A 72089-nucleotide genomic window follows, 5' to 3' on the forward strand; every position below is an offset into this window, starting at 1 on the left:
CAAATTCGGAATCGAACAATGCAATCAGAATAAATATTATTGTAAAGAATTTAAAACTTATTTTCGGAAGAATAGTCTCAGTCTACGAGTTATTGATTTATGAAGTTATTTCTCTTATTCATTTCAAAAACTTTTCAGAGGATTTCAAAAACTAATTCTAAAAGCTTGTTAATTTACTTATGTTTTAGTAGAAACTTTTCTTTGTTACTCTACGTATTTTATAATGAGAAATTTTAACTGTAAATATTACATTAAACATCCTTATTTAATCATCAAAATCGTATCTCGCTTTTTTTTCTCGAAGAATAATTTATGAAAAATGGCAGTTTTTTTAAGCAGACGATTCTTTTTTCTGAATTTCCTAAAACATAGCAAGTAACTGAAAAGAAATATTGATATCAGAAATTCAAATTACCGTTTGCAAAATGCAGCTAAGTTTTCTAAATAATGCTCAATATATTATTATTTATTTTTCAGAAATATAGGTTTGTACTTCTATGATCTTTTTCTCAAGGATGATTTATCTACTAAGTTAATGTAAAAATCCATAATTAAAAAAATTGAAAACAATGCAGAAAGTAAATGATGTTTTGTTTATTTGAAGATTTTTTTATTCAAGCTAGAGTAATCAGATTATATTTTAGGGCAGTGTTTAATTTGGTTTTCTCAATGCTTGGGTATTCCCAGCTATAAATAATACGAAAAGAACACAACAATAAAATTAAACTTATTCAATGCAGGCATTTCTGGCATTAATCTAACTTTCTTTTAAGAAATGATGATTTATATTACTTATAAACAATTTCAAAATTTAACAATGCAGTCTATATAAATAACATCATAAAGAATTTTAAACCTGTTATTACAGGAACAAAAACCCCAGTCTACTAGCTATTGTTTTATAATTTGATTTCTGTTATTTAATAAATTCAAGGCAAAGAATTTGGTTCATATATCAAAAATAAAAGGTTATCACATTTAATCTGATCCATTTAATGTAACACCTTTCGTCTAAATAACTTGAAATGCAAATTCATTTCTTTATACACATATCAAATGAATAATGATCTTCAAACAGGCGTTCTGAAGTCGCAAACAAGCGCTAGAAAGCCTTGTACATCATGTTCTGACAAGGACGAAGATTACGAATGCAGGCTTTTAACCACCGTTCACAAAATTTGCTACAATTATTTACTGTAGAAGTCACTAAGTCATCTAATTCGTAAATAGGTTAACAAGTAGTAGTGATAATTGAAAATTTCCGCCTTACCTGATCATGTGACGAAGTTTGTGTAGGTCAAAGCCTCCGAGGTGTATACCTCTCACTTGGAAAATATTTCACGTAAAACAGAAAACAAAGGTTTCGTAAGTTTCAAAATTGTTCTTGGCGCGCTGACTCTGAAGTACAAAATTGATAATGGTGTCCAGTTTTTTACTGAAAATACCATGACGACAATTCAAGTAAGAAATTTTGATCTTATATGAAATCAACTTACCTTTTAATGTTTCAGGTTATTATATTATTGTCCATTTTGTTATTAAGTTCTGGGGAAAAAATGGCAGAGTTGTGTAACTTTTATCGAAGTTGTTGTAATCTTGGCGGCGTGCTTTGGCTGTTTCTTTAATACTAGTTTCTGCTCTGAAATTAAAGCAATGAATTATATTTTGGCCAGTTAATGTTTGAATATAAAAAAAATTTAAGCATACCACGCATTCTCTTCGTTACATCCGATGATAAAATTACGTTTTAATTTCGAGAATTATGAAATTGTTTTTAATATAGCAGTTTTACAAACAAATTTCATTATATTCATAGCATTTTCATTAAAAAAAATAAGGAATTAAGGTTTATTACAGATATTTTTTAAGAGGAATTTATTATTATTATTAATTACAAAACGTGTAAGGATTTTTTTTTCTTATTATTATTTATTGTTTCTAATTATTGTAAAAACTGGTAAGATTTTTTTTATTAATTCAAAAACGTCTTATTTTAGATTATTTTAAAAATTGCTAATTATATAAGCTTATTATTATAATAATTGTTAAGACAACTTTTTTTGAATAAAACAATCGGTTTATAAAATATATGAAGAAATAAAAAATGCTGAAGCCTAAAATTGACATTTGATTCTAGACCGATTGTAGAAACACAAGCTCACAAATAGTTTTTGGAATAGATAAGGTATTAGCTATGAATTTCATTTATGGTATTTTCACAATTTTAAATGATAAAAATATTTTATTTATTTCTAATTCCGTAGGCAGTAACTTATAAAAAAATTGATACTTTCAGCCTTGTTGATATTTAGAAAACACTGCTTATTTGATATTTGGTATTGATTATGTTAATGTCATTCACTATATATTTCAAATATTAGTCTTTTTTCTTTATCTTTGATTATCTTGGATATTTTTGTCTAAAAGAGTAATTTATTTCGATAAAATACATAAATCTAAAAAAAATTTATTTTCAACTTGAAGAATTTGGTTTTTCTTTACTTGTTATTATAAATAAGAATTATCGACTAATATTAATTAACAAGGAATCCTAAAATATTTCATATTGACAATATCTATCTTACGTTAATAAGGTGAATATAAAAAAAATGTTGCATAGAATTGCTGGAACTTATCTGATAAGCAATCACATAAAATAAACCTTACCTTAAAAATACAAATGTCATTGCAAATTTGCGAAAAAAAAATTATTTAATTTGGCATTATTAGTATTTCCAATATTTCCACTTCTTACAAAAAATATTATTTCCAACTGTTTTTACATGTATTTGGGATTTTACTATAACTAAAATACAATTATCTGAATAAATTAATTTCTCTATTCTACAAGAGGTGGTTTTTTTTATTTTAATAATCTTTTTGTGTCAGTGTTTATTATGTCATTTTAGAACCTAAGAAACTTAAACTGTATGATAGAGACAATTAATTAATAACTTAAAAACATAAATCGTTGTGCTTAAAATATATTTATAGTTGTCATTTCAGGTTTTTCGAAAATGCATCCTTGTTTAGCCGGATAATTGAACTGCATATCCAAAAATAAACCCTTCAGACTTTTAATTTTATCTGGATAATCTTATTCTGTCCTTATATTTTTATTAAAAATCCCAGTGTATAATGCCAAATAGATAATTAAATTGTTAAAATGATTAAAACATATTACACAAGCTTAGAGTAAATTTTTACACGAATCAATTATATATTGTTAAATGAATGTCGGAAATACGTCACTTCACTTTATTTTTTAAGCCCAAAATTATATTGTTTTTACCAAGGGCGTAAATTCAACGTATAATAAGTTTTTATGCCACTTCCGTATTTGTATAGGCTTGGTCAGAGGGGTATTTTTAGGTTTCTTAACCTGTTTTGTTTTACCTGAAGGTATATTGTAGCGTGAACCCAGCCTTAATTTTTACCTGACCTTCAGAAAAGAAGTAATTATATCATTAGAACATTCTGGATAACTTAATCGATTTGCCCTTTTTAAAAAAGCTCACAAAACTCTAAGAGAATTTTCTTCAATCTTATCATTGAATCTACTGTAATGTCGTCATCATTGTAAAATAAAAGAGATAATACTACTGTTATGTTTCTATCTCTATGAGAAACTACAAAATCCTTACAAATAACTCAACTTTTTAAATTTGGTTTTACTATAAAATTCTTAAATGATTTTTTTAAAAATAATATATATTTCCATTATTAACTTTGATATGTTTTGAATTGTATGCACTAAAAATTATTTTTAAAAGATTCTAACTGTTCTGAATATCATAACAATATCATAACTGAATATTCTGAAATATTATAACAAGATACTGTCTGAGGCTTGATGCAGCTACGTTTATTTTAATCTTAAAATTTTCTCTAATTTTATATACCATCTATGACATTAATGCAAAAAAAAAAAAAAAAAAAAAAATTCTTTATATCGTCCCAACTCCCGTATGTATAAGCGCAATTATTAAAACAATGAAAAGTATTGTTGTAAAACATATTTAAATATGCTTATAAAACAAATGGAAATTAGATAAAAATGTTTAAAATAAAAGTAGCATTACAAAAAAAGCTTTTTTTTTTCAAAAAAAAAAAATTAAACAGGGTAATGGTTCCCCCCCCCTTACCCCCCCCCCCTTTTTTTTTTCTGTAAAATATATTCCTAAGTTATGGAGGAGTAACGTTACCATTTCAATTTAATTTTCCTTACAAATTTTTTTTTAAATTTTTGTTGATCACTTACTAACCAAAAAGAAACAACGTGCCAAATTTGGTAGAACCAAGTCCCAGTAATTTTGGTCACAAAATAATGGAAAATTTTGATTTAGATATTTTTATATCAACATTGGTTTATTACATATGGCAAATAGAACCGGGGCACCGTATAAAAACTTGGGTTCCGGAATTTTTTCAAAATTATATTTATTGATCGAAACAATTTACAATATAATTATTTATAACATTTAAAGCATTTTTACATCTGGAGCTGTATGCCTATCTCTAACGATTTAGACTCTATAACGCTACACTCTATTATCACGCTACTTGATGACTAAATACTGTTAAATATTCATAAATAGAATAAAGCTACTAATTTAATTGAATAATTACATCATAAAATTTCCAATTTTAAATGCGTGCAATCATCTCTAAAATATCCTCAAAGAAATGTTTTTCGTCGATAGTGCTTTTTGAAATTAACATATCTATATATAAACATTTTAAAAAAATATTTTAAGTTATTGAATATATTACAATAATTTTTTACAGATTTCTTAAGCGTCATTGTATTCTATAATTTTTTTAATTTCTCGAATAGAAGATATACAAAAAGAAAGTATTGTAAATCTCTGAAGACTTGACCTCAAGACTTTGCAATTTGCCTGCAAATGTGAAGGCCTAACTTTCCAAGTAAGAACGGGGGGGGGGAATGAAATTCTGTCTATCACTCTATTTTTTTTATACGTGAGGCCGATAACACACATACTTAACGAGTTATTCAAATGAAATATTAAATCACAGCATATGAAACTTTGTTGGAGAAAATGAATTAATTCTTGCTGACTTGCCGTGGCCTTAGAGGGTTTGAAACTTCACCCCTACCACTGTGATATAGTTAGTGGAAGTAGATTTTTATAAAACAAACCTAAAAGAAGATGATGTATTATTATATACTAGTCGTCTCTGGCAATCAGCTGGTTCGCCAGGAATATTGGTTATTGTAGCAGTTGCATTACTCTTATCTTCTCTTTTGGATACTAGATGGCGATGCCTGATTAGGCCATCCCATATGTCATCCCATAGTGCATTGCGATTGTAATTAGAATGAGATGTGACGCTGAACTGTAAATACGCGCGCGTGAATGTCTTGTCTTTGTGTTTGTTTAGTGTGTGAATGTGATTATTAAAAAAAATGTTCCTAAAAACATTCGTCCTGTTGCTTCCTACATGGATCATAAAATCAACATACCACCACATTTGGCGCCCAACGTGGGGATGGAAGCAATGCAGGAAGCAACAGGACGAATGTTTTTAGGAACATTTTTTTTAATAATCACATTCACACACTAAACAAACACAAAGACAAGACATTCAGTGCGTGGATCTACAGTTCAGCTTCACATCTCATTCTAATTACAATCGCAATGCACTATGGGATGACATATGGGATGGCCTAATCAGGCATCGCCATCTAGTATCCAAAAGAGAAGATAAGAGTAATGCAACTGCTACATTATATTTAATTTCAGTTAAATCTTTTGAATATAATTTCATAGCTATGATACCGTGAAATTGCCAGACATTAAGATTGCATTAGTTTAATTATTTTATATCTACCCCGTTCCTTGTGTACATCTAATGGAGACGATTCCTAAGATATCATACAACTATTAAAAATATAAATGTGCGATTCATCTATTTTCTCTTCACGGTATTGTAACTTCAAGTTTTTATTACTTTCTCATATGCGAAATATAAAGAAAGTATTGCAGTCATCAAAAAATTCGAATTGAAGATTTTGACGAATCTCCAAGTTTCAAACTTTTCAGAATTAAAAAAAAAAAAAAAAAATAGGCATTATAACAGTCTGTCCGTCCATCTATATGTCTGTCTCAAAAACGGTTTAATCTAGACGGATTAAATTTGGCATATAGTCTTTACAACATATGTGTAGATTTTTTATCAAATTTTGAGAGAATTGAAGAAAGCGAATTCAGAGGTAATCTGTCTGCCCGCTTGTCTGAATATAAGTTACTACAATAACTACGAAGTGAAGAGAACAAAACGAATAAAATTTGGATTCTGTCCCAAATTTGGGATAAAATCCGTCAAGAGGTTGATGTTTGTTGATCTGTACTTTCACAAACATATAAACGCTGTAACTTTAAAACGTAATGAATTAAATATATGAAATTTGGTATGTGTTTTGTAACTACAATTGTAGTTTTGTGCCAGATTTTTGTATCACTTGATTGGAAATAATGTGGCTAAAACACAAATTTAATTTTCTGGTACCTTTTGCTAATTATCAGAGATAAGTCGCCCAAAAAATCGCCAAGTATCACACAATAAATGATAAATTCGTACCGAAAAAATACTTTTTTGTAACTATTTTTCGTCAATACCATGCAAATCATACTCAGTGTCTACAGTTTTATGCTGAGGTAAAACAGTATACTTTTAATACCTTCATTATAGAAAATGTAATAAAGTTTTGGGAGGAACCACTTCCTTCAGTTATGCATTGTATATATCAATTTTAATTGCATACGGACAGTCGGGTGGACAAATTCCTCTGAATATATTTTATTCAAAATTTGATAGAAATTTTGTAAAATTGAACTACGTATTAACTTAGTTATAAAAATTTTTGTATCCGCATTTTTATATTTATATATATTTTTATATGTTTAAAAACATTTATCGCTGTGTCGCGAATTCCTATATAAAATCCACCTCAAATAAGTAATTTATATGTTACGGTATATGTGATTAAACTGGCAATTATACATGACCATGAGTTTATTACGTTCACCGTAATATATATATACGAGGGGTGACCCAAAAAAAGTTTACAAGCAGCAGTATTTCGAAAGTAGAAATTATAAATAGGAATATTGTTACCCAGAGTGGAGACAGATGGCCCTAGTTGTCTTAGACCGATCGTTCGAGCAGATAGTGTTAGTACTGAGACCTGAAGCAGCTACAGTAATGGCAAGACGTCTAGAGAAGTGGTCTCGCACAGAAGTGCGAGCCGTGATACGATTTCTATGAGCCAAGAATGTGTCCCCATTGAACATTCACAAACAAATCATTGAAGTGTACGGGGGCGAAGAAATGAGTAGACAACAGGTGGCGAAATGGTATCATTCTTATGAAGCGGGCAGAGAGATTGCTGGAAACATATAGGTGGGAGGTCTGGAGTCATTCCCCCATACAGTCCCGATTTGGCTTCTAGTGACTATTTCCTTTTCCCAACACTGAAGAAACACTTATCCGAAACAAGGTTCATATCAGACAGTGATGCTCAAAAAGGTGCCGAGAACTGGCTCAGTAACCAAGAACCTGATTATTACCAAGACGGGTTAAACAAATTGGTCCAGCGGTATGATAAATGCCTCAATAGGTTTGGTGATTATGTAGAGAAGTGACTGCCACATATGTCTCTTAATTATCATTTGTATCCTGAGACATTTTCCTTTGCCAATTTTCCTAATCCAATTATTGATTGATTTTTATAGTAATTAAAGCTTACAGCGTACCAAAAATTCGATAAAAACATTAAAATTAGATGTTGTAAGGAAATTAATACAAATAGTTTAGTAATGGGTGAATAGTTTTTCACCAAAGATGTCTAATTTTTAATAACAGATAATATTGCTTCAAATATGTTTTATGTATTGTTATTTAGGATTAATTCCAGTATTAGTTCTCCGTGGATATCTCCATAAGATTTCATTGGGAAATATACAGATTACGGTTTATAAAAAGCAGAAGGGATTTGGGGAGCTCTTTTGCCATAAGTCCTGAGCGCCATTTTATAAAGGCACACTTCTGAATAAACAGCGATGTTTTTCCATCACAGTTTTTCTGTGGCATATGAATTAATTAGAGTAATCAGAGTTTATGTATTATAAAATGCAGTTAGAGAATTTACACTCTATTGATCATTTTATACGGAATACTACATTATTATTATCTATAACAGAAAATCCCAGCAACACCTGTAATGGAGTTTAAAATATTGTCGTCACTTTGATGCATCATTGTCGATGCATAAATTCCAACTTCCGTTTGGGCGCCAGCTTTTTTTTAAAAATTTCAAATTGACTGGTTTATTGGCATATCAATGAAACTAAGCACGAATAGAAATTACTCGTGGGATAGTAAACTTCATATATAATTTACATTTTTTATGATGGATTGTAGCAAGTGCTAAACTAAGATTCAATAAGCTAAGATCTACAATTTTTATTATTTTATATTTATGCTGATTTCATTACATTTTCACTTCAAGGACAAGTACAAATAATAATTTTAAGTACTTGGCTATTATACATGAAATTTTTTATTGTAACTTTCAATTAATCTGTGGCAATTAGATCTGAAATATTATTAACAATTACCAACCCATTTAGATTGGTACATCATCCAGTTTTTAAAAAGAGAAGACAGCTTTCAATTTACGAAGTAAATATACATGAATGAGAATGGCCGGAGGAAATTTGAAAAACAAAAGGTGAATTTAGAATTATAAAAAACGTTCAACGTTTTCAACAGCTTGTTTATTTCACTAAGAATACGTGATCTTGTTAACTTTTTAAACTCATCATAACTACTAATGAAGAAAAGGGTTTCGAGAAGCAGAAGGTTAAACAAATGTTGAAATTAAAATTCAAGTCTGATATCTTTAAAGAGTGTTTTTAAACAATTTTTGTAACATTTAATGACCCACTTACCTAGCTGTGCTTTTCTAATATATGAACTGACTAATGATGATTCGATTACATAATCAATGTCTATTAAAATATTTTAATATATTATACAAAATTAGCATTAATCATAATTAATTTATGTCAATAAAAATAGAAAAAAACTACCGATAGTAAAAGCTAATGCTATCTGTTGGCGCTCTCTATAAGGAAAAAAGCATTTGACTTAGAATAGCCAGATTTGCCACAAATATATTTCAGAAAATCTTGGTGTGATTTTTCCCAAAATTTGATTAATTAAAAATTAAGGAAAATTTTGATGTTCTTAGAGATAACATTCGAAAATATTACGGGAAAAATTGCCTTTTTTAACACCTTTATAGTAAAAAAATGTATCTTTTTCGATTAGACCAATTTAGCTATCGTACAATTTTTTTTTTCTTTAATCTTAAAATTTGTTTAAATATTTTAATGCATAATTTTCAACAATACTTTTCATTGTAGTATTGAAATTCAAACTGTCTTCATTGTTGATTCAAATCATTCTCTTCCTTTATTTAAGGCTAAGTTTCTACCTCTAATACTGATATGTGCGTGTGCGCGCACATATCATTAGTTGGTCACTAAAAGTAGCCAGTCTTTCAATTAAACCATAATGTATTTTGCTTCCTTTTTTTATTTTAACCTTTTTTCTATTCTCAAATATATAAATAAAGGCTCCCAAAGTATTAAATACATTAGGAAGTATATGTTTGGTAAGCTGAATGATTGCATCTGCTTTGTTTTAAATTTATATCAGCATGTTTTGTATGACAACAACATGAAAGCTGTTGAATATAAAGCACATCGATCTATTTTAGTAATGGAATAAACCACGTATTTTACTTGAGAAATAAGAAAATGTTGGCGTTGACAACGTGCAATTACATCTTAGATGATGAGGGATATTTTTAGTTATTTTATAAATTCTTTCTCAAGGTCATCCAAAGACAGAATCTCTTTTTTTCAATTGAATAATATTTGCAAATGGTCTTACTTCTATTTCAATTCTACCGACAAAATTTGAAAATCACCCGTCTGCACTTCTGAAGAAATCCATTATCTGCAATTTGCATGATAAAAGAAATCATCTAAAATTCTCAACAAAGCAAATTATTGATCCAAAAGGAATATTAAATTTGATATGTAATTACTTTTTGAGTGGTAAGAATTCACTATGAAGGGATTTTTTTCCAAAGCATTTATTAGATTTTAATTAATTTTAAATTAATTGAAATTTTAAGGTGGTTTTTTTTCTAAATAACTTCTGAGTACATTATCGCATAAAACTACTTTAACTCACCATTTAAATATTAAAATCATTAATTTTCCAATATTTCAAATATCAGTTTCCTTTGCATGCTATTTTCACTTTGATACAACGAGTGATGTAATTCGTTCTTATTCACATGTCAATGATTTTTTAATTGTTGAATTAACTTTCGCATTATAACTTTTATTTAAAAAAATTGTAAATGTGCATTTCAGAAATATTTAATTTTCAAGACTTGCTTGCATGCTCTTTTTTCAAATTTAATGGTACTACCTAACAATTTTGCATTATTTGGATAAAATTTTATGAATTTGTGAATTTTCTTTAAAAATAACGGTAAAAATTGTACTATCAAAATGTAGATGATAAAATAAATTTTCTTGAGCCTGTAAATGTTATGATGATAGAGGTCGAATTTCATTTTTTAATCGGATTTTTTTCAACGCAAAGTTACAAAACACTAAAGAAAAATACTATTACGGAAATATTAATTCCGTTAAAACTCAAACAGGTTCGCTTGTAGTGGCTGTATGGTGACCCAATCAGCAGGCCTCAATAACAAATAAACGACGTTTATTAACACGAAGACAAAGACGACAAAACACAGCCGAGACGTACATAAGCAATATACAGTAGCACACAAGTAGAAACCAATAGTAGATAACAACTACAACACAAAATGCGGCCAGACAGAACTCAGCAGGAGGAGGGAATCTACGTAGCTATTCATCAAGGTCTCTCCGAATGTCTGCTATTCTCCACTGTCCCCTCGCTTTATCTATGTCCAACTGCCGACATACTACTATGCGACTTGCTACTCCACACACAACTCGATGCTGCTTCAGTACTTATCTCCAAAACCGGGCGCACGGTTCTAATTCTCAATCAACTAATTGCTTGAGCTCCACTCAGTGCTTACGCTTCGCTGCACTGAGCCAACTAAATCGTTGTTGACTCACTATATGACTGACATCGTCTTGGACAAAAGGCCTTTTATCTCTTCCGGAACAGGACAGAGAAGCTTCTCGAAGAATCAAGCATAACTCGCTTCCTATTAGTGCTATCACCAAAATTCTTGAAGATTCTAGCATCATCCATTTTATCACCAAAGTCGCCAAAGGGTCACCAAGCTTATTGCCAAACCCGGAGATTACTGAACCGGCATCCGATCAGCATCCAATAGAGTTAATCATAAAGTGGTCTTTCCTATGATAGAATTAACTGTGCTGGGAAGCAACAGTACAAATTCGTAAGAATATTGTAATAATGCATTTTCTGTAAATTAGATTTATATAAAAGAGAACTTTAATTGTGCAATCTTTATTCTAATATCTATTTACCTCCATTTAAAACTAATAAGATTTAATTTAATAGAAAAAAATTTATAACAATATTGTTCCAGTGAACGAAGATAAAGGACTGTGAATAGAAGAGAAGTAATGAAAATTTTTAAATATTCAATGTGAATCAAGATAAAAATGGAAAATTTCTGGAAATGTTTCAAATTATAAATGCTTTGGATTTATAAATAACTTGTAAGAATGAAGGCAGCAAAAATATATCATAAATATAATAGAAAATAACATTTGCTTCCTCAAATAAATGAAAAAGGCAGAAACTTATTTTCCCTGAATTTCTAAATTTATAATATTATATATATATATATATATTGTAATTAATAAATACTTTATTGGAATCAGTCAATGAAACTAAGCTCTGAATAATGATAAATTTCTATAATTTTTATTTATTTATTTGTTGCTGAATCGAATTCTGAATACTATGCTTTCAAATAGATTAATATTTTATACTTTTAAACTGCACTATTAATATGAATTTATGAATTAAGCTAGATATACTTTATTAGCATAATTTGCATTTATATTTGTACTATGAAGAGTAATAACAAATGAAATAAAAGCATACCTTATTTTTATTTGAAGATCAACTAAATTCAGCAATTTTAAACATCGAATTCTGATTAATAGTGGTTAAAAGAGATTTAAACTTTTTAAGCAGTGAAAGATCAGAATAAATAAGTAAAAAAGTGCTTCATTATCATATTGATATCCGGACGATACCCTGACCAGGACACATTTAAAATATTGCTGTCCCTATATAAGCAGATAAATGATTGATTAATCACCTGTTTAGACACCAAGGACAAGAACCAGATTCTGAACCTGTGGTCGAAGAAGTATAATCCCACTAATGCATTTTACCCGCAGTTGTAAATGCTAAGAATTTTGACCTTGGAATGAGACCAGATGGTCAATTTATCGTTGCAATACAGGCAGCTTTATTACCCTATTTTAAAAACCTACGTAAGACTTCATTCAGCAGTTTTTAAATAAGATAGTGGTAAGAAAGAGCCTATGATGGATATTATCAGAGAATCTGGTATAAAAAGAGAACTTGAGATAAAGAATACGATATTGCTAGATGGAATTGTATCTCTAGAAATAACTTAGAAGCAGCTGTTTGGGCGATGTTAGTAAAACTCATCTAAAAAAATTAAGTTTTTATGAGTTTGAATAGATGAGCTATAGAAGTTGCCCATAAAGGGATATCAATATCCCCTGTTATTATGCGATTGAATATTCATTAATATCCTTAACGAATCAAATATCTGTTCCAGCTCACATGAAATTGAAATAACATCATACCATGCTATTTAAAATAGAATATCAGCTAGAACAGATATTGGGTAAATGGAATTAAAACACTTGCTTAGTAAAATTTGATTTTATACGATTTTCGAATATTTCTGCTGATAGTGTCGCTTATAAAATATTTGACTTTCATTGAAATTTAATCTCAAGCAAACCTTTTCTAAATTAAGCTTTATTATATCATTTTTTTTCTCACTTAAACACCAATTTGTTTCACATATTTCTGTACTAAAAATGTCTTTTTTTAAAAAAAAATTTTCTTAGTTAAAAATAGATATGTTTTATATTTTTTCCGCATTTAAAATTAAGAGAAATGTTTAAAATTCTAAATAAAATCAAAATTAATAGTATTATTCTTTCTGAATATGGAGAGCAAGGCATCCCAATTCTTAATATTTTATGACACAAGAAAAACAATTTTTTTACAAAAGTCACTAATTTTGCCTAAAAATAACAAGTAAAGATTTTTCCGCATTTAAAATTATGAGAAATATTTAAATATTTTCAGTTTAAATATTTTAAACAACTTTCTGTTTTAACATTTTAAATATTTTAAAACTTTAAGCAAATGACAAAATTAATAGTATTTTTCTTTCTGAATATGGAGAGCAAGGCATCCCAATTCTTAATATTTTATGACACAAGAAAAACAATTTTTTTACAAAAGTCACTAATTTTGCCTAAAAATAACAAGTAAAGATTTTTCCGCATTTAAAATTATGAGAAATATTTAAATATTTTCAGTTTAAATATTTTAAACAACTTTCTGTTTTAACATTTTAAATATTTTAAAACTTTAAGCAAATGACAAAATTAATAGTATTTTTCTTTCTGAATATGAAGAGCAAGGCATCCCAATTCTTAATATTTTATGACATAAGAAAAAAAATTTCGCAAAAATCACTAGCTTTGCCTAAAAATGGTAAGCAAAGATTTCTTCCGGTTTAAAATTAAGAGAAATATTTAAATATTTGTGAATATATAATATTAAAATTAAGAGAAATATATTATATTTAAGATATAATATATTTAAATATCTTAAAATTCTAAGTAAATATCAAAATTGGCAGTATTATTCTTTCTAAATACAGAAAGGAAGGCCTTCCATTTCTCAATATTTTATGACACAAGAATTTTTTTTCCACAAAAGTCCCTAGTTTTGCCTAAAAATAGCAAGTAAAGATATGTTTGATAAATGATCTTCTGGACAATTATGATGAAAGCGTCCATGGAGAACTTAAGTGTACCCAGATTTCCCCCCTCCTTGATAGAACAAAAAGCTGGAGTATTAAAGTTCATTGCTCTTAAACACCTTCTCTTCATCTTATAAAATGGGTAACTGCTGTTCTTTAAAAGCAAAGTTTTGTTTTTATTCGGAATTTTTTCATCTTCTTTCAATCGCCCATTCATAAACGAACATCTTTATTACGTCATTATTTTCTTTAAGTTAAAATATTTGAGCGATGATGTATACGTACGTACAATTGCGGATAAGTACATTTGAATCAAACAGATAAGAACCTAATATAGTTAAATCACTGAGATCAGCATCAAGTAGACTGAACGGAAGACTGGTTAATAATAATAAAAATAAAAATAAAAAATAAGCTTTTTTTTCAGCCGAAGTATTTATATCTCACTTTATATTTATATAATGAGCATTTTGTGTTCAACTTCGTAGTATATCGAATAGAACACAAATTATGCATTCCTGTGAGACACTAGGATCAAAATTTGATACAAATCTAAATTTTGGTGTCAAAATTACTTAATTAATCTACCTAGCTTCAAATTATTTCGCAAACGCTCGGATAAATACGATGGCGAAGTAAGCGATTTTGCGACACTAGGCAGTTAAATTGAAGAGGCATTTTTTAATAAAAGAAACAATTTAGTTCAAATTTCAACTTATTTTTTTTAAATATGTTAATGACTTACTTAGGTTAATAATTTTGATTTTATTAATTTTGTGAATATATATTTGTTTTTATATATCTATCAGTATTCCAAACTGTCTATATATATTTGTTTTTATATATCTATCATTAATCCAAACTGTCTGGTAACTACGTTAGTATACAATATTATTTAGTGAACATAATAAAACATATAGGAATCAGACCTAGTACATTTAATAAAGTGTTATTGTTATCTTAATATTATATAATGCATAGAATTTTAATATTTTAGCATTCAAGTGATTTGCAATTTTTACAAAATTATGCTTTTGGCAACTGGGAAAAGAAAACTTTTTAATCGCCCTCTTGCGGCCCGCTTCTCGACTAAGTCACGACTCTCGCAGCCCTAAGTAATTTCCTAGTTTAAATCCGCTCCTGGATAGACAAACCAAAAGGCAATCAACCTTTGACGGATTTCATCCAAAATTTGATATAGAATCGACAATTTTAGTATTAAGACTATATACCCAATTTCATTCATCTAGCTCATTTTACTTTTGAGTAATCGTTCTCACAAAGGCTGACGTCATTACAAAGACTCAGTAAAGTCTAAAAGAAAGAAATAATCAAACTTTTTGTCAAGTAATTTTTTTAATGCATTTCATTTACGAAAAAAAATGAAAAATATGTACAAATGCAAATATGAAGCATGTTTTATTTACGATGAAAGAAAAACAGGATTCCATGTTCTTGCAGACAATAAAAATTGTTTTGAAACACTACTTACAATTACTAAACTCTTTAACAGGACAAAACAAATTTCATTCGGTATGTTAGAGCTTCTCAAAGAGGCTGAAAAGATCATAAGAATTTTACGATGTTTTTTACGTCACCAAGAGTTATTTTTCCAAGACACAATAGCAGGAAACGGCGAGGTAGAGAACTCTGAAAGAACGCTCTGCTGTTTTTTCCCGCTCTACGTAATTAGGTCAAGTACCTAATGACCCACACTTGTTGAATATGCTCTGCAAGAATACTCTCCATCCTTATCTACTTACTAATCCATGCACGTGCGAGACAACTTTCAAACGTGATGAAAAAACATTAAAATTGGGAGAAGGATATGACGTAGCAATGGATAAACGAAGGGGAAAAAATTGTCTAGCCTAGTTACTTGTTTTCTTTTTCATCTGTCTGTTTGTTGTATATCATTCCTCTGACGCATATAAATGGCTCTTTGTAACGCAGCTGTCAAGCACCTAGATTTTCTTTAAACGTTTATTTAAAAATTAAATGAAAGTTTATGAGCCTATAATCTCTTATCTCTACTAATAATAAAGATGAATGTCTGTGTTGGCTCTTTACCTGCTAGATCGTTTTACAGCTGCCAAATTTGGCACATAAGCATATAGCTGCCATTACCTACAGTTGCCAAATTTGGCACATTAATACCTAGTAATATAGAAATGCACAACTGGGAACGATTTTTTTTAGGAATTTTAATTAATAAAAAAATAACTGAATTACGGTATTTTCTGCGATAACGATCGAAAATATTGCACAAAAATAAATTTTACACCATTTCAAAATTTTAAAAATCATATTTTTAATGATACCGAATTAAAAAGCATGAAAATTTTTCCTAATTTAAAAACATTTTTCTGCCTACTTAACAACAATAGATTACATTTTTGGCCTGAAATTCAAATCCTTTTCAGTGTGCGTCATCAGATATTCAATCGCGTGATTTTCTTCCAATATTGAATATTAGAGAAGAGGAATTTGGTTTAATATCTGTGTAGTTTACAAGACAAATGAAGAAAGAGAAGTCATAGTTCTGCGGATAGATGAACTGGACATCTACGTTTTTAATGGTGCTTTGGTTTCCATAAGATATAAATAAATAAAGGCAATAAACAGAACTTAAGTAAGATATTTAAAATTACGAGACTTTAATGTCAGACCGTTTGACAGAATCATGTACATGAAATTATATTTAAACAATTAAACCAAAAGTAAATTTAACCATTATCCTCGGCCGACCAAATAGTTGCCAAATGAGACTAGAAATGTTATAAAAGTGGCAGTTAGCATGTTTTGATTTTTAGTATTCCACAAAATATATCAATCCAATATGATATTCCGTTTGAATAATGTATTTTCTCTTTTTCTGCATATTGAATACTCTCTAAATAGTTTTATTGTGATTCGTCAATAGAATTACAGTAGGTTTTTAATAATCCGGCACGACCAGTGAACTATCGATTAATGAACTCCTCGGATTAGTAAAAGTTCATTTAAAAACAGCATTTTAAAAGCAAAACCTATGTATATTGCAAAAAATATTACAAAATATACGAAATTGTACAGAAAATTATATTATATACTAGCTAAACCCTTACGGAACATCTGCACTTAACTGTTTACAAACACGAATTAACACCTTTTGGTTAACAGATTTCATTCTTCGATTATTAATATAACCATTGCAACTTATTTACGTGAGTCCGGTCATTTATTTATATTCTTTGAGTAAAAAATTTATCATGATTTTCCGTCAGCATTCTTTCTACTAAAGTCCGATGAAATATTATATTACAATATCTACTCATTATATAGGGTATAGAGACAAAATCAGCTTGGCCAAATAATGCTTCACCTTTCTTCCAAATTTTTTTTTTTTTTGCTTCCTTTTTATCTCGTAAGGGTCCCAGAAAAATTTAATTCCACACGAAAGAATTTGATTTGACCGCTAGTATATCCTGTACAGTATCTGTACAATGTATTCTAATAAAACATATGATAGTATTCATTATTGTAAAAACATAGAAGTGGAGATTATATTTTTTTAAAACTTCTCATATACACAAAAGTTATTAGATACTTTCTGAAATTACCATTATTAATTATGAATATTTTTTAGTTATAAGTGTCTAAAACTTTCATCTCATTAATGCAGACACATAACTATGGTGCGCATACATTGTGTTGTTCTCTGGTTCGCCTAAACCTGTTTGCTTCATTTCTAATTAATCTGATTTGAACCATTTTATACGTTTATATAGTGACATATCCTTCATATTCTGTAAGAAACAATGTAAATCATATTTCATAAACATTTGTGAGAAAAGATTCTTTACATTAGAATGAAAAATAGAAGCAAGCTATGCCTATGACATTAGGCTTAACAGACAGTGATTAACAGTTTTGTTTTTAAAATAAATCGACTGTTGTCTTTGACAAAAAAGAAAAAAATCTTTTTTTTTTTTTCGTTGCCACGTACCTGAACGCTATTATATATAAACATATCGATGGTAAATATTGCAATATATAATTCAAAACCCCATTGTTTACGTCGTACCAAGTTCACTGAAATCAGCATGCAGGGACTTCTTTTCCCTTTAACGCTTTCCATTCCGAAAATGTTGGACTATAAGAGAGACTAAATTGATAGATTGCCAGATGAGATTCCACTATATTTTAATTTAGGATTTTAGAAAGAAACTCCATTGAACAAATAAAAGTATTCAAAATGTTAAAGAGAAATATTTGATTATTTATTGAGTAATTGAGTTAATTAACATGTCTTGAATTATATTTAAATATTCATTGCTGTCAATGCTGAAACATGAGGCATCATATATTGCAACCCATATAAAAAAAACTTGTTTCACTGCTTTTAAATCTTGGAACATCTTGCTTGCAAAAGAAGCCTTGAAATTATAAAAATCACAGAGAATGAGATCTGGGCTCTAAGGGCAATGAGGGAATATTTCCTATCTAAAATTTGTAATAAGTTTTGTGCCATCGTTTTGCAACCATCATTTAAATTACTACATTTTGATTATCATAAACTCAAAAGGTAAAATTCGTTTTACTGATATCATTTCACTTCTTCTCTATCTTGCAGATGATTCGAACTAGCCGGCGTTTCAGTCTTTATGCCACTCTTATGATTGTAATATAGATGCAATTTAATTTGCTAATGGAATTTTCTTTCAGGACAATCGTTGTATTTTACAGGAATTTCCTTACATGAAGCTATTTTGAAAAGAAATTCCTCATGTTTGTATATCATCGACCTCATTCGAAAGTAAATTGTATACTCATCCATAAAATATTTACTGAAGATATTTAGAAGTTTAATATGTTCAATAATTTAACATTAAATTTTAAAAGTTGAAGTTATTGAATAATGATAAGAATATTATTAATAATAATTCAAAAATATTTTTCTACAAATAAAGAAAAAAATGAGTTGCACTGACGTTTGGTGTATCTACTTTCCTGATACCATTAAAATATTACCTGCAGTTAATTCAAAATATATGATAATCATTCTCTGCCTCACTTGTATGAAGTTTCAGTCGCGAACTGGTTTAAAATTTACCATTAAAAAGAACTGTGTCAAGGAAATTGCGGAAACCCCATTAACAAAGGAAAAAAATTAATTCTTCTCCAAAAAATTAATTTTTCTTTTAAAAGTTTTGAACAACTCAAATGATAGCATGTTTATACTTTTCGTGACAGCTGCGCAACATTTTTTTAATCTTGCATTGTTTTTCCCCCTCCATTCTCTGTTTAATTTATAACATCAAAGTGAAAGTTAATAAATAACATAGCAGGTGCCCAAAAAAGTGAAAACTGCTATCAGCACTTCATATTTTAAAAATATTATAATGTTTAAAGAAACATGGAAATGTTTTAAGGGGGAAAAAAGATTAAAAAAAAGTGAAGGTACTGCGTGAAAGGCTTATTAAATAAACACAAAGTATATCGCATTAAAAAAAATAACACAGCAGGTGTTCATTAAGAGATAGCCTAGCCTACACAGAATGTAATTTATTGATAGGGGTCGTCTGATTAAAAAAGTTAAACAAAAAGTGAGTTGCGATTTTTAGCAATTCTGTCCAGTGATCACATGCATTGCTGTTAGTTTCTTCAAAGCAACTGAACTAAATGTTTTCTAATCATATTAATTATTTAATCCGGAAAACTCGTTATAAGAATTTAATATCCCTAAATGGTAAGTTGTCTAATGATATCATTTATTATAAATATATATTAAAATCATAAAACTGAAATAGCTTTTAAAAAGCAAATATACATTTACGCACTATTGAAAATCAGGAGGTCAAAGTAAAAGTTGTGAAAGCCTGAGCCATTAATATAAGTCAAAAGTTTTTCACCTATGGTACATGTACTGCTACTGGTATATTATATAATTTTTAATGGTGCAGTTTCTTAAAAAAAACTTTAAATGAATGGATAATTAACTTTTTTTAAATTTTAATATACAAATTAATCAGATATATATGTGTGTGTCCCGCTTTTTTTTTTAGTGTTCCCCTAAAGTTGGCACCAATAGCAGCGCTCATACAAACCGTATGCTAAGATACTTCACGAAATAATGTTTCAGTTGAAGATAGAAATTAATTTTTAGATATTTTGTGTGATAAAAATCTCATAAATGAGCTTTTTTAAAAAGATAACATAGTTGTTTTATTTAGAAAGGTGATATGAATGTGTATAAAGTGTATTTCTGGCAGAGTAAAATAATAATAATAATAACACCTTTCAACAAGTTCAGTCTATGCAAAATTATATTGATCTTTATCTTATTAATAATTCTCAGTACTATTTTCCATTAAGTATTAATGCCAAGTATTTACTACAATATATAGTTTATTTATATTTACAAATATAATTGAATAATATAAATTGTTGGGTTTTTATTCTTTAATTCTGAAGTTTTTATTTGTGATAATTGGTTCTTAATTAGGGTTTTATAATGGTACACAGATTTTTTGTGTTTCTATGGTACAGATTTAAAATTAACGCGAACCACTGCTCTAAGTAAATTGAAATTTTAATACCCTTAACCTTTAACGGACACTAGATTTTTATATATGTCATAGCTGACAACGTGAGAAATGAATTAAGAACATTAAATATTAATAGTTTTCTAAACGTTCAATAACTTGAATGAGTGCTTACATCCTTCTCATATTTCTCGTGACTTGATTTCATATCGTTAGGTTTACAGTTCTACGAGCATTTATAACTTTCTCTTTCACCTCTAAATGTTTGATAAATATAAATTACTTTCTATAATTTAGTACACAAATAAAAATATATTTATATGTTTCATTTTTCTTGTTCCCTGTCTTTTAGTTTTTAATGTACTTTATAATTCTTTATTATAATTAATAAGGCAGTTGTCTCAAATTTAATTCAAGATAACACCTCTGGTAATGAAATAAAACTAAATAAATTATGCAATTAACTGGCAATTAAGTTCTGAATATCTCTATTGTATCAGAAAGTGCGAAAATAGATTACGAAATTCCATCTTTACAAACAAGTAGAATTAAATAATTGATTGCAAAAACTAACAATAGTATTATTAAACTTAAAACAGTTACATATGTTGGATTATCTGTTTGACATTTTATCTTAATATGAGATAATTAATTATTCTAAGCCTTTCATTGTCGCAATTTGTTTAATAGTTAATGTTTTATATAAGTCACGAAGAGCAAAATGCCTTTAGTTGTAGAGTTTTTATAGCTACATGACTCCATTTTATTACAAATATAGTAAATCTATTAAAATAAAAAAAAATTAAATATAAAGAAACATATCAATGCCTTACCTGTATCATCTGTAGCTCAATTAGTTGAAGAGAGAGAGAGAGAGAAGTTATGGTTGAAAAAAGCTATTAGAGCAAATATTATATTTGAAAAATATTATCAAGAATGATTGTGTTCCAGATAAAGCCAGAATATCAATTTTTTAAGTGTTTTCCAAAACCATTAAATATGGATTTGTAAAATAAAGACTCAATTTTTATAGAATATATATTATCGTACATAAATCTAACACTTATAACTTTATATAATACTAGCCACCTTTGGCGACCAGCCGGTTCGCCAATCTTAATGTTCATTAAAATTTTAATAATTAAATATTTTAGGCAATTCCTACTTTAATAGCTTCTTCATCAAAATATTTTAAAACTTCAAATTTTGATTGTCATATAATTCATTCATAATATTATAAAGGCCTTCAGTTATAACGTAATATGTATCTCTCTAATTTTCTGTTAGCACCCGTAGAATTTATGCTTTAAATTAAAGTGGAAAGAATTAATCTTCAATTAATATAATAATATTTTTTACTAAAACAAAGCATTTTTTTATAATCTGATTACTGAAAATAGAGTCACTCAGCGTTTAAACTTTATGGGCACTAAAGAATATTTAATTTATGTAATATCTCAAGAATTTGTCAACAAAATTTTCTTAGATTCATCATGAACAGATCGATTAATTAACAATGTTTAATTTTAAATGCATCAAACACTAAGAAAATAAAACGAATCGTTTAAAATAAACGGTTGAAAACAGGTTTTAAAAAAACTACTTAAAAAACGATGTACTTAAAACTATAAGCATATACAAAAAATATATAACTAACATAAATACATTTTAATTACAAAAACATACAACGAACCTAAAAATAATTTAAATCCAGTCCGCATCCGTTGATAATAATTGTCAACACAATGCGTAATTCAGAACACAATGCGCATGCGTGAATTTTCAACGCCAGTTACGTAACGCAAATACGTGATTTTTTCTACGCCAGTTGGGGTAACGCTATGCGGATTAGACATTTTTAATTTCCTTTATTCTGTTTTATTTTAATTCAAAAGTACTTCAGAATGAATCTGAAAGATCGATTCATTAACAATGTTTAATTTTAAATGTATCAAACATTAAGAAAATAAACAGAATCGTTTGAAATAATCCGCCGAAAAATATTAACCCTAGCCTCATTACTGTTGGGAGAAAAAAAAACTGAAGCCTTACTCATTTGGTGGTGGGGAAAATGGAAGGTTGTTTTGGCGGGAAAATTAGTTTTTAATTAATAATTAAAATTTTAATTAAAAATTCGAAAAAAGGAACCTTAGGTGCACATTCCCAACCTCCAAGGTATACATGTACCAAATTTGGTAGCTGTAGGTCAAATGGTCTCTGGCCTGTAGAGCGCCAACACACACACACACACACATTGAGCTTTATTATAAGTATATAGATAAACGAAAGAACAAACGTACTGCTTGAGCGAATTAGAAAATCCTTTCTAAACCTTATATCAAGATTTCACAACCTTTTTGAATTTTATATCACACAAAAGAATAAACATATATGTACCTTATAAAAATGTATCTCAATACAAAACCAGTGCATCTTAAATGCTGTATTTTTTAATCAAAGAGTGAAACATTTTAAATTTATGTAATTAAATTATATTCGTAAATACAACTTTTACAATCCCAAATAATATAAACATTGTAGTTGGTAAAAATACATAATCGTGAATAGTAAGATTTATAATTGAAAAGACGTCTTTCGAGACCACCTGATTCACCAGGAATTGATTGTATATAATTTCAATTAAATCACTTGGACATAATTTCATGACCATGATTCCGTCAATTTGTCAAACATTAAAACAATGCTTTTTAAAGAATTTTACATAATTTATGTTCATTGAGTACATTAACTTTCTTAATAGAGATCCGTCCCATGACACGCAATAGTTAAAAACGCAATAAACCAGTTAATCTCTCTTTTTACGTTTAGTAGAATTGCAAATCCACTATATATATATATAAATTTCAAAAAGACCAGAAAGAATTTACACGATTATTAAATTGATATTATTAAAAAGATATTTCTTTAACTTTTGAAACGGTGTAAAAATAATTTTTGTGCATTAATATTTTAATGTTATCTCAAAATTCAGCTTAATATTTGATTAATTAAAATTCTAATAAAGGATTAAAAGAAATTGTTCCGACGTGTACATTTCCACCTTCCAAAGTATATAAATGCTAAGTTTAGTAGTTCTAGGTCAAACAGTGTAGAGCGTCAACACACACACATTCTTTTTTATTATTAGTAGAGATGATGATAACTCCGACGACAGTAAATTAACTCGTTTTATAGGAACTATTGCACTAGTTGAAGACATCAATTCATTCTGATCACAAGTTCAATCGTAATTCGAGATTTCTATAAGTTATTTTCTGTGCATAAAGTTCGTAAAGGAAAGCGATGCCCAGTTAAAAGATTAATAGTTTAAATATTTACACAAAATATACACATATTGGAGCAATCACCAATTATTTGCAGCTACAAAGATTCATTCGTGAATAAAAATTAATGTAATCTGTTAAGTAAACCAACAGGAACGGTTTCCCCAAACCTTTCTCCTAATAAAGGAAGTTATTATTAAATTATCCCTTCCCTCCCCCAAATTAAAATTGTGGACTTTGAGTAAGGCTATCAGCATTCAGATTTCTATGCTCAGAGTCCCGCATATGAGCGTTCCATGCTTCGTAATATAATAAAGAAAACCAAGTATGGTCGTTAGACGTCTTCTTGTCGATCGATTGAAACGAAAATTTGACACAGAACTACAGTTTTAAAACAAGAAACTTTTAATCCTGGCAGGTAATAAATCAATTTTTTTCTGCATTACAGTTCATTCAAAACATTCGAAATAGTCTAAACTTGGTATTTCGCTGACGAATAGAACAGCGAGAAAGACCGAGCATATTACTTTATTCACATCACTGGTCATCAATGGCATAACACACACACACACACACACACACACACACACACACACACACACACACACACACACACACACACACACACACACACACACAAAAGTCACCTGGGGCATGTTTTAGTATTTCGCCCTCTCATTAAATTTGTCTAAAAAAATAACACTTACCCCCTTCCTATTTCTATAACATTATCGCTATCTGTTTCGCATTCGCTATGCAGGAATATGTCTAAGTAAGATATTAAACCAACAAGTTTATGCCAATTAAATATATAATCATTACATTAAGAAACATTAGCCGCCTTTGTCTAAAGAAAAACCAACTTGTTGGTCCAAATTATTGACTTTATATGAAATATATGAAAATAACTGAATCAATCTGCTTCAAATTAGCGTACATGCAAAGCTAATGTCCAAATGAAGCAATTTTTTAATTTTAATTTTAATATTGGAAAAGCATGGAATTGGTATTTTGATAGATGAGTTTGAATTTTGTCTTTAACATTAAAAGCATTCAAAGAGATTGTGTATTAAATTAAATTAAAAGAAAATTAAATCAAAGAAAGAAAAACTGTGTGGAAATGAAATTGACATTATTAAAAAGATTTTTTTTTGTGTGCGTGTTTATGTTTGAAGATTATGCCAAAATTCCTCTTTGTCAAATAATAATTTTGGAAAATATGAACATTAATTTTGAGAGTCAAGTCAGTCAGCCCATCTGCCGACTATTAAATCTATTTCGTGCTTGATTAAACTTTTTATCCGACGCTCATTAACACTGATTTCCTTTCCTATGATGCAATAAAACTTTTGGTGACATGACGAATTCTTCTGCACAGCATTATTAACGATATTTTACAGCTCCATTAATTAGCAAAGTGTGGTTGGTATCAACTACTGTTGTAAAAAAAAAAAAAAAGCATTTAAAGAAGCAGTTTGAAACATTCATAGAGCGATTTATTTACATTTGACTACTGCCATTCGACCATGAGTAAAAACATATATTAGTATTATGCTGATAGTAATATTAGTCATATATTAGTATGTTATATATATAGATTGTTATATTACTAATTTATTTTTTTTTGAAAAATGAAGAATCTGTTTTCAACGCTTGTAAGTTTGTTCAGATAGAATATATGATCATTATGCAACAATTAATTATTAAATCTTTGTCATTAATACTTCCCATTATTTTTCAAATTATGTAAAATAAGGATTCTTGCACTTTCATATGAATAATATTTTTCCCATTCTTTTTCCATTACTTATCTTCTCCAATAATTGGTTGTGCTATCATTTCTTTACTCAATTGGTTATGATAAGACATGCAATAATTATGTTCGTTTTACATTTATATGTATATTCTTTCAGATACTTTTACTCCTCTTAGGATGTTTAGTAGGAGTTTATGGACAATGTTTCAAAGAAGTGGACCGTATTCCATCAACACAGAAACTGATTCATGGAATGGAACAATTTTTTGCCGCCTCCAATCGTTTCAGCATAAGGCTATTACGAGCTCTCAATACAACAACAGACACATTTTTCAGCCCCTTCAGTGTATGGTCTTCATTGGTTTTAGTATATTTAGGTTCAAAAGGTACAACAGAAAAAGAACTTGAAGGCGTACTAAGCATACAAGGAATGGACAAAAATGCGGTAGCCCACAGTTACCAATCCTTGAAATCTTGGTTCTCATCAAAGATCAAAGCTTCAACTTTTACCATGAGAAACAACATATTTCTCCAGAAAGATATCAGAATCTATTCTTGCTTGGTGCCTTTCTTGAAGAATGAATTAGCATACACTGACTTTCGCGAGAATCCAGAACTGGCTCGGGTTGCCATCAATTTTCTCATACAGAGGCAAACCAAAGATAAAATTAAAGAAATTTTACCACCGAACAGTGTCCATAGTTTCACTGAATTCATAGTGACCAGTACTATGTATTTCAGGGGACTATGGCTTCAGCCTTTTTTACCACAATCGACAAGGCCTGGATATTTCTTTACATCTCACTATGAATATTCTCTTGTAGAAATGATGGTTGCACATGACACTTATAATTATGCTACTAGCGATGAGCTACAGTGCACAGCTATTGAAATGCCATATGTAGGGAAATCTCTGACAATGGTTGTAATGCTCCCAAAGAATAAAGCTCATGGGGTGCAAATACTAATAAATTCGTTGACAGTCACAAGACTGAATGATTTGATAGATGATATGTTTCCAAGAGACATGGTATTAGCTCTTCCAAAGTTTCAACTTGAAGACAGTTTTCAACTCTCACCTACTCTTTTAAAATTAGGTTTAAGAGATCTTGCCACAGGAACTCTCAATTTGACTGGATTTACCAAGGACAAGATGCTAGAAATTGATGCCGTCTATCATAAAGCTAGAATTGCAGTGGATGAATACGGAACAGAAGCATCGGCTGCCACTGCAACTGCGTTTCCCAGACGTTCCCATTCAACCAAAATAATAGATTTTATTGTAGACAGGCCATTTGTTTTCTTCATCAGAGAGAATCATTCTAACAGTATAATGTTTATGGGAGTAGTTCGACATCCAAGGCATTTAAAATCAATAGTTAATTTTCACTATGTTATTGAACATTTTTATTAGTAATTTGAATATATTTTTTTAACTCATCTTTACCGCAGTTTTAGCAATTATATAAGGCATTTGTATTTTTCAGAGATATGTTTAACATAAAGAATTTTTAAAAATAATGTAAAATGTTATATTAAATTTGTAAGAAACTGATTATTATTACATAAAAACCATTGTGATGAATTTAAAAAATCTAGAAAAAAAAGCATATAAAGATTAATTAAACAATTCAATTATCTTAAATTTAAGAGAATCAAGCGATAAAATGTATTAGCAATTCTTAAATTTTGATATCAAAACTGTTTTAAAAAAATAATCATCAACTTTAAATAAGCAAGAAAATGGAAAAATTAATTCAAACACTGGAAACCCAAATTCACTTTTTATGCCAGTATAACTATATGTAGCTAAATTAATCAATTTCAGACGCTACATTCCTTATTTTTAAAAATCATGTTATACTGCATGAAAATAGCAGCACTAAATAATTTTTTAAAGTGTAACAACTATCCCCTGTGTCATATTTTACAAGACAAATAATTAAATTATCAAATTTCTGTGTTTAAAAAACATTTATTTTTTAAAATAATTTAGAAAAGAAAAATCTTATGGACATTTAAACATATTGTGAGTAAATTTATTCTTGTCACATCAAAATTACATTCTCAAAAAAAAAATCATTTGACTAAAAATAATAATAATAATAATAATAAAAAACTTTAAAGTCAAAGGTTTAAAGGTTTTTTAGTATGTGAAAGAAAAATTGTTATACAGTACACTTTTTAAAGTTATTTCTACTGAAGTCTTTGTAAACAACATCTATACTCTAGATATTTGAGATTTTACATCTCATTTTAAAAATATGATTTTGACATCACATAATTTTTTAGCATAGTCTAATGATGAAGAATAAACCTATGCTGGAACCTTAACATTAAAATTTTTATATTGCAAATAGTGAGGATTTTCAAGCCCCTAACAGATTTAATGCCCATTAAATATAAAGCAGATTATTAAGGAAGGACCTTTAGAAAGAAAAGTTATTATACACTTATGAAGCTAGAAATGTGATTATTTAATTGATTTATAGACATATTAACTTGCATATCAATCTTTTTCTTCTTTCCTGCATTTTATCTTAGTGAAACTTTAAGAGCTTCTAATGTATCAAATACGTCAAAGATTATAATGGATGGACATTTCAAATTGTTGTACATTTATGAAAGTATTGCCCTTATTTAATTCATTTATAGATATACCAACTTGCATTCCAATCTTTTTCTTCTTATTTGTTATAAAATATTATTAATTGAAGGAAAATGAATAATAAGGACATATACACATTAGAAAACAACATAATAATTCCTTCCCCTTTCTATCGATGATTAAAATTATCTTATATAACAAGAAGAATGTAAGAAAGCCATAATCAAAATATAATAATACTTAACTATTAGATAATAATATCTTACTATTAGATACTTCAAATAGAAAAATGGCCCTTCAGAGACATCAGGATAAGCCTGGAAATGTAATTGATAAATAAAAATCATAAGAGTAACAGAAGGTGGAAAGGAAGAATATACATATATAATTCCTTTTATATATTCCATACATTTTTAATAATAATTAATTGGTTTAATGATAATTGCATCATAGACATATTATTAATGTGAATGAAAATTCTTGCATACAAGAAATAAGTTGCATCATCAAAAATAAATTGAATAAAAGATTGTGATTGAATGGCAAATAGTGTTGAATTACAAATATATTAAATTGAGTTTTCAAATGTGCCAAAAGCAATTTGCTGATTGGAAAAATATAACTTGTTTGTTTCAAATTAAACAATAATCATAATTTAAAAATTTTGAGATCTAAGAAAATCTTAGATAAAAAAAATTAATATGATATTATTAAATGATTAATAAAGAATATTTAGATCATCGTAATACATTTTTATTTGTTGCTTTTTTGATAAATAGTTAATCTACTAAATGAACAAATATAGTTCCTCTTTTAATTTAATTTGCCTTCAATCTGTCAAATATATTTATTAGCAGTTAATATAACATTTTATAAGTTGGATGTTTGTATAAATTGAATTTTTACTTTAAGTAATTTATTTATTTTTAAGATTTCAGTACTCAAGTTCATTCCAAAATAGATAATAATTAACTAGAAAAAAAATTCTAGGTTAAGCATTTAAAAATATTTATTTCAACAATATTACAATGCATCAAAATATTAAAAATTACAAAAGGTAAACAGAAATTATTTTTCATAACTGAGTTTCAAATGCATATTTAAAAGTACATAGCTTTTAATTCAATCAAAAAATCAATATTCACCTTATACTCTTACAATAAATGTACATAAAAAGCATAGTTATTATAAATATATATGTATATATAACTCACGTATATACATAAAAATATGTGCAGAAATATAAATCTTTGTGTTTAAAAGTATTTGCAACAATACATAAAGAATTGCTATATAAAAAATAAGAAGAAAAAAATAACTTATTAATGCCATTTCCTAAGAGGGAAATAAAGAAAGATATTTCTGACTCAAAATTCATTTATTAAAAAAAAAACAGAATTATGGAACATTTCTATTTAACTATAAATAAATAATACGATTTTCAAAAAATAATAACACAAAAGAAAAAAAAATCAGGTTTGTCATGGTAAACTCACTGAATTGTATCTCAATATGATTAGCATTTCAAACCTATTGTTTTATTATCACAGATGAATATTCTTTTAATAACACGATTAATTTCACACAAAATTCATGATTTTGCTTCTAAACCACAACTTCTCACTTCCTTCTTTTAAAAGCAAATCCAACAGCAGCCGCTACTGCCAATGTACCAACAACTACAGCTGTGGCTCCACCAAATATTGCAGCTGTTCCAACAAGTGCCATACCAGTAATGCCATCTGAAATGTGATAGAAAAATCTATTGTAAAATAGAAATACACTATAAACATTATTTACTAATATAAATAATAGTTTTCAAACTAAACTATGCATTTAACATAGTTCACTTATAATATATAGTTTTAAAAAAAAGAGTAGTTGAGTTATGAGAAATATTGGTGCATAGATTTGTTTAATTATATTTAAATCCCATTCTAAAACAACACAAGAGAAATTTTGAGACAATCCTCAGAATTCCAAGCATAAGATTAAATTATCACTTAAAGTCAGTATAATTTTTTTCAAAATTTTTGCACCATATTGACCTCAATGACAGCAAAACTGGAAGATTTCCTATGCAATATTAATTATTATTTTCTGATTTAATTGTGTAATAATTATAGATTCAGATTATATTAAAGTAGCAAAATTATTTAAAATAATGATATTGTTATATTTTTATTATTTACTTATTTGAAGTTCTGCAGCATTTAATAGCTTCATATCATTCCATTCTAACAAATTTCATTGCACATGGAGATAAATTATATGGCATACAGCATTTAAATCAGAAAACATTTATTCAAAACTATTCAAAAAGACTTAACAGAATTTTCAAGTATTAATCCCATTTTATAATGTAGTTGACCATTTGTTTCTCAATGATTAATTTTCAAGGCATCTGAATCAATTTTCATCTTTCAATGAATATGTAACTTGGTATTAAGTCAGAAAAGTATAAAAATAATTTTAAATGGAATTTTAAATAAACATGGAAGAATCTTAAAGGTGTCTAAGTTTTTGTGATAAATCTATATCTGATAGTATATTTCTGATATTATTCATATACAAAAAAAAAAAAAAAAAAAAAAAAGTTGGGTGGGATGGTTTTAAAAACAGCTATGGTGAGATTGTTAAAAATATTTTTTAAAAATTATACTAATGGTACAGAAAAATAATATGTTCTAAAGAAACAAAATAAGTTATATTTCCTCATTTTTCAATATTAATATCTTAGTACATTTTAATATGGAAAATTATCCCAGAATATAGAGCATATAGCAGCACACAGACCTCTCTTAATTTTCTCATATATAAACTAAGAAACAATTGATAATTTATTAAAGAAATGAACTAATTGTTTGAGTGCTTGGATACAAATACTATGAAAACAGAATACAATGCAAAATGTATTGATATGAATATTTAATATCATCAAAATATACAGAAATCATTCAGGGTTTTTTTTTAGCTCTGTTGTGATCTTATTATAATAATAATGTATAAACAGATTACCTTTTTTTAAGTGTTTCTCAATATAACATTTCAGTTGTTCGGCTTGGACATTGGATGGTTCTACACTTAAAAAGGCTTCTACATACTTTTTTGCTTTTAGATAATCCTATAAATATATTAAATGAATATTATATACTACATATAAGAAATGAAAAATTATTTGAGAAAAATAACATTCTTTTGCAGCTTCAAGAGAAATTTAATTTCTTATCCCTTACAATTTAATAATATGAAAAATTTATATGCATGGTGAAACAATCAATATAATAAATAAGAAGTTATTTCAAAAGAAAAACATGCACATTGAATAATTTTTAATTTTGACATTGGGAAGCATCACATATTTCAAAATTATTGTTTAAAAAGTTATGAATGAAATGACACATCATATACATTGATAACTAATTGTTAGGTTTTTTTTTTTCTAATTTTAAGAATAATTATTAAAAAGCATTAAACACAACATAAATTTAATGATGTGTTTAATACTTCAAGTAATAATTTTAGTTGCTCATTTCCGTAGCTTAAACATAAAAATTACATCAATTAATTCTAATTAATATATATTGATTGCATTTATAAGCAATAAACTAATTCTTGTAGAAAATTTGAATTATATTACTTATACCTTGTTCAAACAGAAGATTTATAACAAATATCAAGTGACTGAGAAGACCACATAGAGTGTAATGCTTTTCATTTTTCCAAAACAACTCTACTTACATGAGAATTATTTACCATTAAGGCACATAATAGCATTTTAGTTTTTCATTATGTGATTATAACTCACTGAAGATTTATCTTATTCTGCAAAATAACATGCATTTTAAAATTATTTTCAAGCTACATTTCAAATTTTGCAGAAGTCAGATGAATGAACAAACTCTCAAAACATTTTGAACAAACAAGAAACAAGAAAAAACATTTTGGTTTCTTCAAATAATGTATTAAACTCTCCATGCAAATAAATTATATAAATATTATTTTTAAAATATTGAGATTAGGGATTAATAGTAGATATTGACAATAATTCATAAAAATAACCATTATTTAAAAGAAAGCACAATCTAGATTTCTAAAGAAATAATTTTTAGTCAATGAAACTTGCTAAAAGTTGAATCTTTAGAAATCAGTTTTTAGCTTTACAACCTTTAATCAATTTTTTAGAAATATCAGCTGATTACTTTTATATGGTCTAAAATTTAAACTTTTGCTATTATCTCTAAGCAAAGTTTTAAATCTGTTCACCAATATTTTTTTTTAAATCAAAAGAGAATTTCAATTCAAAATCTTTTTTCAATGGGGCCAAAACAATTCACACTGATTAGTTATATATATATATATATATAGGAGAGATTTTAGAGAAAAAAAGGAGTGGGGGGGCACTTCCTCCCATATATATATATATATATATATATATATATATATATATATATATATATATATATATATATATATATATATATATATATATATATAATAGTGACAAAAGAAGTTAATGCTAGCAAAAGCTAGAAATTTAAAATTATTATTGATGCATTTAATAAAATAGAAATTCCTAAATTTAATCAGCAATTTAAAAAGAATGCAATAGGGAATTAATGTTCAAAATAATTTTCTGTTACTCTTTACAACTGAAAAAGAGGGGAATGCATTTTAAGTTAATTTTAAGAAAACCCTTCTGCACTGAGAGTATATTTCTCATCAAAATAAGAGATATATTGTGACACCTCAGATTGAATTTATTAATTTCAAGAATTAATACAATTCAAATAAACAAAATTATTTATTTGCTTATTGAAAATGTAGCAAAATTTTTATTCAATATTTAAATTTGCAATTTATGTAACTATTTATGAATTACTTAATAAGTTAGAAAAGAAATAATTAAAAAATTAAGTGCTTTTATTAGTACATAATAATAGTACTAATAAAAAGTAGTTGCATATTATTTACAAATTTAAAAAACTATTGCTTACTTTCAGTTTAGTTTCAACTACTGATAGATAAAATAAACTATCTCTTTTAAGTTCTTCAGTACCTTCCTTGAAAAGTTCTGTTTGCAGGGAAGAAAAATCATTAAAAATATAATGTAAAATGTGTATAAATATATCATGCATGTAAAACTCCCTGTTGTAAACATTTGTTAGCTTAATAATAGCAGAAATTTTTTTAAATATACTGAATTAAGAGAATTGAATTCTTAAAATGATATTCATATTTAAACATAGAAAAGTTTGAATTTAATGATAAAAAATTACTGTTTTCAAAATTTCTAATTAAGACATGCTAAAGCTTGGAAATGAAGTTAGTAAAATAATGAATTGTATCAGATATAAACATCAAGAAGCAAAATCAATATGATTAACTAAACAATAAAATTAATAAATTTATACAACAAAATGCTTTAGAGATTTAAGTAGACAGATAAAAGTTTAGATTAAGATTGATTAAGTTTACAGATAAAAGTAAAATTATTGTAGAATTATTACATAAGAGAAAATTAATTGATCCAATTCCGAAAATTTGCCAAAACAAATGCTGAAATGAATGGAAATGTGTCATGCTTGTAAATTTGAAGAAGAAATTGTAAAAGAACACATTTTTATAACATTAATAATGGTGCATCAATCACAATGTATATAAAAAAAGTATATAAAATAATATATAAAAAAATATTAATTATAAATCTTATCTAAAATATAAATTCTATTGGTCTTTATCAAAAAAAGTTCAAAGTATTGCATTTAATATAGTAATATGCAAAGTAATATAAAATAATGCAAAGTAATATGAAATGAAAAGAAGTACAGAATAAATATTAGTTTTTACTTAATCCAAATGAATCTATTAAAAATAAAAGTAAATTATTGTTATTATTAGTCAATGATTAGAAATATACCTTGCAAAGTGCTTGTACCTCACTTTATAAAGTACATCTACATGTGGTTATTAAAATAAGGGAAACAACTGTAAAAGTAATATTTAAGGATACACTTCATAAGCATTAAAATATATTCTTAATTATCAGTTTCTTTTTTTAATATAAAAATATATATATCATGGTAGTATGAGGTAGCTTTAGTAAAGTTACATATGTCTTGGATGTCTATCAAAAGTGTAATATGTTAGACCTCACAGACTTTAAAAGAGATCAAACTGTTGGAGCCCGACTAGCTGGGCAACTACGACTAAAGTATCGTAAGTATGGTATTTAAAATCATAACAGCACACACACAACGCGGCCAGACAAGCTCAGCAAAGCAAATTAGTGGATGTAAGGAGAAGCTGAGTGAAAGAGACCAAGTGGATTGTAATGCCTAAAAAGAAAACAATGACAACTAGCACTAAATGAAGAATTCAGCAAGCATCTGGATTGTCCAATATCAATAATTACAATTAGGAGGTTCTCCATTATAAGCAGAACATTTACGACAGAACTTGTGATCAGAATTTTCTATGATGATAATCTCTTATTCAGCAGCAGGATTTGTCCAACTGTGATTTGATGAATACGAGAATGAAATGAAACATCTATCTTGGTCTCTACAGTTTCTCAACTTCAATATAATAAAACCTTTATGGATCAATTTAAAGTTTCAATCCAGAATCAATATCCTCCATATAATAATATATAACTTATCCCAATTCATGGTTCACTACAAAATTCTTAGTACTGTACTTTTTTAAAGGACAATGCTTTTTTTAGTTTAAAAATTAATATTTTGTTAATATGCTTGTGTGACATAAAAAAATTAAACAGATTAAAAAAATGTAGTATTTATTACCTCCCCCTCCCTTTCTTTAATGAAATTAAAAATTGTAACCAGGAAAGCATGTAAAAAAAATCCAATCATTTTCATATTTTACCTTTTTTTACATACATATATATATTCCTCAGCAATAAATTTGTTAGGTTAAAAAAAAATTATATTAGTGTTTGATGTATTCTAAATTTCAATCTTCAATATCTTATACTGGAACAAATATCAGTTCCCTTTATTTTTTAGAAATAATACATTATCATATGCAAGACTATCTAAAATAATTGTATTGATTACAAAATAACGATTACTTCCTTACAAATAACAATACTAAGGGAAAAAATGTTGAATACAAAATAGAAGGAAGTTTCAAGTTTTATTTACATAGTAAAAATTTCCCTACGTGAATTTTCTAGGTTATATAGGCAACATTTGTGCAGGAGTTCATTTCATGCCATGTTCTGTGAAGCATGCTTACATCCATTGATGCAGGTTTAATAGTCACATGCATGTTTTACATGCATATCAAAATCTTTTGAATTACTTTTGTATTTTTATTTATTAGAATTGATTTTATTCTAAATAGTTTCTTTATTTTCAACAATCAATGAATTGAAAGTACATATATAGTAGGCTTCATGTGCTAGTAAAATGTAGCAACACAGAGTTTTTATGCATGCAATTGAACTAAGCTTCCTTCTATATTTGTCCACATGTTTTCTTATTTATAAGGAAGTTATAGCCATTTGTAATTAGCATCAATGTTTTGAAAAATCCAGTAGGAAAAAAAACTGTTCTATTAAGTTTCAATATGTCTATCATGAATAAATTTAAAATATAACTTAAATATACACCAAAAGTTTAGTAAGTAAGTTTTAAAAAAAAAAGGCAGTTGAAATAATTTTAGGAGATTTATTATAAAGAAGCAGTTGTAATAGATTTTGAATATCGCAAATTAAATTAAGTTATACTAGTAATTTTAGTAGACAAAGTTTAACACATTCAAAAAAAGTATTCACAAATTATAAACACACACAAAATAAAAGCTCTCATTAAAAATTATTTGAAAAGAAAGAATTTTTACCTTCAAACAGAACTGAAGCCTGTTTAAGATCATGATGATTCTTACTGTGTGTCAAGCAACAGGCATACTGAAATTTAGTTTGCAGCTCAACTTCACCAGCAGCTTGTTGTTCTTCATATGCTTTTTGGTACATCTATTTGATATATGATTAAAAACAAAGATTCGATTTTAAAGACTAATATACAATATATATATATGAAGATTTATGATTGGACATAAGAAAATATGAAATTTTAGAATACAGATATTCAAAAGTATGTTTTTCCATAACAAAAATAAATATATTTCCTTCATTCTTAAAATGAAAGCAATGAAAAACTGTAATATTTTTACTTTCTTAACAATATAAGTCATTAATACATCAGCAACTTGTTTCATAATTGCTCTTTTTAATACCAGTTGAGATATTTAATACTAGACATTCTTTTAATAAAAATACTTATAGGCTAATACAATCGATGTCAACATTGAGACAAACAATTACTAATAGGGAGTATAAAAGCTTCTACATTTTTTTCTGTGAGTTGTGGATATTTTCATTGATTAAGTTTTCTTCCATCATTAGGACTTTTAAATGTCAGCAAATACATACTAAATTTATGCTTTTAATGAAAGCACTTCCAGTAACCTTCAGACACATACCAAATTCTTTGAAAATGAAGCAAAACAAAAATACTGCCATAATTTTAGTAAAGAAATGATGCTAGAAGTGATTTCTGATTTAAAAGGTATTATTTGTTACAAATGGTGCACAATAAATGAAAATTTGTGTTTGTAAATTTTTGTCACTTCTTAAGAGATACTATCATATGTAAATATCCAAAAAAAGAGAACCTTATTTTTTAAAAAAATTAGTAGACTAGAAACTATGGCCTAAAAAATTGTCCAAGAATTATTTTATAGTTTTTAATACTTAGCTCAGTACTAAATACATTTGAACTAATATTTACCAATTTCTGGATTAAAACAAAAAAATGAATATATATATATATATATATATATATATATATATATATATATATATATATATATATATATATATATATATTATTCTCCCCCCCCAAAAAAAAGGCCATTCAAAATGAGCTAACAAATATGCAGTTTGTAACACTTTCAACAACATTATGAATCTTGAGATAAATATGCATGAGTAAATAGAAGGAAGAAGAATGTACTTTGAAGGAAGTGTTATTTAAATTGGCATAGTTTCAGTACATGTATTTTAAAGATTTATTTTGGGGATTGATTCTGGAAATAAAAAAAAAAAAAATGAATTTTTAAATTGTATGCCCAATTTTATTTAAATCTCAGCATTATATTAGTTCTCAATGTTACAGTTTATATGAAGTGTACAAAAGTTGCTTTAGATTTTTAGGAAACATTATCTAAAAATGAGAATCTCAATACATTATATGTGATAAATCATCACATATATAATAATGTGATGATTACATAATACATTATTTATTATACATTATGTCAAATTATGTTAATTATATGATAGTAAAAAAACAATATTGGCAATACCTTAAAATTAGTGCATCAGTGAACTTTTTAAAAAGTAGCTTGTAGATACAACCAAAGTACATGAAAATAATATTGTAGGTATCGAATATAATATATTAAGATTTAAAAAAAAAGAAGCATGCTAACGATGATAGAAAAAATCAACACAGAATATAAAAGTACTTTGAATTAATACATTTCATAACATTACAAGATAAATAGTAAATACAATATAAATAGGATTAATAGATTGTCACCTAATTAAAAAAATTATAATAAATTCATTGAAGGCAGTAATTATACCAATGAAGTTAAATATAATAAGATTTTTATGCCATGGCAAAAATATTATACGAGAATCCCAAATTTCCAGCTAAGCTAGCGCTAAAATTAACCTGTTGCACTATTAAAACAATATTTATTCCCCTTATAATAAGATGCGAATTGCAATGATAATATAAGGTATGATAATAGTAACTGCATTAGTGAAAACAAATTCAAATCAAACTTTTCAATTCGAAAAAATTCTTTCAGATGAAAACAGAATAACTACTCCGTAATAATAACAACCTGAAATTTTTCTAGTTATTTATTCTATAATTATTTAATAAACAGCATTTCGAATAATTTAAAAAGCGTTATATGTCAAATTAACAGGGATTCAGACAAAACTATATGAAGTCAAATACCTCTCGATCTTCAGCGGAAACATTATAATTGAGCAATGTTTTCATATCCTCATCACTTAAAACAGCAACCGTATTTTCAGTGGACATTGTAAATTCATATAAATATAAGAAATAAATTTAAAAAAATATATACTTAGAAAAAAAATCTTATCTGGCTAATTACATACAAATACGCAACAAAACATCACATCATGTCATAACATTTGTAAATAAACAATGCCTGTCGTTAATATTGCCAGTTCGCACAGCAATTTCTGAAAATAATGAAAATGAGGGAAAATGCATCAGAAAAGCTTTGATCGCATTTTGTAAAAATGAAGTCGAAAAGAGAAAAATAACGAGCTTCATTGTTTCTTATATACGATTTACTGCTCGCTTTTTAAATAATTGGAAGTTTAATGAAGGTCAAAAAAGTTTTATTTTGTCAGAGCGTAAGGATGTTGTTCAATTCGATTCTAATCGGCAAAGCCCTAATGCTTTAATTTAGTTTAGTTATTTATTCTGGAATGAACTGAGATATTCTTTGTCGTTTCGAACTACTTTCAAATGACGAGGAAGACACATGAATCTGAGTTGGCTTCCCCTACTCTCATCCCACAATAATGGATAGTGATTAGAATTATAAAAGTATGATCCTGAGGATGAGCCTTCTTATTTTGAACAATAATAGAATAAGAAAACATGCGATATTACCATGTACAAACAGAAATACAAGCATAGATATTATTGTTCTTGCCTGCATCCAGAACATCCCATACACAAACGTTAGATGTTTGATTTATAATTCTAAATTTAAAAGTATAAAGCCCTGGGATATGTGGTGTAGTTAGATCATTTTGCCACGATCTTGCAATATCTAAGCCAGTACTCTAAACTCTAACGTCATAAAATTTTGTTAATAAGTCTATTCTGCTACTTTATGTGAATTCCTATTATTGATACTAATGAACTGTAATGAAAGCTTATAAGCCAGCTAACAGCTACGCAACACGAGCAATTGCTTTTGTATCATGGTCATGTTACTGGACTGCGAGCCACAAGGTCCCAGGTTCAATCCTCACTCATACCAATCCGTCACAGAACAATAGTTTGCTGTGTTCACTCCAGTCACCCTAAAAGATAATTATGTACTAAGAAAGCTATTAGCACACACAGAATACAACCTATATTACTTTCTGAATTTTTGTGGAATGTTAGATACGGATTGATTTTAGTATTCGGTGCTAAATTATAATATACTTGACCAAAACATTATTAAATTATAATTTTAAGTGTGTTAAAAGTAAAATATATAGAAAACATAATTAGGTTGCAATCGAATTTGTAACTTTACATGCATATACAAATCTCTTAAAAAAATCACTAGACAATCAGTGAGCTAATGTGTGTATATTGTAGTGTGAAAATGTTTGCTTCATTATCTGCTATAGAGTAGATACTTTATTCAGTAGTAATGAATCAGATATTGTTAATTAAAACAGAGTTCCCACTCTTATTGAAGAGAAATTGTAAGGACTTTCAATTATCTTTATTTAAATAATTCAAGGACCATAATATTATGTATTTTAGACATAAAATGCAATAAATAAATTTAAATGTAATTTTATTATTAATGTTCAAATGTATAGTTACTTTCTAGTTTACAATTTCTAAATGCTTAAGAGAACAGCAATAAGGAGATCTGAAGTGTACTCATCTTTAGTTAATAAGATAAAACTTACATCTCAAAGTGTGTTTTGAGATCACAATTCAAGTGACCATACTGTTAATATTAGCAATGACTGGATGCTATCTTCTCACAAACTACTAAAAGGTATTATGTTCAAACACTTTCATATTTTAGTTGAAACAAAATTCATTAAAATACTTTAATTTCAAAATAATTTCTTAATCTTACTTTTGAAGAAGTGCGTATTGGCAGAATGAAAAGAAAAAGGAGATCAACACAACTTAAGAAATCTTTACTTATATTTAAACAAAAGAACTGGAAATAGTGTTCCATTAAAATATTTTAAATTTAAATTCCTCTATTAAAGTTTCAATTTCTAAACTATTTGATTTTACTATGCATTGAAAATCTCTATTATTTTCTGCCTTTTCAATTAGTTTCCTCACAGATTTTTGCAGTTATAAAATTCTTTTCAGTTTTCGTCCTGTTTGATTATAAATCATAGAATATATCTGCACTGCGTTTCTTTTTCTTATATTTTTCACCATTTTGAGATTGCAATATTCCTGTTTGTCCATTTTTTCGATATATTTAGACTGGGGCATTTTTTTTTTTTTTTGTATATATAAAGTTCATTTGCGATTTGAAAATTCTCTACTCCACCACATTTTTTTTATTATTATTCAGTTAACAATAAAAAAATGCACCATATATTTATTTTGAAGTTTTTTCAACCTAAATAATTTTTATTTAAGAATTCCTTCCCAACTATCGCCTGGCCGTGGAAATGTATCATCAGAATCTTAAATATTTCCCACAGCTTTTGATAAGATTTTTGACCCTTTCAATATGAAAACTAGTCAATTCAATTTTTTGATTCTTCAAATTCTATTGAATTGTTGTTGAAGAAGTTTTAAAAATAAAATTCAATTCTTTTTCTTACAGACACTTGCAATTCATTCACACACACACACACACACACACACCACACACACACACACACACACACACACACACACACCACACACACACGTCGTTTTAACATTTGGTCCCCAAAAAATTCCATAAAGAATTATTTGATATCGTCGTTTGTCGTCGTCGTTAAAAAAAAAATCAAAGGAATACCATTAACAGTTTTTAGGCCTTCAAGAACCTCAATTTTCGACATTGAAAATTTTCAAACAGTGAGTGGCCATCTTTTTACTTTCACGTACTCGTAGTATTGAGAAATTATAAAAATGATCAAAAAATTCGAACTCGAGATTTTGATGAATCCCCACTTTTCAGACCTCTCTGATTCGAAAACCACATTTTTGAGAAACGCCCGTCTATCTGTGACAAAGATAACTTAAAAATACTTTGAGCTAGACGGTTGAAATTTGGTATATAGTCTTTACCTCGTTTGAATTTTTATAAAATTTTTTGTAAAATCTGTTCAGAGGAAATTCGTCTGATTGAATACAAGTTAACACGATAATTATAAAACGAAAAGAGGTAGATAAATAAAATTCAGTACAGAGATTTAATATCTATAGCGTAAATACCTGCTAAATTGTAAGCCAAATCCAGCAAAGGGTTGACTGTCTATTGCTTTGTACTTTCATAAACATGTAAACGCGATAATACAAAAACAGTGATTTTAATTTTGATATGAAATTTTGTGACAAGTTCCGTTTTGTTAAATTTTTGATTCAATCGCTTGAGGAAATGCGTCTAAAACACAAATATCGATTTTTGGATACTATTAACACATGTCGAGGTTTATTCGCTAAGGATGACACGATAGATTCAATAAAAATGCTAAAGTCAAGCCAAAAATTAATATTTCTTGACAATTGTACGCCAATACCATATAAGGCATTCTCTGGTATGACAAGCTTATTAGAGAGTATGTGAGAAAATTTTGGGAATGTGTATCGAGGAACGTTATTTTTTTTTTTTTTGACAACTCCTGAAAATTTTATTGTACAATTAATTTTGCAATAAATTTACTTTGATTAGGCAAATTATGTGTTAACCTGGTTTTAGTAGCTCAAGAATGAGTACGCACCGTATATTTCACTCATCAAACATTACCTTTTTCGGCATAAAGCTTTGCTCTAGAGTTTAATTGGGTGAAAACTTTTGTCTTTTACATTTTGAGTATCACAAAAGACCCCTTTCTTACTACAAAATGCCACAGATTATAAAATGCTCCTGTATTATTATCATTAAAACAACAAATTATAGAAAATGGAAAAATTATTTTGCAATCTTTTAATAGAGCGCGTAGAACCCAAATAGTTTTTCTTTCATATGTTAATGAATAATGATACTCTTCCATTAATAGGATTTTCTTCCCATAAAACTTCATTATTAGATGCGTACAGAACTTCCTGAGTAAAACGAGCCGCAGAAACAAAAACTAATTAACCATAACTCCGTAAAACACTTTTCGCTATTACGAGCATCAACTTGGAGGATAAACACTACATTTACAATGGAAATAAAATTTAATGGATTTGCTTTACTTTTTAAAGTCAAATATTATCAAAAAGTAAAAATACAGTGCTCCTGCGGTCACATACTTTAGCCAAGTCACTGATAAAGAGCACAAATAATTTTTGTAGCGCACAGCACATTTCACAACTATTTTTTCAAAGCTCGTCAAATCTGCAATTTTTCTGATTACTGTCCGGACATTTCAAAAAGGGGGTGGGGAGGGTATTATAAAAAGGAAACTGACATGCACAACAAAGCTAAAGCCTCTCATTTTTCATTGCTAAAATTATTTTGCTCAATTTTGGCAAGCGTAGTCAACTAAACCACCAAACTCAAGAAAAATAAATGTTGATGGGCACAAATATGGAATTACTTTTGAATCCACCTTAAATAAATTATACTTTTTGAGAACGAGAGTAATGAGATTATATATGAAATAATAAGGTTTCTTCAAAATATAGAAAATTTAGTATGGTATCATATAGAATTAGATATTCTAAAAAAATTGAATTTTCATGTTTCTACGTGAAGATATTTCCCATTTTTCACTTTCTCGTATGCAAGTATGTAAAGGGAAAAATTTTAATAGATCAATAATTCGATCCCGAGATTTTGGCGCATCTAAATGTTTTGCATCTCCCCGAGAAAGAAAAACGAATTTTTGGAATTATGTCTATCTGCTTGCCTATGTATTCGTAAAAAAAGATAACTGAAATTGTTTGAGTGGATAGATAAAATTTAGTGTGATTTTAACATCAAATTTGTAGATTTTAATCCAATTTTGAGCGAAATCTATTCAGTAGATGTCTCTCCGTCCCAGTACAAAAAACACGATATCTATAAAACAGAGTTATATAAATAAAAATTCTGTTCATAAGTTTAACATTTAAAATATAAGGCCGCATCAAATTTGGAATCATATCCGTCAAAGGGTTGTCCGTCTTACTTTCTCATGCATGTAAACGCGATAATTCAAGAAGACAATGGTTTAAATAAATGCAATTTGTTATGTGAACCTGTGACTACAAATAGTCCTATGTCAAATTTTGGTTCCATTCGGTTGGGGAACAGGCGTCCAGAATAAATATTTGATTTTCTGTTATTTATGTATCAACCGCACGCAAATGATTAATCGACATACTCCATATTATATGGAAACGCTGGTTTAAATCAAATATTGATATTTCTTAACTATTATTTGTTAGTGCTATGCAATTAATACACAAATATCAATTTTCTTTATTCTTTCCGGAACACAAAACTCTAAAATAAAAATCTGAGTATTCGAGGCATTCAGAGTCTTATCTAAGGTCCACAATTTTATACGGGAGAAAGGGTGATAATATTTTTATTACAGAATATATGAGAAAATTTTGTTTCTTACTGATTTAAAATTGTTAACAATGCAAATCCATATAACATATTCAATTTTTAATTATTTTATATTCTTTAGTTGCAAAATAATGAAATAGAATACTAATTTTCAACATTACATTCTTGCAACGTTTCAACAAACGTTCGAGGACTGTGGATGCCTCCGAAACAGTCTCTGGAAACGCTGCTTTAACAAAATAGCATTAATACATTTATTTTAAAGTAAAGAAGATGACATGATTAAAAAGAAAGGGAAAAACTTCCCATGACTACCGTGCAAATGCTTTAAAGACGATCTTATTTTTGAAAAATTTTCTGTATTTTTATCTGTTATTAGCCCCCATGGCAGGAAATTCTGCTCATTAAATGGAGGAATATCGCATATGTAGCTATCTACAAACTTTTTGTCAGATGGGATGGGAGTAGCGGAGAGCCCGCATAAAATATCTTAAACATTTTGTTTCCATCTAAATAGCTATATATACTTGTTCGTACAATATTTTTTCTTCGTTCGCGAAGAAAAGAATAATTCTGATAATTTATAAACAAAAACTATCCTAATGCAAATAAAAGCATAGATTAGATTTTTGTGCGAATTCTTCCAAAAATTATTTCATTCGGAATGCTTTTTCAATTAAAATTTCTGCAATTATTCTTTCTGATTTGAAACACAAATAAAATTTCTTTTACGAGTTACGTAGAATAGTGGAAATTTGCTAAATAATAAGACTTTCGCAAAATAAAGACAAAAGGGGGGGAAATGAAAGCTAATTAAATACATACTATATAGGTGAAAGTTTGGGGACTTTATATACTTAAGAGTTTTGTAAAAGTAAATTTAATGCTTTTTCAATAGCCAGTTTTAAATGCAATCTTCATTCATTAAATGCAACCTTCAAGCATGAAATGAGAACATTTCTTATTTGTCTAATCAGTTTATTAAATAATTAATTTTCTAAAAAAGAATTCCTTCGCTCTTTATTAGCTCTCAAGGCGGACAATTCTGCGCATGTCACATACTGGTTTTGAGAAGTAAGGAGTAAAAACGTTGTTTCTTAGAAACACTTTAAATATAAATATTAATCCGAATTGATCTGAAAGTCTCATATTTTACTAAAATAAAGAGCAAAATTTAAAAATAATAAATATTATTAAACAAATTTGAAATTTATATAGCTTTCTTATTTTCATCAATCTTTATGACTACCACCAGAGCAAATCGAGTAACTGACTTTTTACCTTCTTTATAACTTTGCAGCATTCAAAGTACAAACCACAGCGACATTATTTATATTTTCTCAGAATTTTCAAACTTAGAACTGTTTCGCCCCTTTCTTTTACTTTGCTATTCCTTTTTGTACTTTGCTTTAAAAATTACTTGTAAATTGTTAAAGTAGTTTCCGACTTCTTCCTTGTTAAAATCCACGAAATGGTTTACAATTAACAATTTACATTTTTTTTTTTAACAAAAAGGAAATAACGCCAATCAATCAACGCTGGCTATATCTTTGATTTACTGAAATCTGTCTGAGTAGGTTGGATTTTATTTAATTGCACACCAAAATTCGAATGCCCACAAAATAGTCTGTAATGCTACACAGCTTGCTCTTGGGAAAGTGAGAATTTTAGTTTCTTTCCACAGCGATTTTTCTGAAAGATTAGACTGTTGAAACTTGTCTTTATATAAGGTGGATTCATGGATTTCGAGATTTTCTTTCTTCCTTTATTTTTTAGCCTCTCGGTAATTGAACGGCGGTTCTTAACTGAGTCTAGCTTTAAGATCTCCTTTAAATACACATATAATTTCAAGATATTTATACAATCCACAAAGTGCCATTAGATTAAAGTATTTTTTTGTAAAACCGTGCCTTTGTTATATAGAGCGGAATTAATCTATACAAATTCTATTTATTTAACAAGTTTCATTTCTATTAAAAGTGGATAAAGGGAGAAAAAGAAATGGGTAACTGCAATGTCTCATGGTATTTACTGATTATCTGATTTTTATTATTGCTTTCAAAACGAGACTTATCTTAAAATCCAGAGGACTGAAAAGCATCGATTTTTTTCCACGTCAGAGAGTTTCCAAATAGTGAGAAAAATAAGAAAGTGATGGGTCTAATCAAACACATGTCCTTTCTACGATCTAAGGAGGCAATCAAAAGCTTTATGCCATGCTTTGAATTACCGGAAGTATCAGTGCAGGGACCCCCCCCCCCCACCGTATGGTATTTCCCCATATACAATACAATAAATTTCGAATAAAAAAATTAATACAGTAATTTGGGCCGCCTACTGACTTCTCATAATTTCGAATTCTGAAACAAACATGCAGAAATGTCAGTTTGCTAATACCGCTCAGCAACGGATTGTAAAACCCGTGTCCTCCGCGCTTATGCGCATGCGTTAGGATAGGTTTAATTCGTCAAAATAGGGGTGAAAGGAGGAGATATTTACATTTACTAGTATCTAATAGGGGAAATCCAAGGTCAAAGGGAATACCGGAAATGCACTCATCGTTCCGCGTCTCACCCTTTAATGAGATGGAGTCGTCGAAATGTGGTCGTCTCAGAATCCGTTGACGAACAGTATATATATATATATATACTGTTCGTAGTATATAAAGTATATATATATACTTCTAGGAATAAAATTATTTTCACTGTTAACCATGGAATTATCATATAACTAAAATATTATTTAGATGAAAGTAGTTTTCATTAAAAAAAATCAAAACTGATATTTAATAATTTAAATCAAGCACAAGTACAATTAAAAAAATAACAAGGTCAAAGATACCTAAAAATAAAATCAGAAAAAAGAATAACTTATTTTTTTGTATAAGGCATATTTTTGAATAAGCTTCATACATTTGGTTCTAAATTTCATACATAAAAACAATTTTAATTAAAAGGAATAGGAATTAATCATCATTGTGATCACATATCAAATTTCATTTATCTAGTTTGTCGCATTTTTGAATATGCTAGAAAGATCTAAAAATATAGGGATAAAGTGAAACTTTCAAGTCAAATTTTTTGATTGGATCTTTCTTTTTTACCCAAGAAAGAGAAATGGAGTAATGCAATTTTTTTAAACTTTCTAAAAACCATACATATTAAGAATGGGAATGCATCTAGAAGAATTGTTATCATTTGGACTCATAAATGGGTTTTCACTCTGTTTAATAGTTCAAATCAATAAAATATATATATTTTTAAATATCAGTATGTAAAATAAGTAAATTAAAAAAAATATTTCATATAGAATATTTTAATATTTCTCTCCTCTCACTTCTTCTCCCCCTTAGTCACCAAAATAAATTTTAATATGTCCATATTAAAAATGTGTACATTATTAATTAAATGCAAACAAATGAGAAAAAAATATCAGATGCAAGTTTTGTATTCTTTGAACAGAATTAAACAGAAAACTGTAATTATTAAACATATAAGTTCTTAAACAAGTGACTAATATCCTAATAAGTCCTTCCTCTAGAAATATATTGAGAAAAAAAATTTTGGAAATCGCAAAAAGAATATTAATTAATGTTATAAAGTTTTATTACAGAATACCAAAAACTAAAGTTTGATTATTCCATTTTATATTATAAAAAAACCAAGTTATTTTTATATTACAATATTCAAGTTATTTTTTAATTCAGGAATAAAATTTTTGGATTTTCAATTCAGAATAATTCTTAGTACACTGAGACATTTTTAGGCAATTAGCAAATCATCATTGCCTACACTAGCACTGCCTACAATAACAATAAAAATTGAAAATAACATCTTTTCATAGATAGTCCATGAAAGCAAGAAGGTGATAATATTCTTTGAGAAAAATCCATGAAAGGATGGAATTTTAATACTTTTCCCAGCTATAAATTGGTGACTGATTATCTTTTTTCTGAATGTCCTCAAAGTGTGATATTTCTATATGAGAAGCAAAATTTGTCAGACTTTATCATTTCAAGTTTTTTAACACCTGCTTTATACTTAGTCTTAAATTAATTGTACAATCGCACATTAATGGTTTAAAATTAGAAATTTTAGAAGAATAGAATAATTTTATGTGTAACTAAAAGCTTTAACATCAAAACATCATTTCTTTTTACAATATGCAATTATTGAACAGTTAATTTTATGTATGAATACTTAATTTCATATATATTCATTAATTTTTAGCACTTCACAAGAGCCACACACCATTCTCATGAAGTGTTTTAACATAGAGCAGTTAGCAGCCAAAGGGTTAAATAAGTGATAAAAACATGGAAAATTTCACCAAACAATTAATGCCTTTTTTTATGATAAAATGCCTGAAAGGCAAAAATATTTACATATTATTTTTCTGATTACCATATTCAAATTTTGCAACTAGAAAAGCTCCAGTTGGAAATTATAATTTTTCATACATCCATCCCTGTCAAACATTACCCATTAACTCTCAAAATATTACCTTTGAAAAAATAAGCCCATTTTAAACTGATTTTGAAATAAAGTCTTCGAAATATTTCAATAAAATTGATTTCAATGACAATTTTGGCTTATAAATACATATTATATCTATATATCGAAACAAAAAAACAATTTGAGAGCATTCATAATTCCAAAATTATCTTGCATGAGTTGACTTGAAGCCCCAGGTAACAATTTGAAAGGATTTGCAATGAGTAATATATAGCATTAAAAGTAGTTTCATTTATCTTCAAATCTGTACACTGTTTCCTACAAAATAATGGTCATCCATAATCGTATCATCACTCAGTAGAGTAGCTGATCTGTAAAGTCAAACCATCAAGTTGTTGGCTGTTCCACTTTGCATTATCAATTTTTAAAAATAATTAATCGGAATCAAAAATTTACTATCTCTTAAAAAGGATATTTTGAGTTTTGCTTTGTCTATGAAGTATTAAGGAAATCTACTTACAAAGTAACATTCTAATGCATCATGTTATACTTAAAATTTTTTATTTATACACTCAAAAGTTAAATTAAATACATCTAACTTATCCTCGTAGATACAGAATTTACATGCATATTAGAGAAGCTACTGATCACAATATTTCTTATAGTTGTTTAACATATGTGTTTCTGTTATCACCTTATTCATTGCTACTATTAATCAAAATATATTGGATTGATGGCTTCAATACCAAAAATATTGTGAAGGGAGCAAGAGTAAAAATAACTATACATTGTTTAAAAACCATACAATCATATCAAATATTATTTACTATATGTATAAATATAACAATGAATACAAAAAATAACATTTTGTTCTCAAATATGATAGCTGTCCAATTAATCAAAGGAATTAAAAATTTCTGTATATTATGTATTGCATTTCACCCATCAGGTTTTTCGAGTTTTGGCACTTTCTTTCTAGATGAACGCAAAATACTTTTTTTAATCTCTGCAAACCTGCTGGGCTCTTTTACTTCTAAATCCAAAGCATCATAAGATTTTGACTTGAATGAAGTTGTTTCGATTGATTTTGAAACAGATAAGGCCTGAAAATACAGACAAATGATAATGGTGAATTAAAAAAACAAATAGAACCTTAAAATTTGCAGTAAATTTTGAAAGCTGATTCATATCAAGGAATCTTAAATGATCACTGAATAGGGATTTTGTATTCAATTCGAATCCAATTCATTAATTTCAGTTATATAGTATATTAAACACTTAAGTTACAGTATATTAACACTAAATTTAAGTGTTCTTTATAACTTTCATTTATATTAAACACTTAAACTTACCATATCATATGCAGAATGGCGATAATCCAGCTCATCTTTTTTCTTGTGAGAATTTTTCAGTAAATGTCTCTATTAAAAAAGTTAAACAAATAATAATAGCTGTAAAAAATTTTTTTAAAAGAAACTTATTCTTTATTTTTAATTAAAGTGCATACATACGAAAGGAACGAAATATGTTACAGTTCCAAAATGCTGATTATTATACTGATTAGGTAATACAAAAATATTATAGCAAGAAAATCTTAATTAAGTTATTTTGAAAACTAAACATTTGAATCAAGAAAAAGAAAAATTGTAATATGGAAATAAATTTGACATAACTTAATAAATAAGTTGGAAAAAAATATATTTTTCAATACAAATGAAAACAAGAAATTTTAAGTATAAATATACAAGTATATGGAAAAATACATTTAAGTCAGTGTAAGGGGGAAAATAAATAACAGAAACTGCACACATTATAATTAATGTACAACTTTTTACATACATTTACTTGCTTACATCATTAATAAAAAATTCTGAATGTGCTAATTCTGAATGTGAAGTCAAAATGGAAATTCTTAAAAATAATATTTAGAATTACACAAATAAATAAAAATTGAGCACTACAAGTAAAATAATATAAATCATTAGAAAAATAATTACTCATTTTATCTTTGCATAGATAAAATAAATATATTAAATTTCCAAATAATGCAACATATTCACAAAACAATATTTTCTTTTTTTTAAAAACTAATCCTGAGTGTTTCAATTAACCAAAAAACATGTATATAAATAAAAACTTGATTTCCTTAGAATATATCTTTCAATTAATATGCACCATTGTAAATTGTTGCATTTCAATGCCCAGAATCAAATTTCTGAAAAATATGAATGAAATTAGCATTTTTGACCCGAATGCAGTTGACTACAGAAAGTATATAATTTTATGTTCTTCAGTCAATAAAATTCATCCAGTTCTCACCAAACAACATCTATTATTAAGTCAAATAAATAATAAATAATTATAATTAAAAAAACCTTTATTGCATTCCCAACAGACCGACTTCGCACATGCTTCTTAACTTTTTCAGTACTAACTTCTTTATTTTCTTCCTGTAGCTGGAGGAATAATAAAATTAATAAATTAATAAATACATAAAACAAGCAGTAATTGCTGGAAAAACAACTTAATGCTAAATAATATAACATCAACCAGAATGGGAATTATATTATTGTTTTCAAACACAAAGATAATTTAGTCATTAAACAATATTAAATAACAATATAAAATGTTTTTAACAGAAAATACACAAAGGAAAAGTAAGTTAAATAAAATGTTAAAATAAGGAAATCTCATTGATATTTTTCAAGTTTCCTAAATTTATTAAGAATAAATAATGCAATAAGATTGACATAACTCTTTCATACAAACAGATTCAAAAGAACTTTAATAATTGAGGATTCAAGATAGTAAGTGTTGCAAGATAACAAAAGTTGATATATGTGCGTGTAGCATAATTTTGGTAGAAATGTGGCCAAAAGTTGACTCTTTTGAAAGAAACTTTTAATTAATTTTACCACGGGAGTCATAATTTGAACAAGGGAATGAAAGAAAGAACAAATATGTTTGCATCAGAAATACAACAGCTAAGTGATAGGAATTTCCCCCTTCAATGATTTTACTAAGAGATTCTGATAAGGATTTACTTGATGCATGTTAACTTAGGAAAGGGAATCTTAGGTATTTTTAAAAGATTACAATTGGCATTAGGGATTTTTTATCCCTTAGATCGTACCATAGAAAATTCCAGACTCAGAAATTTTTTAGAGTGTGTGTAAGAAATAATTAAATAAAAAAAGTGGGGTTTGGATCAGGAAATAAAAGAATATAGAATGAAGTAACATGAGCTAATTTAAGACAACAATTAGGAAATTAATTAGAATTTAAATGAAATTTACCCAAGATTCATTTGCATGGCCAATTGAGATATTACATTAGTAATTTTTTTTTATGCTATTTTGAATTACTTTGAGGACTACAAGAGACTTTTCATATGACAATTTTAACATCAAAAAGAGTATCTGAATTTTTGTGTGGTACTTACATTACATATAAGTTTTAATTATTAATTAATAAAATAAATTTTTTTGTACAATCAAAGAAATATATTATCAAATGAATATATAATGCATTTTGAAGAATATATATACATATACAGAGCAGATAGAACTTATTAGTTATTCTAACTAAATATTATACCAGATAATTTCTCAGTGTAAATGTTTTTAAAAATAATATATATTTGCACATTTTTTTAAAAAGTTCTTTTTAATAATGAAAAACAATATGATCTTAATAAGGTGAATGTCTTTAATAAGCATTTAAAATTTTACAGCAGACTGTTAGTTCTAGAAATATTTAAATGGGAAGGTTGTTTTTTAAAATTTATTATACTCATCAAATTGAAATAATGAAAATAACACAGGTATATCAACCTTTTTAATCAGTTTTCTTTTCTTTGATGAATTTGGCAGGCTTTCTACATATGCATACAGCTCAGCCAATGCTTTATTTGTGTAATTAGCAGGTTCTGCAACTTCCATATTAGTGCGTTCACAAAAGGTTACCAATGTTTTCACAGGACTCTGAAATAGTTTCTCTTTTATTGAAGAATATATATAAATATCAATAACATATTTAAAAAAAATCTTAATCATTTTTATAGCTGCTTTCTACTATTCTGCGAGTTTTTTGAGATTTATAGAAAAATTGTCAGATTAATAGACAAGTCATCTGTTAACTCTTTTAATATTTTAGCAATATTGGGATGAATGAGGATAGAACCTGGGACCTTGTGGTTCGAAGTGTAGTAACTTAATCATTATGCAAAAGCAATTGCCCGTGCAGTGTAGTTGTTAACTGGTTTATATGTTATTCACCACAGACTCACCCTCCAGTGAGTCGAAGGTGAGACAAACGATATGGCTGTAGAGTGGTGATGTATTTTTAGCTGTTGTCTAATGGGCCTGTACCCAGTTCAGTAGCGCCGAGCGTTATGGCGGTCGTGTGTGGGTAAGTGCTGATGCTGTGTCACGTGAGTGTGACGACTTTGGGTTGCTGCGTCAAGTGAATCTGATGACTTTTGTTTGCTGTGGGTAGTGTGGGTAGATGGCGCCACAACAGCTGTAGGAAGGTTGAAGTTCATCGTTCGAGGTCACCAATTTAGTGGTATATGATGAGCGAGGATTTATTGAAGGAACATAAGTTGTAGCAAAAGATGCAATTAATTAAAAAAAGTGCAGAGCTGCATAATGTTTTATTTTAGATAACTTTTTATTTATCTAAGAAGCTTTGAATTTTTCCAGAAATAAATGGAGTAGCTCATCAAAATTTGAAGTTATTAAAATATAGCAGTAGAAGCATATAATAATTTAGCATATAAGCACTTAATAATTTTAATAATAGTAAAAGCATATGAGCATTTAATAATTTGAAGCAAGGGAAGCTGGGAGTGATTAAATTTCACTGGAATCTCTATATGAGTTGGTTTAATTCTGCTCATTTTTTGATTTAAAAAAAAAGCATGTATGGAATTACATATTTTATTATTAGGAAAACATATGTTTTATTCTTCATGACATAAAAAGAATTCAATTTTTATCTATTAATAAAATTTCTTCGTAAGAGTGAAGATCAATGGGGAGATACAAGCTTAAGGGGGAAAACAGAAAGCAGGAAAAAGAGTGTGAAAGTAATCAGAACTTATATAGCCTCAGAATGGGATTTTGTAGAGAAAACATAAAGAGGGGATTAAATTTTTTTTTATTTTTTATTCTGAGATGGAATATTGACATTACTTTAGGACAAATTGCAAATTCAAAACATATTTTTATTTATTTATTTAATTTAGAAATATTTAATAAAAATTTAAAGAAATATATTTTATCTTTTTACTGAATAATCATCCCAAAAAGGAAATAATCAAAAACAAATTTCATAAGTGAACATATTTGTATTTCACACAAATCATGTGAGGCCATGCAAAATTAAACAGATCTTTATTTTCAGAGACAAAATTTAATAAGATGTTTTTCTTTCTTAAAGCATATATATATATATCATTAATGCAACTGATAAAAATAAAAGGAAAATATACTTTTTTCTTCAGGTAAATCGAAAATTTGTAATGCATATTAAATTGAATGTTTGTACAAAATTAACAAAAACCGATTTTTTAGCACTTTCATCAAATAAAGGAAATGTTTGGCTATACAAAATAAAATACAAATGAAATGTGTTTACCACTTTGTCCGAAGATTGCAGTATTCCCTCATATTTCATTTCCTTTAGATAAATCAATACATCTTGAACCAATTCTTTAGGTGGTTCAAATAATGAAGTTGCATTATCAATAAGAAATGTAATACATTTTGCCATACGAGGAAAACTTTGTTTTAACATTTCAGGTGTCATCTATAAGCGCAAAATTAAAAAAAGTTTGTGATAAATTCATAATTAAAACTAATAAAATATTCAAGTAATTGAAAAGCATAAATGAAATCATTGATTATAAAGGAAATATTGCAAAAAAGAAAAAATTAGATTACCTTACGTGGGCAAATGATATGTGGTGCAAATAATGTAGCTAAATTCTCAGATGTCATTTTATTTTGTTCTTGACAATTCTGTATCTGATTGAGTAATAAAAGCAAATATTTTAGAAGGCAATAATTGTCAACAGGTAATAATAACAGCAACAACTTTGTTGCTTTTAATTGGCGCTCAAATATATTTTGTTTCTGACTAGGTAACATGTTGTCCTTCATCATGTCTGAAAGAGAAAAATAATTATAATCTTGGAAAGAGAATGATACGAGGAAAAGATTTCAATATTTTTTAAACAGTTATTAATTAAAATTATTTAGTTTTTTTCAAATTACTGAGTGATTAAAGTTTTAAATTCAATTTAAGGAAATACAAATCTTTATCACATTTAATGACAAAAAATGAAAATAGAGAAAAATTGTAAGACTACAAATCTAAAATTAAAAATGAAATGTATAAAAGTATGAATTCAGGATGAATGTGCAATGTTATTAGATTAATTTATTTAACTACATAATCCGAAATAGATATGATTTAATAAAGAAATTGCAAGAACTTCTCAAACTTTTAGTGCAATATTACTAAAATAAATTATGATGGATTGAAGCATTTTCATTAATTTATTTAAAGTTCATATTCAATAGAAATATATTCTGCATATAGAACATTTTTAAAAATTCAGTTCCTTATATAGAGAAACTAATTAATCCCGACATCTTTTATTAAATGAAAATAATCTTAATTGTAAAATATATTGCATTCTTTTATCAATTTAGTAATTGTACATATTTTGAGAAAATCTGCAGTAATATATTAAATTTTAGGAGAAAACTCAATAACCATGGTAATGCTTTTTATAACAAATTAAATATTACAAGAATTACCTGCTATTTGGCAATGTGCAGAATAATGTGCTTCTGATAATAAAGGTTCCTGCAATTCTGATAAAAAGGATTTTAAAACAGAAGCACAGTCATGCACTGTATAGAGTCCAGAATTAAAATCAATATTCTCTCCAATTCTAAGTAAAGTTTTAAGCTCATTCTGTCGTGCCAAGCTGCCTGTTTTACGAAATAAACCTTCTCTACATATATCTGAAATGATTTTTTAAAAAAATCTTTAAGTATAAATCAATTAAATGGAGCAAGTAATGAAAAAGATCCTTGATAAATAAAATAACTCATACAGGAAACTACAAATTGTATAAATAAAAAAGAATTATACAAATGGTATTTCCAGGAAGAGAATATACAAATTTTGAAATGATAAAACTAACAAATTAATATATTTATACATTCAGATTTTGAATAAAAACTTTTTTCAATCATTTTGTGCCACTTTTTCAATAATTTATTAGCATACTAAAGATAAGATCAAGGAGTGTGAAAGCTTTCTCTGTAAATATTTATTTACTGCTTGATCATTATTATTAAATTATATGTAATTCATTATTAGAATAATAATAAAAATTCTATTTCTGTTCAGTTTGGTAGCCATTATTCTGAGCTGTAATTTTAAAATAGAATTGAAATGTAGAACAAACAGTTTATTCCTAAGAAGCTCTCTTTTCCATTTAAATTAGCTTTAATTGTTGCAAGAAATTATTCTTTTTAGAAATTTTTTTCCTGCATTTTGTTTTTAAAAATCATTTTCAAGGAAGGTTATAATACTTTTTTTCAGGAGATGAAGTATGGCCTATAATATTTCTATAATTTAATAAATTCTTTAGAGTTTAAAAAGTTTGTAATAAGATATTGTGAATATTAGAAATATGAAGATTAGTAGTAGATGATATTTTTACAATTAGAATATATCAAATACATAACATGATAAACACTCAAAATTAGTATACATTAGTTATTTTTTAATATTGAAAGAAGTGCTTTTTAAATAACAATTATATCACAAAGATCTGCTGAGAAACAAGAAAATATTTTATTTCAAAAAATAAAGTTATTTATTTATAGTTAGTTTATGTATTTGTTATTCAGGTTTTTTTAGAAGATTTCATTTCATTTTTTATATATATATATATAAAATGGAATTTGTTCTTAAGGGAATTCAACACATTCATAATTTGATAGTTTACATTTTCTAGTATAAATATTAAATAATGCAACTATAAAAGCAAAATAAATAACTAAGATACAAATAATTTTTAAAAAAAATTGAGAATTGCAGCTTACTGATTTCTCTCCCCAAATATTCTATAATTTGGTAAATATGGGATATAGTTTCTTGATTTAGAGGCATTACTTCAGTGATAGACTTTTCTATAAAAATAGAAAAAAAAAAAAAAAATGTGTCACATAAAAATCAATGAAAAAATAAAGAAGAAAAATATTTTAAATGAACACAATATAAAAATGAAAAAATAAATGAATACATAAATGAAATGTAAAACAATGAAAAGTAAAAATATGAATAAATTTAAATCAATTGATAATATTTTAAAATTTATATAATTATAAAAATCAATACAATCATTAAAAAAAATTTACATTTGATCAACAGATGTGAACATTTTACAAAAACAAAATACAGACATTATTTTATGATTATTTGATAGTTTGGAAAATTTCAATAAAGTAAGTAATAAAGTTCATTAAGACAGAGAAACATTTTCTTGCTATAAAATGAATTACATATATTTTCTTGGTTTATATGACAGTACAATATAACTTATTGACTAGAAGAAATGGAATAAGCTGCTTATGTTTGATTGAGATGTCAGCTTATGTATGAAAAACGTTCTTGAGTTTTACTAAATGTTAATTTCTTGGAGTTAATACTGGATTTTAAACTAAGGCAAAGCTTCATTTAAAATTTTTTTAAATTCCAATACATTTATTGTTTTAACACTGTTTTTCAGAAAATTAATTATTTGTTTGTGATGAAATTTGATTGCAAAATTAATATTGCAATATAACTATATGCCTTTTCACTATTTCTTTCATATATATTTGTAAAACTAAATCAAAGTGAGGCCATATTTCAATATTAGCTAAAGGTACCAGAATAATGAGAATAATAATAGCAGTAATTTAATATTTCAAGGATTAAAAAAACAGGGGGGGGGGGAGGAAGAAGATCAAACACTGAAATAAATTTTTACATCACTGCAGGGTATTGAAACATGAAATAACAAATTTTTTCTATATGAAGGTTTAAATGGCTGTTACAGATTGTTTAGACATAGCTAAAATATTTTTGTAAATTATTTCAACAAATTTTTCAATAAGTTATGGCAAGATTTTTGGAACTTGCACCAACATCTGATCATTCTTCAAACAAAGCCTTCATAAAAAAATTAAAACTATTGTAGAACTGAAAAATAAATGACATATTAAAAACATTAATTAAAATGAATTTATATGTATATAAAGGAACTGCAATGAGTACCTTTCAAAAAGCGACTGAAGTAACCACGTGGCTTTTTCTTTTCATCACACTTTTCAATTAAAGCAGAAAATTCATCATCATGTAAATCCAAAGTGAAGGTTAAATGCATTCGACATAATTCAACTAATTTCTCAGGATTGAATTTCTGTAGCTTTAAAATAGCATCCATGTTTCAATAAAATATATGTTGCTAAACTAAAAGGAAATGTTAAACAATATGATTTTAACATTTATTACAATTACAATAAATATAACATTATTAAATAAAGTAGGTGAAGCGAACTGTTATACATTTCAAATTTAGGAGCAGCTTTAATATACACTCATTTTTGCCAAAAAAATAGTTTATCGCCAAATTTTAGCTTAATGCGTCGTGGACGGCAGCAATAGCGTAATGGTAGCAAAAGTGCCACCGAAAAATAATATCTAGTATACCAGTCACATGGCAATGAAGATGTTAAAGATTATCATAGACAATATTAAATGTAAAAATTTATTTTTGTATTAATTTAAAAATTATGACTACAGATGTAAGTTTTAAAAAGCATAAATAAAAATCCAGTAAATTTCTTTCTATAAGAAAACAAAATTTCTGAAAACAGTTCTTGAATGTTTAAACAGCATTTCTGTAAAAAATAGTACAGTTTCAAAATGTCAAATTTCTAATATAAAAACATATACGTACTTCTCTTTTTTAATATGCAGAAAGCAACTGAAATATTTTTCATCTTTAGTTATTACTCCCTGAAATGGCATTTTCTAATATTTATCCAATGCTATTTTAATTAAAATATTATTATGTATAAAAGTGCAAAAATAAAATGCATAATAAAATGCACTAATAAATTTCAACTTCATATTTTTAATGACTCATATCTGCATTAAACATTAATAATGAAATAAAATTATTGTGTTTGATTTTTAAATGAAAATATCAAAAAAATGTTCTTCAAATTGAGTGATCAATGCTAAAAAAATAGGAAATGAACATGTGAATTTGTTTAATGTAGTTTGCATGTAATATTACATGTTAATTAAAAAAAAAAAAAAAAGATCAGCTTTATATTATATCACAAAAATTAATTTGTAAAATTGCTTGTCTTTAAAAAATATCCAAATAGAAAAACTTTTGATGAGATTTCACATTATGCCATTTTCTTCTTTCTCTAATCCTTAATTATTATAGAATTTATAAATTCAATATCAAAAAAATTCTGTAGAATTGATACAGTGAAATGAAAAGCATTATCATTTATAAATAATTTGATAAAGTATTACCTTCATTTAAATCACAAGAGATAAAAAAAATACTTGCCAAAATATTCATTTTATGGGATAATAAAAAGTAATCACAAACAAACAAACAAAAAAAAATTGTGTATGATTTCAGTATGTTTTATTAAAGAAAACAAATCCCAAATTTATATATCATTCATCCAAGTTATTACAAATGGAAGAATAATTTAATTACATAAAAATAACATTGATATGGAAGAATCAATGACAATTTAAATTGTTTGTATGAAGAAAACTGTAAATGACCATCTTTGTAGTGAACAATATAATAGGTATGCAAGTTTTTAAAAAATCGCCAAAAAAATTATGCAGCTAATGGTTTCAAAACAAAAGTTCATTTCATAGAGTATCAATTACTAATGGTTAAACCAGAATTCAGATTATATACATATATCACTTACTTAAACATACAGTGGGATTGTAGAGCTGTATAACTATGATCAATGCTACATTACTTAGAATTGTATATCATTAACTTCAGTTATTAATGATTAAAGTGGGGGTAAGAAAACTATTGGCTTTCAAATATATATTGTTGTAAAATAATGCAAAAGTTTAAAAAAAATAGATGGCCAGCTCTATGAATTATTTTGCAAAGAGAAGATGCAATTATTACAAATAAACTCATATAATTAATTATATATAATATAATAATAAAGCAAGTAAAAAGATCTTCTATTGACTCATTTATAAAGTTCAGCTTCCATTTACATAAATATATAAAGAAAGAGAGTTCTGAGTTCCACCTCTTGTTTTTATACTATAAACTACATCTGAAAATTCAGATTTTTATAAGTAAATACTTAATAGACGATATCGAGAAATATAAAATATGAGAATAACAGAAATTTTAAAAGAAAAGAAAAAAAAAATAGTAAAATGATATGATATAAAAAATCTCCGAGCGGTGCACGGATTAGATTTATATGAAATTCAAGATGTTCTTTTTTTCTACGGTGATATCAAACATACATTAAAAATATTCTTAAAGTAAAGAATTAACCATAATAAATACAAATGCAAATGACAGCCGGCATTTACACATAATAAACATAAACAATCGGTTAGCACTCCTTTTCTATCGTATTATCTGCAATACAGATTTTAAAAAATGCAGATATAGTTACCTAATATATTTCGAATGAACCATGAAGAAATTGAATGTTCTGATCAGCAATTAGCGAATAATTTTGTTCTTATCAGAATTATTGCTATAAAAAATTTTAAGTAAGAAACCATAATCAAATAGACGTACACATCAAAATCCCGCTGTAATTTGAAAACTCTTCATTGGTTAGAAGGAAGATCATTAAATTTGTCACGTCCAATCAGATTTCTCTTTGAGCATCAACTTCTTCTCATCATTATAGTCTAACTTTTAACAATTATTGTTTAAGATTAATAAATGAAAATAAATGTGTTAGATTAAAGTGTAATATATTATATTAGAATTATTAAATACTATGTTGAATATTTGATCAAAGTTCAAAGATCAAAGTTTTCGTTTTATAGCTTCATGATATTTCAATTCTTTATGGTATGAAAAGAACTGCAGTGAAGATGACATGTTTATTTTTATTATCAGCTGAAGATGGGTAGAGTTAACCGGAGGACGTATTGGAGGATCAAGCTAGGTTCCAATTAGTGCCTATAGACGGCGCCAGCAGTCTACAGCCATCTATAGGCGCTAACAAAAACTATCCCAATTGCAGGATTAGCTATAATAGGGGTTATAAGATTTGGCAAATATGCACATTTGTGGCGAATTATGCCAATCATTTTCTTTTCCTATTATGCGATTTTGTTTTTTATTTTATTCCGCCAAAACTTGGAATCGTCAAACTGTTTCGTTTCATTTACTCTTTCTGAAACTTTACTCGTTTCTTTTACACTCTTTCAGAAATTCATCTGATAATTTTTTTATTTTAAATTGATTTTGATGTAAATAAATTCTTTATTATTATTAAAATGTATTTATTTATTAAGAATTTTTTTAAGTCATTTGTTAAAAATTATTATTTATTAAATAACTTATTGAAAATATAAATGTATTTATTTATTAAGAATTTTTTTAAGTCATTTGTTAAAAATTATTATTTATTAAATAACTTATTGAAAATATAAATGTATTTATTTATTATTTTTTATTTATTTTATTATTGTATAATTATTTTTCATTTGAAAGAAATGTCTCCAACAGTCGAAAATAATAGAAATATTTTCATGCGAAATTTGAATAAATAAATGCTTTTATGTTATTGCGATTCGAAATAACATTTGACTGCAAGGACTCTCCATATAATATATATATATAAATTTTTTACTAAATGCAAATTTTTTTTCTAATAAAAGAGAACGTGCGCGTGTGTATGCAGAGAAGAATAAATATGTTTTGGAGGGTAGGAAAGTGTAATGTTTGGTAAAGTAATTTTTTAATTTTTATTATTTAAAAACAGCAAAAAAGTTTGAAGTTTTTCTGCAATAACTTTCGAAAATGTTTCCAAATTAAAAAAAAGATTTTAATTCATCTTTAAAATAAAAGTATATTTAGACATATATCTTTTTAATTATAAAATCTTATAATATTCTTTATTTTAACAAATTTTTAAATTTTGATTTACAGCAATATTGTAAATGAAAGACAAATCATTTTCATTTTTCAATCAAAGCTGAACGATTTTTCTTTATTAAAAAATATGAGATAAAATTATTCATACTTTTAATATAATAAAATTTATAGGCTGGCATGCTATCAATAAATTGCATCTTTCGAGGCAGGTTGTTGGACTTAGAGCTTCCAAATTTCGCTGGCAATTAGCTATTTCTTAGATAGCAATATTAAGAAATCTTGTTTCAAAAATTAAATTAAAATTTTAATAAAAAATTAACAAAATTCCAACATTTTCTTTATAACTTCAAAATATATCACTGATCAAAAACATTTTAAATTTTTAAAAAATTAATTTTGCAGTTATCTTTTTTTTTTAACTCCATTTAATATTTTATTTCTTTGATCTTAGTATTTTTCAAAATACTTTTAAACATATATTTCAAAAATATTTTTCATTGGTTTAGTAAACTATACTTCTATATGAGCACATTGCACTGATATTCAATACAATTTTATGCGCATATTATTGTCATTTTAATTTTTTAAAGATAATATAAAACTAAACAATTAAATCTATAATCTTGGCTTTCTATAATATTTTGGATGAAGATTCAAATCTACTTTATTATTTTCATTTCTATTATTTATTTTTTATTTATTTTATTTCATTTATTTTAGGTTAACATAAAATTAAAAATTAGGTATAACTGGAGCATCATCTTTTTTTTTTTTTTCCTAATAAAATACAGTTGATTTTATTTATTTGACCAGCTTTTTATGGCTTTTTTTTTATTATTTAATAAAAAGCAATTTTAAAAATTAACTTTCTATTAGTTTTAATATATTTACTTCTTTGCTCAATCATTAAATAAGTCCTCTATCAACTGCAAGATAATTCTTTTCGAAGGTTATGTTAATTATTTATATATTATAGTTTGCTTAAACAGTAATTCTCATAAAAAACTAAGAATTAAACTAAAATTAAGTATTAAAAAAAATTCTTATAAACAGTATTTTTTATAATAATTTACAACTATATGTAGCTTGTTATTATTATTGTTTTTTTTTTTTTTTGCAATTCATGCATTAATTTAACAAAAATTAAATTTATTGCAAATACTTTAATTGACATAATTAAAATAATACTAAATGTATGATGGACAGACCAGCTGGTCACCGAAAGCAGCTGGTACATCCCTAATTATTTCGATTTCGTTTCCAAAGTGTACATCTAACAATAATCATCCTTATAATGTAAATGTGTTTTCAATGTGAAACAAAACAGTCTACTTATATCATTGGGGAACGCGGTGTTTATTTATTAAATAGTTAGCTAACATTAGAGCTCATATTTCTTCTTCGGCTCTAGCCATGTCATGCATGGAATACCTGCTTAGTTATGCACCGACTCCTCTTAAAATCCAAAATTAATATTTATTGACTGATTCTCTATTTAGCATTTATGTTCAGCTGCCGGGTATGCGCCTATATTGTTATATTAATGTTGAATGTGTAGCATGGACCTTTAATTGTTCTATAAATTTCTACATATCTTTTCTAATCAACTACTATTCTTTGAATAATCTACATTTATTCTCTGAAAATGTAATGAACTTGTTTGTAGATTATTTGATGAAAATAAGCTGGAATGTATAAACCCCTTCAAACCCATAATGGGATTTATGATATTTGATTTTATCAAGTAAATTCTTCCAATCAGACTTTAAATCTTAAGAAATAAAAAATTAAATTAAATTTGCATCAAAAACTATTGTTATGACTTTTTCAAACGCTATCAATAGAAGGATATTGGAAAACCTATTAGGAAAAATGATAGAAAAAAACCATGAAGGAGACCGAAGTGGAGCAGTTCTCTTAGTTTTCGGAAAGGGGACATCCTACAATGGCAAATTTTCAGGCACTGTGTTTTAATTTTGTTCAATTAAATCCTATTACTACTTCCAATGATTAATACATTAATCTTATCCGGTATCAATAACATCATGTAATTGATCTTGACCACTTGTTATCTGCTAGAAGAGAATAGATTAAGGAAAAAAATGTCTTTGACGGCAGATCAAAAAGATCCTTATATTTTCTATACACTACTTATATTCTCTTTTCAAATTTATTACAGAAATTATACAAAAAATAAATATTAAGGTGATTCGAACCTTTAATTCGAAATACCGTAGTATAATAATATTTTAGGTTTCATTTTAATCTATTTTTATATTGTTCTTTTTCCTTAATTACAACAGCAATAAAGTAAATAAAAATGGTGTTTAATATCGACAATATCAAACACATTCTTGAGTATAAGACCAAGAATTAAGCAGGATCGGTCTTTAGTCGATTGCTTCCAATTGGGCGACGTTCATAAGGTCTCTTTCATATTTCCTGCATACAGGGTTAATTTTTCTTCCGCCTTGCCATGGATCTTAACAAACATAAAAGAATCCTAGTAGTCTTTTTACGAAGGGTATTGTATGTTCGTAACATAAAATTTACAGCTACTTTGTCTATTTAGTAGGGGGGAAAAAGGGGGGCACGAGAAGGGTATTGGGACCAGACATTTCCGTACGAGTTAAACGTCCAATAAATCATTCTTAGTTCATTGAAAAAAGGGGCTAAGGAGTGATTAGTCTTTGCTAAAAACGCATAAGCCTGCTGGCAAGAATGTTTAGTGAGAAAATGTATTGGTATTTTAACTAAATTTTGGTATTTAAACATAAGGAAATAGCTTCTGTCTGTTTGTACATGTGCTGACTTTACAAACCAGCCTTTTTGACATGTATCAATCAAATTTGGCAAATATTTAGTTTGGTGGGTAAAAATGTGCTTTTCAAAGTGATTAAAATTTTTTTAATTAATTAAAAATTAAGCGAAATATTGGTCTTTATTCGGGATAACTTTTTAAAAGTTTACAGTAGAAAAATAGTTTTTATAGCATTATAAAATTAAAATATATATATATATCCTTTTAATGATACCAAATTTGTTTATCATACAATTTTTCTTACAATATTTAATAAATTTTTTGAAATATATTTTAAACGCATTATGCAACAATATATATTTCACTGTTGAAAAAAAAAGCTCAAAGCCGTTTTCAATGTTACTACTAATTTTGTATCAGCTTTTTTTTTTTTTTTCTTTCTTTCTTTCTTGATTTTTTTTTTTTTTTTTTACCCCATCATTGTTACCAGTTTTTTGTCTATCATTGTTTCTATCTTTTTTTAGAATTTACAATTTAGATGAATTCGGAAAGTTAAAACTCTTCAGCAACGGAGATTATTAACTTCTAGTCCACTTAACATGCTATTTACTAATGGATCTGTGGCGAAACTTTTGATGAGCAGAAAAAAAAAATTTCAAGGCATTTCTTCTTTAAAAAATAATTAGCATTTTATGCATTGGATTCTGGTTCATTATAAAAGTGGTGTTTTCTATAAAATTTGAATAAAGGATTTTTTAAATAAAAGCCTTTTAACTAGGAAATGTGAATTTATGAAATTATTATTCTGCACTAAATTTATTCAAAAACAAGATATTTGTTCTTAATTCGAATTCTCCTGTAATCCTGAAAGGTTATTTTTAAGAATTTTATTTTAACTTTTGCGAGCTCAAATGCTCACAAAAATAAGTTTTTTTTTTTTTTTTAATTTTTAAAACTTTTTTCCATTATAGTAGATATGGATATTCTATCAACATTTTTATTTATTAATCACCATTTTAACAAGACGCATTTATCCATATGTCACTAATGGGAACATTTGGAATAATATAGTTTTTTTCGTGAAATAATTTGTTGAAGGGGGAAAAAATCCCATTCCACTTTCTTTTTTGAATGAAAATATGATAGTTGAATGCTTTGTGAGGAAATTGAAGAATGCCTTTGGAAATAAAATGAAATTAAAAATAAAAATAAAACCATGAAAATTTCAAATTTATATATTCATCTACGGATTCTCTTGACAGTTTCAGTTTCTTTAGCATTTGTAGAAAGAAAGTTTTCCAACTTGAAATTAATTACGATCATTAAATCATTAATTATAAAACAAACTTACGATCATTAATTCAGCAAGGACGCTTAAACTGTTGGGCAGTTATATCGATTGGATCTGAAATCAGCTGGATTTCGGATTTATATAAAAAGTTCGCAAAAGGAAATAAAAACAAGAAAAATTGCTCCCTAATAATAAACGACAATAATGATCTATGAATTTTCAATTATTTTTTATGTAAGTCCTAAAAATTATTTATTTCTTACAATGTTCTTGCATTTCAATTTTCTTTTTGTACCAAATAAAGAATTTTCATAAATCTTTGTTAAGTCACTGAAATAAATAGTATAGTGACCTATTTACTTATTACAAATAGTATACAAATTTTTGTCCATTTATTGGCTAGCTTATGTGCATTCATGAATTAAAAATTAAAGCATATGTTTTAAAGTATATATAAATTTACGAGTATGTTTGGTTTATTAATCCGTGTGAAAAACACGTTTTAATCATTTTCTATTTAGCGTTAATTTCTATTTGTGATTTCCATTCTATTGCTGAGTTATATCTATAGTAACATTTTATTTAATACTAGTCACCGAATAACTGGCTAGCCAACGTTAATGGCCGCTAAAATTTTCAATTAAATACTTTACGTAACTGGGTCTTAATAGCTTCTTAAACAAATTATTTATAAGCTTCAAATTTTGATAGATAGTCTATAATAAATATTATATTAGAAGACTTCTATGATTCTATTCATTTTACTATGCATTTTCCTTATTTTCTGCCAACGCCACTAACTATCGTGGATGCACTTTGATATTTTTAGTCTTTTAACAATACAATCTAAATTCTAACCTAGAGCAAAACAAAAATTGGCATTTTTCTTCATATTAAAAATATTTTAAATGTAAATTTTTCAGATTTTTTTTTTTTTTTGTAGAATTAGATAATTATATTGCTTACTTTCCTGAGATCAGCTTTGCCAGGCATAATTTTTTTAAAGGACAGAATAATAATTCGCACAGTAAAACGAAAACTGAACATTTTTTTTTTGCAAATTTAATAATAACTTCGGTGTTCATCAAGAATTCTTATGCTTTTGTATAATTATTCTTGATACGCTTAATATTTGCTCAGAATTGTTAAGATTTTTGCTGGAAAATGCGCCTAAAATATTTTTAGAAAATTGATTAAATATGAAAAAAATATTTATACTGCAAAAAATTACAATTATTGAAAAAAAAATTCCTGAATATATAAAAATAACATTTATACTGTAATATTTTCGAAAGTTATCGAGGGGAAAAAACATCAAGAACTTGCTTAATTTTTAATTAATTAAAATCCTAAAAAGTTGCTCCGAAGTGCACGTTTTATCCGTCCAACATAGTAAGTGCGTACTAAGTTTGGTAGCTATATGTCTTACGGTTTGATTAATAGAGCGTCAACACCCAGATATACAGAAGCGCAAACACATATTCATCTTTATTATTAGTAGAGATCGCTCTACTAATAATACGCTTTATTATTAGTAGATAATGCATTTCATGTTTATAAAGATGAAGTTTTGTTATGGAATTTTTATTCACCCTCTCAAGTGACACAGTTCAAAATTGCACTACACGTTTGTATTCTCTATGACTATACATAATTTTGCTAGAAATTAACTTGTCAATTTACTTAATTTTTAATTTCACATGAGTAGTGTCATCCGATACTGAATATGAGAAAAAAAAACAATTTATTTTTAAATTACATAATGCATATAATCTGCACTAATTATAAAGACAAATTTGTGTGTGTTTGTATTGGTACTGTAATGAATCAGCTTCTTCCTGGGTGACCACTGTGACATTTCTTTTTCCCACACTCGATAATGTACATTCCGGGCCATTCTTCATCAACGAAACTCCCACAGTGTTAAGTGCCTCCAGATTGCCAAATGGAAGACCCTCCTTTTAAGTACGGTCATCTGGCCATTTAGTGCTAATCCAGATAAGGAACCACACGTGCGTTTCCCAGGCAAATAAATCGTGTCTTCGAAAGGCGACAGTGTCAAACACTCCAGATGTCCTGCATTTTTCCCATGGTGGAGGGTGAATCATCAATGGACATTTTCCCACGGGCGACCAGAGACGATTCAGGTTGTTCTGAACGGTGATTGGGTAACAGGGAGTCTGAGAGGAAAATAAAAGGTGAGATTTTTCGGAAGAAGACGGAGAGAAGCTAGATGGCATTTTTGCAGGATTCAGTGCTTGGGATTTGAACAGTGAAGACGTGCTTTCCTAACGCTCCGAACTTAGACCGATTGACCCATCTTAGCCCAACTCGTCCTTTTCAGGATAAGTCTTGGAAGGGCTCCTGATTCTTCGGACTTTGCCTAGCGATTACCAGAGACTTTCTACTGCTGAAGTTCTGTGGAGATCTCGTCCCTTTTGGGACTGTTTCTTGCCAGTAATTCTTTTTTCCTGCTTGCTGAACCGCCGTAATGTTGACTGACGAGAGTACTGTGGAGAGGTTTCGTCAAATTTACCTACAGGAGGACCTAACCCCGCAAAGCATACGGAAATACATCCATCTGCTCTATGCATTGGAAATAGACCACCCCGACCAGACGGATGAAATCCAGGATCTTATTGGGAAATTCCAGGAATCGATGGACCTTATCACCACTGGAGAAGACGTCGAAGCTGGTAAGTTGCATTCGATATCTAACACTATTGTGCATACTAACCCCCATCCCCCCAGTCAGGTACTAACCACTAATAACACAGACAGTGAGGCTAGACCCGGACAGGAAACTATGGAAATAGAAATTCACCAGGACCCGGAAGCTATCAAAATTAATGCTAATTCTAAAAGAACAACAAAAATTAACGCTCAAAAAAATAGAAATCCAGCAATATTCGATGGCGAGGATCAAATTATAGATATAACTGAAGATAATGATGAGGGATTCCAAACCCAAAAAACGAGGAATAACCATAAAAGAAGACTCTCCGATGAAGCCCGAACGGTAAAAAAGCCCTTAATTGAAAAAAATAATAATCTACTTGAAACCAAAAATAAATTTAGTCTCTTAGAAGAAGTGCAGGATAAAACAGTAGACCCACACATCCCACCTGTAGTGTTCAAAAGAACTAACAACTACAAAACCATAATAAAAAGATTAAATGAAACTCATAACATTAAATGCAAGGCCAAACCCTCAGGGGAGTTCTTCCACCTATACTGCGACACAGCGGACGACCATAGGAAAGTCACCAAATATTTTGATGAGGAAAAAATCGAATATTATGTAATACCCAGTAGGGCGGAAAAGCCAACTAAAATTGTAATCAAAGGGTTACCGATCGACACCCCCTGCGAAGATATAAAGGAAGAATTAACCAAAAAGGGTTATAGGGTCGACCGAGTTAATCAACTCAAGCAATTTAAAACTAAGCAACCTCTCCCAATATTCCAAGTTCACCTCTATAAATCTGAGAACCTCCAAAATATTTACAACGAAGATACCATCTGCTATATGATAGTCAGGATTGAAAAGTATATTCGAAAAACAGTGGGGCAATGCTTTAAGTGTCAGTCCTTCGCACACGTGAGCCAAAATTGCAAGATGCAGGAAAGATGTGTCATTTGCGCAGAAAATCACGACTCAAGAACCTGCCCACAAAAAAATGCTGAAATTGTCCAAAAGAAGTGTGCGAACTGCGGAGGCCCCCATACAGCATCCTATAGAGGCTGTCCTAAGTTCCCAAAAATTAATACTAATCAAAATAGAGAAATACAGCAAGGGAAATCTTTTGCATCCCTCTTCAAAAAACCAAACGCTCAACCAACCCCCGCATCCTCCAAACCACCCACCGCACCAGCACCTCCAAAACCAGTAGAATTACCAACTCAGCTAGCTGAAAACAGTCAAGACTTTGCAGATATATTCAAACTATTAAACCACCTAAAATCAATAACAGCTGCAATTCCAAACCTAAAAGAAATACTAGAAAAACTAGACAAGGAAAAAAACCCCCAAAATAAATTATTTATCTTAGCAGAGGCCTTCTCTCCAACCCAAGCAATATGAACTCTCCTCCACCTGGACTAACAATATGCTCCTGGAATGCAAACAGCCTAAAAAATAAAATTTGGGAACTTAGGGACTTTGCAGAACGAATAAATCCTGATTTAATTGCTGTGCAAGAGACACATCTTCGCCCCACTGACAGGCTCAAAATTCCTAACTATGTTTTTTATTCTACACCAAGCAGAACTGGACGAGGCATTAGAGGCACTGGAATCTTTATCAAAAGCAATCTGGACTACACCCACTATCCCAACCCAACCCTCAGACACATCGAAGCCACAATAGTTAAAATAAAAATCCCGGGAATTAAAGAAGACTCCATCAATATCATCTCCACATACATCCCTCCTGCCTGCAACCCCAACTTCACGCTGGATATCGAGTCCCTAATTCAAACCAATTACTCTACAATCATTATTGGAGATTTAAATGCTAAACACCGGCAATGGAATTGTGAAAGAGCCAACCCACAAGGAATGACCCTCAACTCCTTCATCAACAAGCTAAAAATGAAAATAATAGCCCCTGACAAACCTACAAGATACTCGGCAACAAGCGAAACCGTAATTGATTTAGCCATCTCCAGAAACATGCATTTCACCTCAAAAATTGAAACCCTCACTGACCTTTCAAGTGACCATCTCCCAATCCTGCTACACATCAATATCAATGAAATTAATAAACAAGACATCTTTAAATTGCGGCCCAACTGGCAAAAATTCAGAGACCATCTCATTGAAAATACCACCTACCCTCAAGAAATAAAAACGGAAGTAGAAATAGAAATAGAAGCAAAAAACCTGTCTAACAATATCCTCAACGCTTACCAACAAACGGCCAATCAAATCAAGATAACATCCATAGAGACCCCCCCGGAAATTAAAAAGCAAACTTCAATTAAAAACAAATTAAGAAGAACCTGGCAGAATACCAGAAATCCAGATGATAAAAAGAAACTCAATAGAGCGAGGGAAAAACTCAGGAAAATGTGGGAAGCGCACAATAATGAAGTATGGGCCAATAGAATTGAAAACGCAGCCACAGAAGATCAATCCATTTGGAAACTTACAAGAGCTCACACTAACAACAAGCTGAAAATGCCTCCACTAAGGGGAATCAACACCATTGCTTATAGCGACGCCGAGAAAGCCGAAGAAATAGCCATCAACCTCCAAGACCAGTTCACCCCAAATAAAATTTCTGATAAATCCAGTGACAAAATAGTTCGTAAAATAGTCAGAAAATTCCTCAAAAATAAACCGACCACTACAATAGATCCCTGCAACCCTGAAGAAATAATAGAGGCAATCAAAAGCGCCAAAAAAAAGAAAACCCCGGGTGAAGATGGAATCACTAATGAAATGTTGAAAAATCTACCCATTAAACTACTATACAGACTCACCAAACTCGTAAACGCCATCCTCCGACTGCATTACTTCCCATGCTACTGGAAAAGAGCAATTATCATCCCCATCCATAAACCTGGCAAACATCCCTACAACCCTACCAGCTATAGACCAATTAGTCTCCTCTCTTCAATAAGCAAAATAGCCGAAAAAATAATACTCAATAGACTGAAACCCGTTGTAGAAGATCAACTAATCCCATACCAATTTGGATTCAAAACTAAACATTCCACTACAGCCCAACTGCTCAGAATGACTGAAATAATTAGACAAGGATGGTCTGAGGGTATGGATACTGGGGCAATTTTCCTAGACGTCGCCAAGGCATTCGACAAAGTTTGGACAATAGGCCTCATCTATAAATTAATCAAAATAGGAATTCCGGACCCACTCACCAAACTTCTCGCCACATACCTAACTAACAGATCCTTTAAAGTTCATATCGGCAACAGTTACTCAAGAGCAATTCCCATCCAAGCGGGTGTAGCCCAGGGCTCCATCCTAGCGCCTCTATGTTTCAACATATACATCAACGATATAGTCAGGACCACCAAAACCCAACTCTATCTATTCGCTGATGACACAGCCATTCTCAGCACCTCAAAAAATATCGACACAATAGCCAAAGACCTGGACTCCCACCTCAATAAACTTGAACCATGGCTTAAAAAATGGAAAATTAAAGTGAACCCTGAAAAAAGTCAAGCAATCCTCTTCACGCATAAAAAGGTCAAACCACCAGCTCCTACCCTAAACAATATACCAATAGCATGGAGACCCGACACCAAATACTTAGGAATACAGCTGGACCAGAAACTGACTTATGCTCAACACATCAATAATATCCTGAAACAATACAAACAAACAAAAGCTCAACTCTACCCTCTTCTCTGCAATAGCTCCAAACTCTCAATAGAAAATAGATTACTAATATATAAGGCAATCCTGAGACCGCAAATCACATATGCAGCGCCGATTTGGGGAGCAGCAGCAAAAACACACCTAAGAAAACTGGAAGTCGCCCAAAATTCAACCCT

At 27.9% G+C, this 72089-nt stretch overlaps 3 protein-coding genes across 6 annotated transcripts; 1 reads left to right on the forward strand and 2 right to left on the reverse strand.

Annotated features, from left to right (window-relative positions):
* The first annotated feature begins 1286 nt into the window (after window positions 1–1286).
* LOC129965712 (leukocyte elastase inhibitor-like) lies at window positions 1287–27155 on the forward strand. 3 transcript variants are annotated; one of them, XM_056079827.1, is made up of 2 exons: window positions 1287–1461; window positions 25872–27155. In XM_056079827.1, the coding sequence occupies exon 2, from the start codon at window positions 25949–25951 to the stop codon at window positions 27107–27109; it is 1161 nt and encodes a 386-aa protein (XP_055935802.1). In that variant the 5' UTR covers window positions 1287–1461; window positions 25872–25948; the 3' UTR covers window positions 27110–27155. The 3 variants fall into 3 exon arrangements, with proteins under 3 accessions (XP_055935802.1, XP_055935803.1, XP_055935801.1); XM_056079828.1 differs by having other exon boundaries at window positions 1312–1461; window positions 25853–27155; XM_056079826.1 differs by lacking the exon at window positions 1287–1461 and adding an exon at window positions 19769–19859 and having other exon boundaries at window positions 25853–27155.
* Window positions 27156–29475: 2320 nt separating this feature from the next.
* LOC129967163 (mitochondrial fission 1 protein-like) lies at window positions 29476–38589 on the reverse strand. Its single transcript, XM_056081859.1, has 5 exons — window positions 38365–38589; window positions 36170–36302; window positions 33301–33377; window positions 31322–31427; window positions 29476–30045 (listed from the first exon to the last, which is right to left on the reverse strand). Exons 1-5 carry the CDS (start codon window positions 38449–38451, stop codon window positions 29924–29926), a joined length of 525 nt encoding a protein of 174 aa, XP_055937834.1. The 5' UTR covers window positions 38452–38589; the 3' UTR covers window positions 29476–29923.
* A 10283-nt stretch (window positions 38590–48872) lies between these two features.
* LOC129966184 (rho GTPase-activating protein 19-like) lies at window positions 48873–60227 on the reverse strand. Of its 2 annotated transcripts, XM_056080592.1 has the most exons (11): window positions 60069–60227; window positions 58331–58389; window positions 57646–57840; window positions 56430–56516; window positions 55128–55337; window positions 54246–54469; window positions 53941–54111; window positions 52134–52283; window positions 50676–50756; window positions 49653–49721; window positions 48873–49403 (listed from the first exon to the last, which is right to left on the reverse strand). In XM_056080592.1, the coding sequence occupies exons 3-11, from the start codon at window positions 57812–57814 to the stop codon at window positions 49239–49241; spliced, it is 1326 nt and encodes a 441-aa protein (XP_055936567.1). In that variant the 5' UTR covers window positions 57815–57840; window positions 58331–58389; window positions 60069–60227; the 3' UTR covers window positions 48873–49238. The 2 variants fall into 2 exon arrangements, with proteins under 2 accessions (XP_055936567.1, XP_055936566.1); XM_056080591.1 differs by lacking the exon at window positions 58331–58389.
* Between the last annotated feature and the right edge of the window lie 11862 nt (window positions 60228–72089).

Source organism: Argiope bruennichi, chromosome 4 (genome assembly GCF_947563725.1).
Source record: "Argiope bruennichi chromosome 4, qqArgBrue1.1, whole genome shotgun sequence".
NCBI lineage: Eukaryota > Metazoa > Arthropoda > Arachnida > Araneae > Araneidae > Argiope > Argiope bruennichi.

Bases quoted from the DNA above. Each gene is read 5' to 3' on its own strand.
- LOC129967163 (XM_056081859.1), bottom strand. From the start codon at position 38,451: ATGTCCACTGAAAATACGGTTGCTGTTTTAAGTGATGAGGATATGAAA. The intron at 36,303-38,364 runs GTATTTGACTTC...TATATCAAATAG, and splicing joins TTTCCGCTGAAGATCGAGAG to ATGTACCAAAAAGCATATGA. The intron at 30,046-31,321 runs GTAATCTGTTTA...ATCACATTTCAG, and splicing joins TGAGAAACACTTAAAAAAAG to ATGGCATTACTGGTATGGCA.
- LOC129966184 (XM_056080591.1), bottom strand. From the start codon at position 57,814: ATGGATGCTATTTTAAAGCTACAGAAATTCAATCCTGAGAAATTAGTT. The intron at 54,470-55,127 runs GTAATTCTTGTA...TTTCTCTTTCAG, and splicing joins TGCACATTGCCAAATAGCAG to ACATGATGAAGGACAACATG. The intron at 49,404-49,652 runs GTAAGTTTAAGT...CTGTATTTTCAG, and splicing joins GCCATTCTGCATATGATATG to GCCTTATCTGTTTCAAAATC.